Raw genomic sequence first — 67,293 nt, 5'->3', positions numbered from 1 at the left:
CATCCTCAACTAGGTTCAGACTATGGAAAGCATCACCCATTATGCAATCGTATGTTCATCCAAGTCTCGAGATTATTCAAAAAACTTCACAGGGAACTGAACATTCAAACTCCAACAATCTACAGGAAGCTCATCTATTTGGATTATCAAGCATTTTTACATTACTAGTAATGAATCGTGTACTTTTCACGTGAACATGAACATGATGTTTTTAAATTTTTTTCCTTAAAATTTTGGAAAATGTAATTTGCACTTCATTTTTTTTTAATGTCACCACATATCTTAACAAATGAAAACTATATGATTTAAGCGATAGTGGGAGTATGATTAATAGAAATGTGACTGCAAATAATATTTCTCAAAAGTTTTAGAAAAACAATTGTTTTGAAGGAATAAATGTAATTGAGACAAAAAAAATGTGATATTTAATATTTTTATAATTTTTTGAATTTGGTTGCTATAACCAACACAAATGCCTAGGCAACATAAAGCATTATTTAGCCTGAGGGCACTTTTAATTTGTAACAATATCAATGTTTTTGTCTTTCAGTTGAATTTGGATTATCTGAGTGTTCTCTTTTATGTTATTTGAGTTTAAATTTTTAACTTATTAACGAAAAAAAGGATATTTATTATTCATGTTTTTTTTTATTTTTTCTGAATTTGGTTTGCCCTAACCAATACAAATGCATGAGTAATAAAGCATTATTTGTTCCAAGAGGACTTTATTTTGTAAGACAATTAATGTTTTCTTCTTTCTGTTAAATTTAGATTGTCCGAATGTTCTCTTTTACGTCATTTGAGTTAAAATCTTTATCTTTTTAAAAAATTTGTTGTTCCCTTTTAAGTCACTCTATGAATTTTTAAATAGTTTTAGTGATTTTTTCTAATTATTATTATTTTTCGCTAATGGTGGATTGTAAAATGATCTATAGTACTATTATAATTACTATAGCATTTAAATATACTGAATTCCATTGTTCAAATTTAAAATAGCTTAATTTTAAAGAGAAATATTTTCATTTGTTGAAACTTTATCATTGATGACATGATTTATGATTATAGATTTATATGATTAAAAATTGTAAGCTGTTAAGATTATTTATTATATAACAGTCAAATTGAATTTGGAAATATTTTTATTCACCTTTGATGTACTCTCTGAAATTGGATATACTTTTTAATTTAATCACCATAACTCAAATGAGTGTTTCACCTTTATAACTATTATTATGATTGGCATTGATATATTTAATGCTATCAATTGTTAAAATAATACCATTAATAAAGTTCATTAAATTTAATTTTTGTTGCAATATAAACCAATAAATTTTCAACATAAAACTCTTTGCCTTCTTTCATACTCCAGTTCTTATTATATTTTGTGTTAAAATTTTTTACTTAATACTAATATACTCATACTAAAACGTGCTCTTAAGGCTTAATTTACTTTTATCCAAAAAATAAAAAGATTCATGATATTTTTTAAGAGACTCATAGTACCAATTTATTATGCTTTGTTTCATGTTTGAAGTACTCTTTAAACTTGGGTATTTCATAAATAAAATTTTTTATTCTTTTTTTGATAAATAAAAAAGTAAGAAATCTTTTATTTTTGTCACTACTAGCATGTTTGATATTATTTATTAATGAAATGCAATGCAATTTGTCCATTTATTAGAGAAGAGTGTAATTGTGGCATCACAGAAACTAATATCATTTTTTTTTTGCTTACACTATTAACCACTAAAATTTACCATATTTTTTTATAATTTATAAATAAAATTTGTTGTTCTTTTTTCGATTTAATTCACTACAACTCAAGGGAATGTTTTTCATTCCTGTAAGTGTTGGAATAATTGATATTAATTGTTAATGTAATGCAAGTAATTGGTCATTCTTTTTTTTTTTTGGGCAAATATGAATCTTTATTGATCAAGATATAAGCGAGTACACACAGGAATCAAACAATTCCTACTTACATAAATTCTATCACTATTACAGTAATGCAAACTCAAATCTTGCTGGAAACACACATGACATAATCCGAACTCCATATTTAGCTCCCAATTGGCTTTGGTCTGTGGGACTCCTCTCCAACTCACAACAGTAATTTTAACTGATTCAAGGACCATAGACACAATGGTCACAGCAGAAATACATTTCCGTTGAAATATGATTTGGTTCGTCGCACATCATATCTGATAAATTGCAGTTGAAAACACCAACCTTCTGATTTGACCAATAAATGAGTTTGAGTTGCAGTTATCAGAATACCATTTTAACTCAGCATCCCAGGGTAATCTGCTCTTAACTATTGCACGCAAGTACTGTAGCTTCTGCCATACTGTATTGGATGGAGTGCAATCAAAGAAAATATGCCTAATGGATTCCTCAGCACTATTACGTAGGACACACTGATTTTACTCCAAAGCCACTCCCCAGGCCTTTAAACGGTCTCTGGTAGGTAATCTTCCTCTACAACGCATCCAAGCAATGAAAGAGTAACGCGGTACAGTACCTTTCCCCCATACCAGCTTGTCCCATGGCACTGGAGCTCCACAAACTCAAAGTTTTGACATTGCTGAATAGAATGTTGTTAATTGGCTAGAAGCACTACCATACCAGTATACTTCATCCGCAACATGTGTATTAAGCAAAAATAAATGCGGGGTCTCCCGTATTAGTTTCTTTATCTCCCCTGTTCTTCGTCTCCCTTGGGGCCATTTCCACATACTCCCCTGAATACACCTAGAGACTCTTGAAGCTTTTGCGATCAACAAATTTTCAGAAAAATATTTATATAAAGGACCAATAGGGTGCCAGCAGTCATACCAGAAATATGTATCAGCACCATTTCCAATCAAATGTCTAATGAAAGGCTAAGCTTCTTCCCTTAACAACAATAATATTTTCCTCCATACCCAAGAACTATTAACCAGGAGGAAGGAGCTGAATTTAATCTTGCTCCATTATGGATTCAAGTGTGGAATCTTCCAGTGCATTGGATTTCTAAAGAGGTGGGAAAAAAAATAGCATCAGTGTTTCATGAAACTAAGGAAGTGATTATCCCTCAAGGAGGAGGAAAGGAAGGAAGACATATCAAATTACTAGTGCTGGCTGATATATCCCAACCTCTCATGAGAGGTACTACGGTGAAATTGGAAGGAAAGGTGAAGTGGCTAAGTTTCAAATATGAGAGGGGACCTGATTTCTGTTATACTTGTGGTAAAATAGGTCACAGTGATAGGAAGTGCCCAAATAGAAGTGTAGGTGGGAAAGGTCAGCAGGATAATCAATTTGGCCCATGGATGAGAGTAGGAGGGGGGCATTTGTCGCCTCCAAAGAAAAGAAGAGGGAGACAACCTGTTAACACTTCTCCAAACAAGCAAAGGTGGGGTTTTAAGGATGGAGAATTAGTACCAAAAACAGGGGATAAGGTGCTGATGGAGAGGAGCATGGCTAGGGAGGATGGAAGTACGCGTAAGAAGAGTGGACCTGCTGGGGGAGACATAACAGTTGAGGCGATAGTGACAAGGCATGAATCAGAAAATACGGACAACAGGGGTGAGGAGATGGAAAATAGCAAGGGAAAGGAAAAACTATCTCAACAAATGATTGAAGGGAGTGTAGATGGCGGTCAGCTAGACATAGTCCTTGACAAGGAGGTAGAGCAATCCTCTAAGGAACCTGAAGCTGTGTACATGCAAGTGGAAGAGCAGATAGATGTTATGGATGCACCGAGTAACAATGGAATGGCGAGAAGAACAGGGAAACAATTAAAAGTTCCAGTGATAAAGAGAAAATCAATGCGACAGGCTCAGCAATCCAGGCTGTGTAAGGAGACTACGGGGAAAAGAAAATTTCTTCTGACTGATGAGGATATGGTGGATGTGGAAATCACTGAAACAGTGGGAAAAAAGTGGAGAAAGGGGGAGGAGCAAGACAACTGTGTCAACCAATATGAAGGGGCGGTGGCCAGCCTAACTTGGCCACCCATGGATGAATGAAAGCACTGGTGTGGAATTGCCAAGGTGTTGGGAGCCCCTTGACAATTCCCCAGCTGAGGGAGGCTTGCAACCTCCTCTCCCCCAATGTGGTCTTTTTGTGTGAGACCAAAAATAGACTTCAGTTTATGCTGACAGTGAAAAGGAAATTGAGGTTTGATGAGTGTGTAGTGGTAGAATCAATGAATAAGGCAGGTGGCATGACTGTAATGTGGAACAATGAGGTTAAGGTTTTGGATGTTCAAACAACTGCTTTCACCATGGAAATCCATATCATGGACTTGGACAAGAATGTGGACTGGTGGTTTATTGGCATTTATGCAAGCACGGATAATCTGGTTAGAAGGAATCAGTGGCAAGTAGTGGAATGAAGGAAAGTGCTATGGGGTCCTAGATGGATGATTACAGGTGATTTCAATGATATTAAATCTAATGAAGAGAAATGGGGTGGTAGAAAGCGAGAGGAGGGAAGCTTTCAAGATTTCAGAAACTTCATTGAACAAAATGGACTTATTGATCTGGGTTTCCAAGGCAACCCCTGGACTTGGAGTAACAACTGGACTCAAGAAGGTGAAATCAAGGAAAGACTAGATAGAGCTTTGGGAAGTAATGATTGGAGCCAGGTTTTTGACAAAACTACAGTTAGACATATAGATAATGTGGGATCAGATCATAGTATGATGCTTATAGATTCAAATCCTCTAACTGAAAAGAAAAAGAAGCGGTTCTTTTTTGATAAAAGGTGGTTGCACAAAGAGGGGCTGGAACAAGTGATAAGGCAGGCTTGGGAGGAGGAGCAAACAGGATCCAATATGTACAAAGTGCATAAGAAAGTAGCAAACTGCAGGTTGGCGATACTGAAATGGAAAACTACCTTCCAAGGAAATGCAAGGCACCGAATTGAAAATCTTAAAAAGCTATTGGAAGAGATTAAAGCCAGTGACTGTGACGACAAAAAGTCAAGGAGCAGGGATCTTAAAAGACAATTAAAGGAGGCTTATGACGAAGAGGAACTGTTTTGGAGTCAAAAATCTAGAGTGCAATGGTTAAAGGAGGGGGATAAAAATACCCATTTTTTTCACTCTAGTGTCAAAGGAAGGAGACAGAAAAACAAAATTCAAAGACTACAAAGGGAGGACACCACTTGGACCAATTCAGAGGAGGAAATTGGGGAAGAAGTTGTAAATCATTTTAAGGAGCTATTCAGGAGTAAGGGAATGACTCAAACTCATATGTCTTTGGAGGGAATATCGCAGACAATTTCAGACCACATGAATTCAGATTTAACCCAACCAGTCAAGGACAGAGAAATTAGAGATGCCCTTTTCTCCATGAACCCAACCAAAGCCCCGGGTCCTGATGGCATGACTCCACTTTTTTTTCAGACATTTTGGCACATTGTTAAAAAAGACATCATAAAAGCCACTAAAAGCTTCTTTCATTCCAGCCATATGTTGAAAGCCATGAATCACACCAACATATCTCTTATTCCCAAGGGTGAGCACCCCACTGAGGTTAAGCAGTTCAGGCCAATAAGTTTGTGCAATGTGTTGTATAAAATCATTTCAAAAATTTTAGCAAATAGACTGAAAAATTTTTTGGGAAAATGCATCAGTGCAAACCAGGCTGCCTTTGTTCCTGGAAGGCAGATTTTAGATAATGTCATCATCTCTCATGAGTACATGCATTACCTAAAAAACAAAAGAGATGGATCCCATGGTTTTATGGCCTTAAAGTTAGATATGTCGAAAGCTTACGACAGGGTAGAGTGTGGATACCTGAAGGCAATCATGGCAAAAATGGGTTTTTGTGATACATGGATCACTTGGATAATGGAGTGCATCTCAACAGCTTCTTTTTCTTTCAACATCAATGGAGAGCCTACAGGATACGTCACACCGTCAAGAGGAATTAGGCAAGGAGACCCTTTGTCACCTTACTTATTTCTCTTAGTCTCCCAAGGTTTTTCACACCTGCTGGACCAAGCACAAAGAAGTAAAAGGCTAACTGGGATGAGGATCAGTAGGAGTGGCCCGTCAATAACGCACCTCTTCTTCGCAGATGACTCGTTAATCTTTTGCAAAGCGGACAATAGACAAGCTCAAGAAGTTAGCAGAATTTTGAAGATTTATGAACAAGAGTCTGGACAGCTGATCAACATGGAAAAATCGTCTGTGTTCTTTAGCAAAAATGTGGAACCAAGACATCAAGGAGAAATCTGCAGCTGCTTGGAAAACATAAAGGTGGTGAAGCAAGGGAAGTATTTGGGTCTGCCTATGGTCATCACTAGAACCAAAGATCAGCTCTTTGGTTTCATTAGAGAAAAATGCAAAAGAACCATCTTTAACTGGTCCAATAAACGCTTAAGTCAAGCTGGGAAGGAGGTGTTGCTCAAAGCAGTAACCATGGCAATGCCAACCTACGCAATGTCCTGTTTTAAGCTTCCAGTAAAGCTATGCAAAGAAATCAATGCCATGATGGCAGGATTCTGGTGGGGGGACGGCAATGGGGGAACGAGAATGCACTGGTCTTCATGGAAAAAGATGTCAACTACGAAGGATAAGGGAGGACTAGGCTTTAAAGATCTCCAAGGCTTCAACAAAGCCTTGCTAGGCAAACAGCTTTGGAGGATTCTCAGATGCCCCAATCTTTTGCTTAGTAAAGTGCTGAGAGCCAAGTACTACCCCAACACTTCTCTACTGGGCTGTGAAGTAAGAGGAAATGCATCATGGATATGGAAGAGTCTAATGGGAGTAAGAGATGAGGTAGGCAGTGGAATTAGGAAAAAAGTAGGGAACGGAAAGAGCATTAACATCTGGGAAGATGCTTGGCTATTGGAAGGGAAGCAAGGCAAAGTAGAATCCCCAAAACCACTGGGATGCACCATCACAAAAGTTAGCGAGCTGATCTCCAGTTTCAGATGGAAATCACCACTCATCTTCCGAACTTTCACTCCATATGAAGCTAGGAATATACTCAAAATGCCTATCAGTGTGACAAACAGACCTGATTGTTACTACTGGAGGCACGGCACCACTGGAAAATACACGGTCAGATCTGCTTATGAAGCCTTCACAGCGGAGGATAGTATGCCTAATGCACCTGTGAGCAATCTGGGAGAAACAAGCTGGATTGAGGGCTGCAACAAAGTCTGGAAATAGCTATGGAAATTGAGAATAAGACACAAACACAAGTTGTTTCTATGGAAGTGTTTACACCAGGTGTTACCCGTCAGAGAAGCTATATTTAGGAGAACGGGAAAGGGAGAGCTAATCTGTAAGCAGTGTGGAGAAACAACTGAGACGGTTGAGCACATTTTCTTCCAATGTACCAAAGCAAAGCTGATATGGAAGATGGCTCCGTTACAGTGGGATGGGCTTCATGAGGACACAACTGATTTCAGGAAGTGGTGGAGCAGGCTAATGGGAGTAAAGGAACGAAAGGATGGAATGCAACACATTTGTCTAACTGTGGATATTCTTTGGCACATTTGGAAATCCAGAAATGCAGTAGAATTTGAAGACAAATATAGGCATCCAATGGAGGTAGTCAGAAAGGCAGTGAATGACTTTGAGGAGTACTATAACTGCCAACAGGCACGGCAATGTATGAGCATTTCCGAAACAGACATAGTAAATGAACAAGAGCAAACGAGGGAACCAGAACAGGACATCCTGAGAGTTCATATACATGTGGGGCAACACATTGAAGGACTAAATATGGGAATTGGCGTCACAGTAACAAATGCACTGAATCAGCTTGGGGCAGGGTGGATGCTCACAGAAAGAAGTACTGGATCGTCTGTGCTGGACACATTGGTGGCGATACAACTGGCTCTTTGTAAGCTAAAGGAACGGGACTTGCAAAACATACAGGTTCATATTTCATGCAACCGCATTTTAAAGATGATACGCTGCCAATGTCCAAGCAACTTCCTTATAGCAGGCCATCTCGAATGCATCACTGATCTCAGCTTAATGTTTAGGACATGCTCATTTGTTTGCCAACCCAGTAATATTAGTACTAATACACTCAGTTATGAACTGAGTAAGCAAGCAATGCACATCTATTTTGATGAGGAGTTCGTTGATCCTCGATGTCTCAGTACACCTTTGTAGACCACAACTTGAGCCCTTGCTCATATATTGTATTTTCTCTATTCGTAGAAATAAATTAATCTATCGTTTCTGGAAAAAAAAAAAAAAAGAACTATTAACCGGAATCTTTGCTGCCCAAAAGGAACACCCTTTCAAGTTGTTGGTATGAACCCATTTAACCCAAAGGGTATCCTTTTTACAGCAAACATGCCATATTTGCTTCATGATTAGACATTCGTTCCAAAGTTCTAAATCAAACAGGCCCAATCTTCCCTCCTTCTGAGGCATCCATATATCAGTCCACTTAACTTTTGCCCCGTAATGAGTTCTAATCTCAGTTAGCATACTACAAATCTTCTTGATGATAGATTTGGGAAGAATAAAAGCACTAGACCAAAATCTCAACTTTAACCACTAAATCATATATATATATATATATATATATATATAGTTAAAATATAATTAAAACAAGAAGGTAGGTGTACTATTAAAGTTGTAAAATTATCATTCACCACTTAAGTTGCAACACTTTGATAGAAAAAATTAACTTTGGATCCACCTCTTATTTTGTGCACTACCAAACAGACAATGCCTTTACATGTTTACATTCTTAATTACTAGTATTTTACTACATATATGTGAAATAAGTTTGCAAAACTTTTATTCTAGATGCCAAACGTGCCCTTGGTAACTCTAATTAATCAATCTGGTTCTTCCCTATCTATCCACCCTCCCATTTTTTACCCAAAAAGAAGAAAAGGATGACTGAAGAATCACAGGCATCGTTGAAGTTAGTATTGCTTTCTGGGCAGATAGAAAATGGAAGGGCATCGGCCACTTGACAGCTTGGTGCTAAGGCTCGGCATCTCTATCTCTTTTGTCTTCTCGCCAATGTCGCATTGCAATATTGCACATGGGATCATGGGCTATGAATAACCTCTGCTAATAAATTTTTTTGTTTGCCTTCCTTTTTTTTAATTTTTTTTTTTGTTTGCCCCTTTAAGTTCTCCTTTTGAGTTTTGAATACTTGGAGTACCATATAAATAACAAGTTCGCGCACAACACTCTGGGCTTTTTTGGTAAACAAGTTTTTTATCAAGTTTATCTGTTACAAGTTTTTTAATAATTTTATCTGCAATAACATCAAAAAAAATTTTCAAAATTTTTAAACTTTACACTTTAAAATATCCAAAAAATTACACATTTTAAAAAAAAATTTCACAAATTTGTACAGTAAGTTACCGTAAATATTTAGACAAACATTCAAAAAATTCATTTGTCAAATGGGGCCTCTATTCTACTAAAAAATATTTGGAGATTCCTGTTTAACAATAGAGTATTGCTTTAAAAAAAAAGGCAGGAAAATCACGACATATCTAAATGACTTACTATTTAAGGAGATGGTGAGACAAAAAGCAAGGATAGGGAAATAAAAATCAGGCAACAATAGAAGAGAGAGAAACCCAAGATTATAACACATACTTTAATATTGTAGATCATTATTATTATTAGCATTAATGCATGTGATCCGAGTTTTGCTCAGGTAAATGAATAGAGGTGTGCTGATTTAACAAGATCACTTTTTCTACATAAATAAACAAGCGCTCATTCCAATCATGTGCGTTCACACTAATAATTGCAAATGACTGGAAGAGACTGGCAGACAACAGCATTTTGCTATCGCAACTGGAATGAGCTGGCTCCAACTCATTATTGTCATCTTTGCATTATTTTGAAGCCTGGAGCCCAACAATTGCAATTGCATCAGCAGACTCTTACCCGACTCCACCACTTTTTTGCAGATTCCCATCTATAAAATATGGTGTATTATTGCACTAATTGGCTTCCTCGCAAGTTCAGGGCATCTTGTGATTAATTTACTGATCTCCTTCATTTCATTTTGGTTTCTAGCTCCTCTGTGCTAAAGGACGCTTTCAAGTACCTACCATTGACTTTTATTGGTGAACATGATGTACCTTGTTAATTACAAATATTTATCTATATTTATATCTATACTATAGTTACCCTCAACATGGTGCACATTGATGCCAGCTTTTCTACCTACTACCATTGACTTTTATTGGTCAACATGGTTTCCCTCGTTAATTACAAAGATTCATCAATAGTTTGTATTGATGGTTAGTGTTCAAGTTTTTCCTTTTCAAGATTGTCCTTCTTACAAAATAATTAGGACGACGTCAGTCCCTAATTTTGAATGCGCTTTCTAATATCATTGAGGGTATTCATGTATTGTCATAATCAAGATCTCATATTCAAAAAAGAATTTTTATTGCATCAAAATTTCTTTTGAATTATGAAATAAAATTAGATTTTGAATGAATCGCGTTAATGTAATTTCTAACAATGCAATTAGCTTTGGAATGAAACACGTCAGTGTAATTTCGTTCTTAACTTTCTCACATGGCTTTAACAATTCGTCTATAATAAGTTACCATATAAAAATGACAAACATTGAGAGAACTTTATAATATATTAATAGCGTCTCTCTATTTTTTTTTTATATGTTGTTTCTAGGAAGCAGCAGTACTATTGATCACTAGGAAAACTTTGTGACTTTGTTTCTTCTTTTGTTTCACTTACAATAGCTCGAATAATGCACCTTATCACATTTGAGTCCAAATTATGACTGTACAATAGTTATTTATGGCTTTGAACTAGTATTGATAAAAAAAAAAAAATTGAACTACTACTACTTTTTTTAGCCTATGACTCTTTAAACTCAAGAAAAACCAATCCAACTATATGTTTCAAATTTCTCTTTTCCGTATCCCTACATAAAAATGTTCTTTACAAGGATACATTCTCGCTTCCTATATATATAGTCAATCTTTATTTATTCCTTGCAGATATGTGGCAAGATTTTCCCACAAATTAATTATGCCTGCAAAAGGACAGATTCCATGCTCCCATTTGGTTCCATTTTAACGATATATCATTACAATGAGGTAAACAGTAAGATCCCACACCAAATGCTGAGATGATACAGTAAATTACAACAAATATCCTGCATCTTGTATGAAGCGATTTGAGAAAGGTCAATATAATCTAGCAAAAAAGGGCAAACTTGAAAAGAAAAATTGAACCACTAGACACACATAATAGTTATAGAATGAAACATACGCCAACTTCAATACTATTGGCAATTAAAGATCAAGTATAATAGTATACCTAATTTCCCGCAAAGAAAAAAGAAGGAAAATAGAAACACAATATTATGATTTTACTTTGTCGAGTGTATCCAATTTTTGTTTTTTTTTTTAACATTACAAGGAGCTAAAAGACTAATTAGACATGATAAGATGGTGGTGATGGGATTTGGCTCAGTAGTTAAAGGTTACCTCAATTCTCTTATGCTGAGTAGTTGATCATAGGACGAAAATAAATCACTACAGGCTGTTTATTTCATACCTTAATCTGTTCAAATTTTAGATTTATATTTTGATAGTAGAAAAGAGAAAATAATACTATAAAAAACAGCATAATGTGCATGTATAGAATTTTAAACGTGCCGAATAATAACTAATGTCCTTAGTATAGCCTGAAAGTCAGCATGCCTTTTGGGTTGGACCGTGGGTTTTTCTTAGGTAGTGTGTGTGTGTGTGTTATTTATGGTTGTTGGTGGATAAGAAAAATCATGGAGTGGTTAAAAGCTGTTGGTGAGCCTTTGGCAATAGTCTTGGTGTTTCCCCTCCCCCTTTCCCTCTATTCCACATCGATTGTGAGTGGTGTGTGTGTGTATTACTTAAAGGTTCTCAGTGTAATCTGAAAGTCAGTATGCCTTTTGGATTGGGTTGTGGGTTTTCCTTAAATAGTGTGTGTTTATTATTTATAGTAGAGGTGGCAATATGGATAAATGGTTCATAATTGGTTTTGACTTAATGGATGGTGGATAAAATTTATCCAATCCATTTAGATCCATTTAATAAATGGATCTAAATGGATTAAATAAAAACCAATTATCCATTTATAATCCATTTAAATATTTTTGTTACTTTTTTTTTGTATTACCATTTCTTGTAAATTCAAGCCAAAAAATACCACGGATGTAAATTCAAGCAAAATGAACTTTCATTTCACTAAAAAACTATCTGAAATTATTATTATTATTATTATTATTATTATATATGTATATATATATTACATATTACAGAGTAGCCATATATTGCAAACTAGCCCAAACAATAGAAGTCCTGCATAGACCGTACGTAGGGTATCCACAAAAATACCAACACTAGCTTGTATTCGTACTCACACAACACTTGCAATGTCTACTACTAAAGCCACGGATGACTTTTGAGCTCAACATCTAGTAATCAGGTGCATGGGTGTACCAAGGAGGGAGGCTGAACCGCAAATTCTGTGGTGCCAGGCTTGCACTCTAATCCTCCACAAGGAATCGTTGGGAAAAAGTAATGGGTTTGCTTCAAAGCCAACCGAATCTCACTTGTTTCCTGACCTCTTCAGCAGTAAACCCCAACATTCAGTTTCAGGGTTGGTTACTATTCACGGGGACAGCTTTTTCACACCCCAATTGCAATTTTAGGATGGCTCCTTTTTTAGTCATTTTCTTTTCCTCTTTTTTATTTGGTTTTTAAGTAAATGAATATATATGGTTTTAGTGGATAATTCATATAAATCCATTTAATTTAATGGTTTTACTTTGATCAACCATTTAAAACCAATACTATAAATGGATAATCCATTATCCATTTAATTATGGATTATATGGATGGATAAATGGATTTCAATCCAAATTGCCGCTTCTAATTTATAGTTGTTGGTGAATATTAACTAATGCATTGAACACTATCGCTGGATAGTTCTCTTGTAATTCTATACCTACTTCTTATTGAATGACTAAAATCATTTATTTCTGGTTTCTAGAAAATGGGGTTTTTGGCAATTAGCTTCTTTTACATTTGTCTTCTGCTAGCACATTTGTGAATGGGTTTGAAATTGTTTTCGAATTTTTATACTATTTATTTACTAGACTAAGCTCAGAGGAGTAGTTCAGTCCGAATACTTTGATTATTTTACATGTAAATTCTAATAATCTTATGCTACTCGAACAAAATTTGATTTTGATTAATTGACAAATCAATTTCGAAAAAACTCGTATCTAGCCCAACTGGAGTAATTAACTTGATTGTCTTTCACCTCTAACTACAACTACAATTTATCGTTCTAGGGGCAAATTACTAAAGCCGATTAGTTTAGCGGTGAATAGTGCAATTATCCTTTTTATTTAAATGATTAAATCTCGCCTCTTTTACATTTGTCTTCTTCTTCTGATACATTTGTACATTGTATTCTTCCCCCGTACAAATTCTCTCCCTTCTCTCTCTCTCTCTCTCTTCTTCCTTCCTCTGTCCCTCTTCTGTCTCCCTCCACCAGAACAATAATGGAGGAGCAACTACACTCTCAACTCAACTTCCATACTAGTAGTTCATTTTAGCTCTTTTACGACGTCGTTCTACGTCTACTTCAACAAATCTGAACCCCTTTTTTTCTTCTCTTTCATTTTTTTTTGCGCCTTTTCTTTCTCTTAACTCCAACAAAGTTTGCTGCTGCTGCTGCTGCCTGTGATCTAACTTCTGAGTCCTACCTTGCCTGTAAAAGATAAAGTCTCGAACTTCAGGTCAGTTTTTTCTCTTTATCTTCTTTTGTCTCAGCTTTTTCTTTTTCCTTTTCAGTTTTTTTTTTAAATTTAATTTAAATTTTTGAGGTTGTCTGAAAAGATAAATGAATGTGACTCTCTAGATTTGACTATGACTTTTCTCTGTTTGACTCTCTACTTTATGTTCTTCTGAAAATTGCAGTTTTAACTGGAAAAATTCCTTGAATTTTACGTCCATTTCTGAGCTGCATTTACTGGTAATGTTGACCTGCTGTAATGTTTAGTACTGGGGTTTATGAAGATTTTTGTTTTGGTTTGTTTCTTTTGGTGTTCTGTAACGGTTTAATAATAACGCGGAGATTTGATTGATTTAATATTTGTTTTTGCAGTAAATTTTCATCAAATGTGGTTTTTTTTTTAATTCTTGAAAGGTTTGCGACTTCTTGAATTCTAAGCCTTGTAACGGCATTACAATTAAAGGTTTACATCAACTGTCTTATGCTGAGCACAGAAATAAGCCACGACACGATTGAGTGGTATGTAATCTTTAATTGCAAAGAAATTTGATTCTTTTTAATGCACTCCTTAGCATTTTCTGCTTTTCTTTTTTCTTTTTTTTTTTTCCTAAATTTGCATGCTTTTCACAGACCTCTTAAATCAATATAGTTCACGTTTTGGTCAGACACCGCATTGGAGTGGTTTGTTCCCAAGGCTTCTTTGATATTACATCCGTTTTTATTACAAATACTAATTGGTCACCAGAAATTAGTACCATATAGGAAAGACTTTGTAGCAGTTTTGTTTCTTCGTCAATGAAATCAACAATGTCCAGTCCAAAAGCGTTTTAACTTTCTTCCTTCCCCTTGTAAAGAACCCACAGTTGAAAGAAGGTCCTGAAGGCTGATCACCCCACCATTTGCAGAGTCTTCTTAATAGCTTCCATGATTTTGTATTGTAGCAGGTAAGGCAGCTTCGTTTTTCAAACTCACGCTGCTGCCTATCTTCCTGTCTTCAATTTCCATCATGTTTGTTGCCTTAGCTTCTTCTAATTGGTTAATTCTTTCTTTTTCTTTTTGACACGGTTTTTCCTTTTGATAAATACTGCAACATATAGCATCAAAGTTCATCAGCTTATGAATCTATAACCTACTCTTCCTTCTTCCTTTCAAGATACTACAAGTGGACTGTCGCATAAACGAGAAGCCGCTTTCCCCTACATTCTTAAGTTAAAGAGAAAGACTGAAAATGGCAGAAACAGTTCTCTCTTTTGTGCTGGATCAACTCTCAACTTTTCTGCGCGAGGAGGGACGACTGTTGGGTGGGCTTCGGCAAGAGGTCCAATTCATCAGGGATGAATTGGGGCACATGAGAGCTTTCCTGAGAGAGGCAGAAGCAAAAGAAGAAGATGCTCAACCCAGACTCCAAGAATGGATCAAGCAAGTACGAGAAGCAGCTTATGACACTGAAGACATTCTTGATGAATTTGTAGCTCGCTTTGCTCGGCATCGCACAACAGGATTCTACGGCTCTTTTCGGAGAATTTTCAGCTCCATCAAGAATTTGAGAGCTCGTCATCGAGTTGCTAGCCAAATACAAAGCATCAAGTTCAGAATCAATAGTATTTCTGAAGGTCATCAAAGATACCAATCCGAATATGGTATCTCTGCCCAAGCGTCCAGCTCACTTTCTGCTGTGAACAACACAACATGGCGCTATAGCAGAGATGATGCACTACTTGTGGAAGAAGCTAAATTAGTTGGCATTGACCAGCCCAAGAAACATCTAATTTCTCAGCTCCTCCAAGGGGATGATTACCAACTAAAAGTTGTTTCAGTGGTTGGTATGGGAGGACTTGGCAAAACTACCCTGGTGAAAAAAGTCCATGAGGATCTTGAAGTCAGAAGGCATTTCCCAGTCCGTGCTTGGGTAACTGTCTCTGAAACATGTGACTTTCAGTACCTCCTGATAGACTTGATTCGGCAGCTACACGAGGAAGGGAAGAAACCAGTCCCACAATCGATAGAGTCTATGACTACCACTGAGCTGAAAAAAATTGTCAAAGATTTTCTTCAACAAGCTGGAAGGTATGCAATTGTTTTTGATGATGTATGGGACGTGGAATTTTGGAATACCATCAAATTTGCACTGCCCGAGAGTAGCCATGGCAACCGTGTCATGCTAACAACTCGAAGAGCTGATGTAGCCTCTGCCTCTTGCATTGAATCTCGGCGTTTTGTCTACAGAATGGAGCCACTATCTATTGAGGATTCGTGGACCCTATTTTGCAACAAGATCTTTAACGGAGGTACTTGCCCTGGTCATTTGATGGATGTTGCCAAAGGTATATTGGACAAATGTGAGGGCTTGCCCCTTGCAATCCTTGCAATCAGTGGCCTTTTGGCTTCGAAAGATGTAAACAGAATAGAGGAATGGGAGATGGTTAGATGCAGTCTTGGGGTTGAATTAGAAGGCACTGGTAAGCTGGACAGAGTTAAAAAGATACTTTTTCTTAGTTATAGTGACCTGCCTTGGCATCTTAAGATATGTCTGTTGTACACAAGCATTTATCCAGAGGATTACAAAATAGGATGCCTAAGACTCGTTAACTTATGGATTGCTGAACGGTTTGTAGAATGGAGAGAAGGAATGAACATTGAAGATGTAGCCTGGAGTTATCTCAGTGAACTTGTCAATAGAAGCCTAATTCAAGTGACTGGTGTGTTTTATGAAGGAATGCCCGGAAATTGTCGAATCCATGACCTATTGCGAGAAATTATCATTTCCAAGTCAAGAGAACAAAACATGGTCACAATTACTACTGGACAACCAACAAGGTGGCCGTCCGAGAAGGTACGCCGTCTAATAGTCCATACTAGCAGTAGTAACAACACCCAGCACCATGAGCAAACACAAAATTATTGCTTTGACCACCTTCGGTCGTTCGTTACAATTGGATCCACGAGCCCACTCCTGTCCAGAATGTTGTTATCTGAAGTTTCACGGGGTAGTAAGTTGTTAAAGGTTTTGGATTTGAGAGGTCAAAAGACACAGAAGGAAATACCAAATGAGATTTTCAAAATGTTTCATCTCAAGCATCTAGACCTATATGGTACAGGAGTGGAGAGAGTCCCAAAAGGCATCGGGAAGCTTCAACACTTGGAGTATCTGAATTTGGGAAACACTGGAGTTGGGGAATTACCTATTGAAATTCTAAAGTTGCAAAAACTTCGGGTTCTCAAAGTATATCAACGAGTTGATCCTTCAGATGATGATTATGGACGCCACGGATTTAAAGCCCTATTCAATATGGGAGGGCTTCTTTCTCTAGAAATATTAAGCTGCATGGATGCAAGTAGTGGATGTATAACAGTTAAGGAGATAGGAAAGCTGACACAATTAAGGGAATTAGCTATTACAAAGTTGAGAAGAGATGATGGAAAGGAGCTGTGCTCCTCCCTTGCCAACCTCACCAATCTCCATAAATTAAGCGTTTATTCAATTGGAAAAGGTGATGATCATGAGATAATCGATCTAAATCATCATAATCCTTATCTTTCTTCTTCATCTTGTTCGTTTCTTCAATCTCTTCGTATGCTGATTTTGTGTGGCCGCTTAGAAAAGATGCCACAATGGGTAGCTCATCTTCATAGCTTGGTAAGAATAGATTTGGACTGGAGCAGGTTAAGGGGTGAGGAGGATCCGCTTGAATCCCTCCAACATTTGCCCAATTTGGGTGAAATTAATTTCTGTGGATCTTACCAGGGAGAAGGATTGTACTTCAAAGCTGGAGGGTTCCTAAAGCTGAAGGAGTTGCACTTAAAGAGAATGGAAGGGTTGAGATGGATGAGAGTGGAGGAGGGTGCATTGCCTCGTCTCCAAAAACTATTTCTGCAACAACTTCCATTACTAGAGGAGTTACCTGTGGGTATTCAGCACTTGAGCCAACTTCAAGAGCTAACTTTGTATGAGATGAGTTCTCAATTGAGAGAGGAGCTGTTAGAGAATCAGAAGGAAGAAAGTGAAGATTACACAAGAATCGCACACATTCCTGAAATTCTCATTGGTTACTATACAGATGATAGGAAATGGAGAGAGCACCAGCTATGGGAGAAGAAGAAGAAGAAAACATAATCATTCCTAGCAACAGCTGCCGCCGTGGCTTCCCTTTCTCTAGTTTATACCCTCCCTGTTGTGGACAACACTACTGCTTCCTCTTCTTTTGTTTTTATTTTTTTCTTGGTTTTTTTCCCTTCGACATCCATGAGAGAAGTTCATCATTTGCTGTGTCTTACCTTCTTGTTTATGGCATGTATCGTTTATAATGCGTGATGATGTTGTTAATGTACTGTATACAGTTACTTTTTATCTTTTTGTTTCTTGATGATCTTTCCTATAATTAATTTAGCAAACGATCAAGAGGTAGGCAGGTTAAAAGTGTATTAATTATATCTAGCAGAAAATTTTCATTCAAACTCCAAATAATAGCTTTTAAATTTTGGTCAAATAAAATATGTTAATACGGCTTGTACAAACCTACATTAATACCGCTTGTCTGGTAAATATAGTACACTAAGTTTATTATAGGGTTAATTTCAGAAACCTCCCCTGAGGTTTCCCCTAATCACACCTAGCACCCCTTAACTTTGAAAAATCACACTTACCACCCTTGGCAGAATGACGTGACATGTTGTACCAATCAGTAGAGGAGAAATTACGATGCTACCCCCTATTATTAAGTGATTCTTGTGCAGGAAAATGCTGCAAAAATTTAAAAAATTGAGGCTATGCCTCTACCAAAAATAAAAATCCCGTGTTAGCTATGCCTCTACCAGGCTCTCCTCTCCTTAGAGCACCCTGCGATGTAACAACTTCAAAATTGAGCATGTAATTATCTAGCTCCCACAAGTTAGCTAATATTTCATGATTATCAGAACAAATTTGGTCCCTTTTATATGTATACATAGTCAAGTAACTAACATCTAACATGATGTATACTTTTGTAAACTGATTGTACCTCATAGATCACCCCATGTAAAGTACTCACAGACAAGCAAGGACTACTCATACAAGTAAAATTACACTTCTACTATAGGGAGATGCACAAATTGATCAAAGGGCTAAATAATCATTCCAAATTTATGCGTACCATTACACTACCTTTTATAGATATACACAGTCAAGTAACTAACATCTAACATAACGTATATTTTTGTAAACTGATTGTATCTCATAGATCACCCCGTGTAAACTGATTGTTTCAAGCCAGTGGTTGTTTCACACTGAATCAGGGCATTTCCGAGTGTTTAAAGATGCTAAAGGCTCCCTGCAATCCTTACTCTTGGTTTTTGAAGTGGTACAAGTACTCTTTATTATCAAAATGTATGATAGAAGACTTATTGTATTTTTTGTGTATTTCATCTGGTGGAATATGCATTGCCATATACTAATCTTATAATATATAGCAACGCATTGATGCACTAGTTGCTTGGAAAGATACGTTGATGCACTAGTTGTACGAACAGATATGAATAGTAGCACATTTTTTGGAATCTTAGTTTGGCTTAGACTTAGCTAAACATGTGACCGTGTCAAGTACACATCTGATTGGATTGTCACAAGTACCATACAAAACAGGCTCAACTTCCTCAGCTTTCTACTTTGAATTGCCTATGACTATGAAGGCTAAAACAGTTGGTAATCAATTACAGCATTGCATGTTGTACTTGGACTTCATCAAATTGACTTTGTAATCTGAATAAAAATGTAGATAGCAATCAGTGTTAGATTGATGCACTAGTTGCTGCAATTTGCCCAAAGAAAATCGATGGTGAATGATATTGTTATCTTGTTTCCAATCTGTTTAATACAGCTTAAGCATCAGACAGGTTGGAATGGTTTTGCCCAACGGTCCTTTATAGTATCAATGTTAAGAAGCTTCTTGTGCTTATTAAACTTACACCCCTTTAGCTTCTAAAATAATATCACAACATAGTTTTGTTTTTATTTTTATCTTGTAAATTCAAAACTCATCTTCCAATAGGGCAAAAGTGGAATAGAAAAATAGTCTCTCTCCTATAAACAATTTTTAAATACAATTCTTACACAAAAGGGCTGACAATGTGATGAAAGTTATCATTCTAAGGGTGGTAAGTGTGATTTCTGAAAGTTGGGGGTGCTGGGTGTTATTACAAAAAACCTCAGGGGAGGTTTCTAAAATTAACCCTTTATTATATGACCCCTTTTACGTGATAGATATCCTTCAATCGGCTCTTTCCTTCACCAATTTGCCAATGTTTCAATTCACATTGCAAATGATATGACATCATTCATCATTGACTGGTAAGAATTACTTTGTGCTAATAAACCTACAATGTGTATCATTGTTTCTTAAAATAATTTTACACTAAAAATTTGCATTTCATTCTTTGATAGGAATTATCACAAAACACAAAATTTGAATTCGATTCGATTCACTATAAAGATTTTCTTTTTTTAAACTTGACAAAATGTAGGTGAACAATCAATCATCTTCTAGTAGAGTAGAAGGACTGTAGTATAGAAGGACTCATTACTTTTTTTTTACAGCATTTATTGGAAAATCAAAAGATGTGGTTTATGCTGGCAATTAGGAACAAAAATGCAGATGACCTATGTATATGTACGTTGGCAATCGAGAACAATCTCTGACCCATTTGCTTGAGCAATGTAAGGGCTAGCTAATATTAAGTTGGGCAATCTACCTTTTACCTCCTGTGATTTGGTATTTTACCACTTAATTCCTTATGATTTAAAAACTTATATATAATAACTTTGGATTGAAGTGTCACCTTTAATTTTTTCGTTAAAACTAACGGTCAATAATAAAAGGTCAAAATCAAGGGATAATTTCAGAAACCTTGCCTGAAATTTTTGATAGTTTCACTAGACTCCCCTAAGGTTTACAAAATTACCCAAACCTCCTCTGAGGTTAAGGTTTTGTTAACAAAATTAATCTAATTAGAAAAAGTAACATTAAAAAAGTACTTTAAGAAGAGAGATGAAACATATATTCCATAAATACCCTTTATGCATGTATATAAATTGCATTAGTAAAAGACTAAACATAATTAAAAGTTAGAAACAATTAATACACATATTTCACCATTCAAAAAATTCACAATCAATAAATTAGATAACACATAAACAATAAAACTACACTAATGATGACAAGATTCAATAAAATAGAATAGCCATCTCTTTTAACATGATGTTTGTTGTGATTCTTGTGATTTTGAACAAACTAATTTTCGAATTTTGTCTTTCTTTTCCCTCTTTTCTCCTTTACTAGTATCTAACGGTTAAATAGTTAGAGCACTAATTAACTATTAGTGACTAATTAACACAAAAAACTGTTAAAAATTTCTTTAATGATGAACGATTACTTGTAATTACTAAATAACATCAATTGATATATCTAATGGCGCAATTTTGTGATTGATAGAATTTGATAATGACTAGAAATCAATTGCACACAATGTGAGAAGAAGGGTTTTACTAGAAGAAAAAAATACAGGGCAATTTTACAGAGGTTATTTTTCGTAAAGTTTACATTGAACCTAAGAGAGTGAAATAGATACTTGTAATGTTATTAGGGTTATATGACAATGAGTGAAACCATTATGTTTAATTTACCCTAAAATAAGAGTAGGGGGTACTTAAAGCTTAGGCTAAAGTAACTGCATTATTATGGAATTCAAGGTTTACAAATAGTGGTAAAAAGCTTAGGTGGAAAAAAAAAACGCTGTGCCAACATATTTCTAGGTGGATTTCTAAAAATTTCACGTATAATTTTCTGTTCTTAACTCGCCCATGGCTTAGTCCATCAATAGTAGCACTACCAACACTTACTCTCTTGTGATCACTACCAACATTAATGTCTAAATGCTATTGTCTTCTTTAATCAATCCCCGACTGCCCGAGTTTAACAGAAATTGAAATCTCACTTTTCTCAGTCGTCCATTCTTCAACTGACGCGAAAGGAGAAAAATTTAAAACCAACTTTAACCCACAAAATGCTCAAAACTCAGCTGCACCCCTACTCTCCTGTAACTTTGATAGAATAATTCATTTTGAGTTGGGTTTTTCTTTATTGACAGTGGTAGATTCTTGTTCTCTCATGATCTTTCCTCATTCTTACCTAAACACACATTATGTTCATGCCGAAAATTTGGTCAGATATTGTACTGGAATTTGTTTCTTCCTAAGGTTGCTTAACATTCCATCCGTTTCCAGTACAAATACTAATCGGTGCAAGGGGCAAAAACAATACGAATAAAGCTAAAAACTGAAAACAGTTGGTGTCGGCAAGAGGAGTATAGTAGTTTTATTTCTGGCAAAAATGCAATTTTGGTCCCTAATTTTTATCTCATGTGAAGGTTTAGTCCTTAAAGGTTTGGTAAATGCAATTTTGGTCGTCAATCTTTATCCCATGTTTAGTTTTTGTTCCTAAAGTTTTTGCAAGAGCAAATCTGATCCTCAATGTATCCATTAATTTTAAAGTAGATTTAGGACATTTGAAGAATTTTCCCTAATTATTGACATAATTTTGTCACATCTAGTTATGTGACCATTAAATTACATTTCAAAATAAAGAAACAACATAGTTAGTAGTTAACTTTAAACAACAAAATTAAGAACTAATAATTCATATGCTAACTAATTAACTAGTAAAAATTTGAAAAATTTTTCAATTAAAACTAGTTGAAGTACCCAGTTCATCAATATAGAACTCATTTTCCTTTTGTTTATTCATCAATGAAGTCATTGTCCAGGCCACCAGGTTTCAGGTTTAGACAGCGTTGCTTTTGAAAGATGGTGTTGTACGCTGGTAGCCTCCTGAAGACTGAAGAGTGAACGCATACGCCCCACCAACTGCGCATAGTCTCCTTAATAATTTCCATGATTTTGTAGTGCTGCGGGTAAGGTAGCTTCGCCTTTCAAAATCCCGTTGCTGTCTATCGTCTTTCTATTCAATTTCCATCATCTCTCATGCTTTAGTTTCTTGTAATTAATTAGTTACATCTTTCTTTTTCTCTTTGACTGACTTTAATGGCTCCACTCCTTTTTTTTTTCTTTTTTTTGGCTGCAGTTTCGTTGTGACGAGTAAGAATTTTTCTCGTATTTCGTTCTTAATTTTCTCACGCGGCTTTGACAATTCTTCTATAGCAAGTTACTATATAAAAATGATAAATAATGACAGACTTTTATAATGTCGATAATGTGTTTCTGTCACCTTTCTTATGCTGTTTCTAGGAACTAGTGTTATGATCACTATGAAAAATTTGTGCCTTTGCTTCTTCTTTTGCTTTCGAAATTGCTTTTCCAAAATACAGCATTCAAGTAGCTCGAGTAATGCACCTTGTCACACTTGAGTCCAAATTATGACTCTACAATAGCCAATTTTAATAGTGAATTTCAATTCATTAGCTCAAGTAGGGGCTTCGTATTAGGATTTGGGGAAAAAAAATCGAACTCTAATACTTTTATAGCCTATGACCCGTTAAATTCAGGAACAACAAATCTAACTACATATATGTCTCAAATTTCTCTTCTTCATAACAATATCCCTATATAAAAAATCTGCTTTACAAGGATACATTCTCACTAACTTATATGGCCAATATTTGTTTAGTCCTTGCAGATATGTAGCAAAATTTTCCAATAAATTAATTATTCTTGCACAAGTAAAACTGCAAAAGGACAGATTCCAAGCTCGGGCTTCCGCTAACTATGCTCCCATCTGGTTCCATTTTAACCATTTATCATTACAATAAGGTAAACAGTAAGATCCCATGCTAAGACGATATGGTAAATCAGAACAAATATCGTGCATCTTGTACGAAGCGATTTGAGAAAACCTCGGAACGTTGAAAATTCAATTCGATGATAAAAGGTGAATATAATCAACGAAAAAAAAAGACAAACTTCAAAAGAAAAAATTGAAGAGAAAATTATAGAATGAAACATATGCCAACTTCAATATTATTGGCAATTAAAGGTCGAGTATAATATATACTATATAGCATGCATAATTTTCTTCATGCTGTTTGACCATGTATAATGCATAATTTAATTCTAATTGGTCAAAAGAGCCACTTCTTGTCCCTTATTCCTAATCTAGTCTTAGTTGTAATAATTTCACAGCTGGAGAAAAAGAACTGAGATGAAAGATTACATTGGTGATCCAAAGTCATTCATTTTAGAAAGAAGAAAGAAGAAACATAAGAAACGCAAAATTATGATTTGACTTTGTCGAGTATATCTAACTTTTTTTCTTTACACATTACAATAATAAACTAAAAGAAAAATTAGACATCAGAAGATGGTGGTGATCGGATTTGGCTGCGTGGTTAAGGGTTTACCTTAATTGCCTTATGCTGAGCATTAAAAAATAATTTAGCCATCTCCAATATTTTCATTCCCACTTCTTTCTTCACATCCAACTTTGTCTACAAAACCAGGGGAAAAAACAAAAAGAAAAAAGAAAAGCTTTCCAGTTTCCTACAAGTAAAACTGTACACTTCAAAGCTAGGAACAGCAAACGAAGAGAACAACTGGAGATCATTCCAGTTTCCTCCGAGTTCAAACATTATTGTTTACCTCTTTTCTCCTTTTTGAATAACTAACAGAACCAAAAGTAATAATTATCCATCCATCAAATTATCTTTAAAAAAATAAAATTGCATTATTTCACAAGGTAATAATTTTGAAAGGATTGAAGAATAGAATAGCATAAGTAAATTTTTTTACTTGAGTTGCTTATTATTTGATCTGGTCCTTTTTAATCAAAAAAGGCAATATAGAATTAAATTTGTCCTATCTTTACTTCTTTAGTAAAGTTGAAAATATAAGGTCAAGAGTAATAAAAAGAGGTAAATATAGAATGAATTTTATCTCATCTTCAACAAAACTGAAAATATAAGGTCGAGAGTAATAGTAAGGGCAGTGGTGGTTGGCTACATTTTTATGAATTAAAATACACAATTTCTTTATGTTGTTTGATGATGTATGTTGCATAGGACGATTCTAATTGGTAAAAAGAGCCGCCTTTCGTCCTATCCAGCTCAATAAAACTTTCGAAGTCTGTTAAATTACTGGTTTAAAATACCTGGGCCAAGTTATTAGTAGCTCATGGATCCTAAGTTTTTCTTCTCGATATTTGAGCAGTGTTTTGAAAACCGGACCGGACCGGCCGGTTCGACCGGTTGAACCGCGAACCGGCCATGGCTCCGGTCCGGTTCAATGCCAGGTTTGACTTGTCAAGAAACCGGTCAAAAACCGGTTGGACCGCGAAACCGCTGAACCGGATGTGAACCGGTTATTTCCGGTTTTTGAGTTTTCCTTTTTTTTTTTTTTTTTTTTTTTTTTTGCAAAATGTAGTTATCAAGATTCGAACTCAAGACCTTTGTATTAGAAGACCAATGTAGTAACCATTGCACTATCACATCTTATTGGTTTCTTTTGATAACTTATTTATATAAAACAAACACTCATATTTCTTTTGTTCCATTTTTTTTACAAAATATCATCTTTTCATGACTCTTTCTTTTTAATCTTCAACACACACACACACACACACACACACACCCTCTCTCTCTCTCTCTATCATCTTTTCTTTTGCCACTCATTTTATAATCAAACCTCTTTATTTTTAATTTATTGATGTTTTCTTCCATATTTTAATTTTGTTTTTGTCCATTAAATTTAAAAAAGTTAAAAAAGAATTATTTTTCTTTAACCCAATTTATTTAATACCACAACCACTCACTTTTATCTCATTTCTTGTTTCTTATCAAATTTGCATTTCTATTTTCAATTCTCTTGATTTTTTTCGAACTCCAAACTTCCTTTTTTAAATTGTAAATTTAAATTCCAAAATGTAAATTAAAATTTAAGTTCACAATGTCTAAATTCTCATAGACGTGAATTTTGTATAATTTCAAATATTGTGATATTTTTGGATTATATTTAAGATTTTTTTGGTAGATATAATTAAAATTGAGATGAAATTTATTTGTTTTGACTTATAATTTAAAAAATTTATTTTTAAAAATCCAAGTTATTCAAAAATAGTAAACTTTTCATCATATAAAGTATTAAATTATCCATTACATGTCTTATTTTGTGCACATATATATTTATATAAATTATTTTTTAAAAAATTCATTGAACCGAGGTTGAACCGGTCCGATCGGTTGAACCTCGACCCTTTCACTTCACCGGTTCGATTAACGGTCCGGTTTTTAAAACATTGTCGATATGCTGATTTATGCTTCTATCTTCCACAGGTTTCACACTTATATGAGCTGTTATTAACAAAAAATAACATTGAACTCATGTTTTGGAGTTGTGATGCCTTTCACTTGATCATTATTTCAACATAAGAAAGTTAATTTATTGGGTTTTAATTTTCAATGTCCTCGATGATTCTCCTCTTTAATTTGTTGTTTTCCTTTTCTTTTGGAATGCCATGGTTAACGATCACTTGGCGTTTTATTTTTATTTTTTTTTAATTTTGCGGTTGCCTCGTTGGCTTTGCGGATATCGCTCTAGATTAGGTACCAAATAAGCCTATGCAAATGTCTATCATCTACCTACATATATACATACATACATATACATACAGATACATATATATATATATATATATATATATTAAGTGATACTGAATTTTTAAATAAAATTTACTCCCAAAATTAAGTGATATGCTATTCACTTATCACTGAACGTGATATGCATTCAAATATATTAGATTAACAATTCAATAAATTAATGAATTCAGATTTTAAACTTCAATTTTATCAAGCACACCATTAAATAGATTCTCATTCTCATTCTCGTGCTCTTTCCTCTTTAACTACTTAAACGCACATGCATGTCTATACCGAAAATTTGGTCAGAGATTTGTTCCCAAGGTTTCTTTGATATTCCATCCGTTTTTATTACAAAAATACTAGTTGGTCCAAGGGGCTAAAAAAAATGCAGAAATTAGTTCCATAGGAGGAGGAGGTGCAAAGACTTTGCAGTGGTAGTTTTATTTCTTCGTCAATGAAATAAATAATGTCCAGTCCAACCGCGTTTTAACTTTATTCCTTCCCTTGTTAAATAATTCGACATCATTGCTTTTGCACGATGCTGCGGTAGTCACTCCTTTTATCTTTATCCGACCAAAGGACCCACAGTTGAAAGAAGGTCCTGAAGGCTGATCACCCCACCATTTGCACAGTCTTCTTAATAGCTTCCATGATTTTGTATAGTAAGCAGGTAAGAGGCAGCTTCGTCTTTCAAACTAACGTTGCTGCCTATCTTCTTGTCTTCAATTTCCATCATGTTTCTTGCTTTAGTTTCTTCTAATTTGTTAATTCTTTCTTTTTCTTTTTGACGCGGTTTTTCTTTTTGATATATACTGCATCATATAGTTTCAAAGTTCATCAGCTTATGAATCTATAGCCTACCCTTCTTTCTTCCTTTCAAGACACTGCAAGTGGACTGTCCTATAAACCAGAAGCCGCCTTCCCCAACATTCTTAAGTTAGAAAGAAACACTGAAAATGGCAGAAACAGTTCTCTCTTTTGTGCTGCGACAACTCTCAACTTTTCTGCGCGAGGAGGGACGACTATTGGGGGGGCTTCAGCAAGAGGTTCAATTCATCATGGATGAGTTGGAGCAAATGAGAGCTTTCCTGCGAGAGGCAGAAGCAAAAGAAGAAGATGCTCAACCCACTCTCCAACAATGGATCAAGCAAGTGCGAGATGCTGCTTATGACACTGAAGACATTCTTGATGAATTTGTAGCTCGCTTTGCTCGGCATCCCGCAACAGGATTCTACGGCTCTGTTCGGAGAATTTTCAGCTCCATCAAGAATTTGAGAGCTCGTCATCGAGTTGCTAGCGAAATACAAGGCATCAAGTCCAGAATAAAAAGTATTTCCGAAGCTCATCAAAGATACCAATCTGAATATGGTATCTCTGCCCAAGCGTCCAACTCACTTTCTGCTGTGAACAACACAACATGGCGCTATAGCAGAGATGATGCGCTGCTTGTGGAAGAAGCTAAATTAGTTGGCATTGACCAGCCCAAGAAACATCTAATTTCTCAGCTCCTCCAAGGGGATGATTACCAACTAAAAGTTGTTTCAGTGGTTGGTATGGGAGGACTTGGCAAAACTACCCTAGTGAAAAAAGTCCATGAGGATCCTGAAGTCAGAAGGCATTTCCCAGTCCGTGCTTGGGTAACTGTCTCTCAAACATGTGACTTTCAGTACCTCCTGAAAGACTTGATTCTGCAGTTACACAAGGACGGGAAGAAACCAGTCCCACAATTGATCGACTCCATGACTACCACCGAGCTGAAAGAAATTATCAAATATTTTCTTCAACAAGCTGAAAGGTATGCGATTGTTTTTGATGATGTATGGGACGTGGAATTTTGGAATACCATCAAGTTTGCGCTGCCCGAGAGTAGCCACGGCAACCGTGTCATGCTAACAACTCGGAAAGCTGATGTAGCCTCTGCCTCTTGTACAGAATCTCTAGGTTATATCTACAGAATGGAGCCACTGTCCTTTGAAGATTCGTGGATCCTGTTTTGTAACAAGATCTTTAAGGGAAATAGTTGCCCTGGCCATTTGATGGATGTTGCCAAAGTTATACTGGGTAAATGTGAGGGCTTGCCCCTTGCGATTCTTGCAATCAGTGGGCTTTTGGCTTTGAAAGATGTAAACAGAACAGAGGAATGGGAGATGGTTCGACGCAGTCTTGGGGGTGAATTAGAAGGCACTGGTAAGTTAGACAGAGTTAAAAGGATACTTTTTCTTAGTTATAATGATTTGCCTTGGCATCTAAAGGCATGTCTGTTGTACACAAGCATCTACCCAGAGGATCACAAAATAGACTGCTATAGACTAGTTAATTTGTGGATTGCTGAAAGGTTTGTAGAAGGGAGAGAAGGAATGAGTATTGAAGATGTAGCCTGGAATTATCTCAGTGAACTCGTCAATAGAAGTCTAATTCAAGTGTCTAAGGTGTTTTATGAAGGAATACCCCAAAGATGTCGAATCCATGACCTATTGAGAGAAGTTATTCTTCTCAAGTCAAGGGAACAAAACATGGTCACAGCCACTACTGGACAACCAATGACGTGGCCGTCCGAGAAGGTACGCCGTCTAGCAGTCCATAGTAGTAGTAGCAGTAACAACACCCAGCACCACCACCAAAGACGAATTTATTGCTTTGACCACCTTCGGTCGTTCGTTACAGTTGGATCCACCGACCCGCTACTATCCAAAACGTTGTTATCTGAAATTTCAAGGAGTAGTAAGCTGTTAAAGGTTTTGGATTTGGATGGTCAAGAGACACAAGAGGAAATACCAAATGAGATTTTCAAGATGTTTCATCTCAAGCATCTGGACCTATGCGATACAAGAGTGGAGAGAGTCCCGAAAGCCATTGGAAAGCTTCAACATTTGGAGTTTCTGGATTTGGGTAACACCAGAGTTAGGGAACTACCTGTGGAAATCCTGAAGCTGCAAAAACTTCGGGTTCTCAGAGTATATCAACAAGTTGATTCTTCCGATGATGATTATGGATATCATGGATTTAAAGCTCCCTCAAATATGGGAGGGCTTCTTGCCTTAGAAGTATTAGACAGCATAGATGCAAGTAGTGGATCCACAATAATCAAGGAGATAGGAAAGTTGACCCAATTAAGAGAATTAGGTATTACAAAGTTAAGAAGAGAAGATGGAAAAGAGCTCTGCTCCTCCCTTGCCAATCTCACCAGTCTTCGGGAATTAAGCGTTGATTCAATTGGTAAAGATGATGATCATGAGATAATCGATCTAAATCACCCTTCTCTTTCTTCTTCTTCTTCGTTTCTTCAATCTCTTCGTCTGCTGATTATGTACGGCCCCTTAGAAAAGATGCCACAATGGGTAGCTCATCTTCACGGCTTGGTAAGAATAGATATGAATTGGAGTAGGTTAAGGGTCGAGGAGGATCCGCTTGAATCCCTCCAACATTTGCCCAATTTGGGTAGAATTAATTTCTGCGGATCTTACCAGGGAGAAGGGTTGTGTTTCAAGGCTGGAGGGTTCCTAAATCTGAAGTGGATGCACTTAAAGAGAATGGAAGGGTTGAGATGGATGAGAGTGGAGGAGGGTGCATTACCACGTCTCCATGAACTCATTCTGGAACAACTTCCATTACTAGATGAGTTACCTTTGGGTATTCAGCACTTGAGCCATCTTCAAGAGCTGTCTTTGTATGAGATGAGTTCTGAAATGATAGAAAAGGTAGAGAATCAGAAGGAAGAAAGTGAAGATTACACAAGAATTGCACGCATTCCTGAAATTGTCATTGGTTGCTATACAGATGATGGAGAATGGACAGTGCGCCAGCTATGGGAGAAGAAGAAAACATAATCATTCCTAGCAGCAGCAGCAGCCGCCGTGGCTCCCCTTTCTCTGGTTTGCACCCTCCTTGTTGTGGACAACACTGCTTTTGTTTTTTATTTTTTATTAGTAAATTTTTTCCCCTTCGACCGTAAGAGAGGTTCGTCATCTTCTGTGTCCTACCTTCTTATTTATTGTATGTATTGTGTATAATGCTTGATGTATAGTATAACTCTCTATCTTTTTGTGTCTTAATCTTTATTTAGCAAACGATCAATTTTAAAATTTTGGTCAGAGATAATATGCAAACCCAATTTATCCTGATGTCTGCTTGTATATGTAAATCCAATTAATATGGTTTGTCTGGTAAATGTAGCGAATGTTGGGTATACACCAAGTTTATTATGCGACTCTTTATCATGCGAATGTTGGATACGTTGATCACATATCCATTTGCTTTACCATTGCAAGGGCTAGCTAATATTAAGTTAAGTAAATTACATTTTATCCCCTGTGATTTGGTACTTTATCAAATAACTCTCATATGGTTAAAAAAAAAAAACCTATATATGACTTCCTCATGATTTAGGTTAAAATTTCATTATTAGTTTTTTCAATAAAAGTAATGGTCAATAGTAAAAGGTTAAAATCAAACTAATAAACTAGAATTTCACTTCTAAAGGTGACAAATTTTAGGTAAATTAGGCAGGCAATCGAGAACGAATGCTGAAGATAAGGTTTAGCAACATGTGGGCAATCAAGAATGATTGGTTTTGCAATTTGTCTGATCAACGTATGGCGCTAGCAAATTTTAAGTTCTATTGAGTTAAAATATATATATATATATATATAAAGAATATGAAGAGAGGATCTCTAATTAACTTTCATTTTTGAAATTCAGGAAGCTAGTTTCTAATACATAACATTTGGACCCTCATATTTCTTCTCAAATTTCTCTCTATTGATTACAACGTCATTTGACCACCCCCCCCCCCAAAGTTCTATATCATTTTGTCGAAAAAGCAATTCATGTAAAAAAGAATAAATTACATATAATCCCCCTATAATTTTCTTCAATGCCACATAACACCTCTAAAGTTTCATAATAGTTATATAACCTTCATGTAATTTTATGTAAAGTAGAAAATGGAAGGAATGCACCATTGGTTAGGTGTTTCAACTAAATGCGCTCCCAAAAACTTGTGTGATGGAATCATAAAATCCAATTAACCCTCTATGATTTAAATAAATACGCATTTTACCTCATTGTATTTTTTACATTTATCCACATAATTTCCTTGCGATTTTATCCAAGGTGGTTAAACATTTATTCACTTTATCATTTAAATAAGGACATTATTAGTATTTGAAATAGTGATGTTAGAGAGGTTATTTTTTGTAAAGTTTACACTGAACCTAAGGGAATGAAATAGATATTTTGTAATGTTATGGCGGTTATATGACAATGAGTGAAACCATAGAAGATTACGTTTAATTTACCCTAATAGAAGGATACTTAAAACTAAGGATGACAACAATGGCAGGTGCCCGCAAGAATAAAAAGAGGGCGGGGGATGGGACGGGACAGGGGGAGAAAATTTTCCCCTACCTTAAAACGGGGCTGAGGCAAGGCAACATACACCCGCCTCATCCCCCGCACACGAAAAAAAATTATATATATATTTTTAAATTTATAGATGTATATATAATACATATATATACACAATATAATAATTTAGTTATAATCCAATTCTTTATATTTAATAATATAAGTAATAACATAAATGTGTAGTTTTGGTCCCTAAAATTTTTGCGAGAGCAAATCTGGTCCCTAATATATCCATTTTAAAAATAGATTTAGGACATTTGAAGAATTATTTTCAATTACTAACATAATTTAATCATGTCTAATTATGTGTCCATTAAATTACATTTCAAAACAAAGAAGCAAAATAGTAGCTAACTTTAAACAACAAAATTAAGAACTAATAATTCGTATGCTAACTAATTAACTAGTAAAAATTAAAAATTTTTAAACCAAAATCAGTTGAAGCACCCAATTCATCGATATAGAACTCACTTTTACACTCTATCCTGACTATGCCAAGCACAAAATCGTAACATTTACTTTTTCATATAGATTAACAAATTTTCTTTCATTTTTTTCTCTTGATTAATTAGTTACCAGCATGGCATCATGTAAATTGGTCTTATTATTGAAGGGTACTCGCTATTTTACTTCTTTTTTAAGATATTTAAAATTAACAAGCATGTAATCACACGTAACAGATTCTACGTCAATCATCCTAAATTTTGCTTCAAAATGATAACATGGGGGACCAAATTTGTTCCTACCAATATTTTAGGGACTAAAATTACACACGTGCTAAACATTGAGAATCAAGTTTGCATTTTTCAAAATTTTAATGACTAAAACTGCATAAAGGCCAAATATTAGAGACTAAATCTGTATTTTCCCTTTAATTCTACGTCAATGAAATCAATGTCCTAGCCACCACGTTTTAAGTTTAAGACATCATTGCTTTTGAACGATGGTGTGGTACACTGGTAGCCACTACTTCATTTGATCGAAGAACCACAGTCGAAAGGTCCTGCAGTAAACGCCCCACCAACTGCACTGTCTCCCTAATAATTTCCATGATTTCGTAGTTCAGCTTCGCCTTTCAAAATCACGTTGCTGTCTATCTTCTTTCCATTCAATTTCCATCGTCTCTCTTGCCTTAGTTTCTTGTAATTGGTTACTTCTTTCTTCTTCTTTTTGATTGACCATAATGGCTCTACTCCAATTTTTTTTTTTTTTTTTTTGCTGCAGTTTCTTGTTGAGTAAGAATTTTCCTCGTATTTCGTCCTTAACTTTCTCACACAATTTTGACAATTTTTTTGTAGTAAGTTACCATATAGAAATGACGAACATTAATTGACAGGAATTTATAATGTCAACAATATCTTTCTATCTTCTTTCTTATGCTATTTCTAGGAACCATAGGAAAATTTTGTGCCTTCTGCTTCTTCTTTTGTTTCAAAGCGGCTTTTTCAGCGTACAGTATTCAAGTAGCTCATATAATGCACCTTATCACATTTGAGTTCATACTATGGCTCGGGGAGGGATGGGTTGGATGACACTCCCACTTGGACTAAAAAAAAAAAGTTCATATTATGGCTCTAAGATAGTTGATTTTACTAGTGAATTTCAATTCATTAACTCCGGTAGCAGCTTCATACTAGGATTTGAAAAAAAAAAAAAATTGAAGTACAACAACTTTTTTAGCCTATAACTCATTAAATTCAGGAAAAACAAATCTAACCATATATAAGTTTCAAATTTCTCTTTTTCATAACAATATCCCTATATTTTTTTATAAGGATACATACTCGTTAATTATAGTCAATATTTATTTAGTCCTTGCAGATATGTAGCCAGATTTTCCCACATATTAATTATTCTCGCACAGGTAAAACTGCAAAAGGACAGATTCATTTGTAAGCTCCGGCTTCCGCTAACTAAACTCCCATTTAGTTCCACATATATCATTACAATGAGGTAAAAAGCAAGACCCCATAATACCAAATGCTGAGATGATATGGGAAATCAGAACAAAAATCATGATCTTGTATGAAGCGATTTGGGAAAACCTTGGTGCGTTGAAAATTTAATTCAACGATTTAAAGGTGAATATAATCTAGCCCAAAAAAAAAAGAAAAAATTGAACCTCTAGACGTAGATAATTATAGATTTGACTTTGTCAAGTGTTTCTAATTTTTTTGACATTACAATTAACTGACAGACTAATTAGATATGATAGGATGGTGGAAATCGGATTTGGGCTTACATCAATTGTCTTATGCTGGACATAGAAATAAGCCACGACATGATTGAGTGGTACAACAATTCCAACGAATTTCGTAATTACAAAGAAATTTGATTCTTTTTAATGCACTCCTTATCATTTTCTGCTATTACTTTTTTAGCTAAATTTGCATGCTGTTCATAGACCTCTTGAATCAATATAGTTCACATTTTGGTCAGACACCGTATTGGATTGGTTTGCTCCAAAGGTTTCTTTGCTATTACAAATACTAATTGGTCAGCAGAAATTAGTTCCATATAGGACAGACTTTGTAGTAGTTTTATTTCTTCGTCAATGAAATCAATAACGTCCTTCCCCTCGTAAAGAACCCACAGTTGAAAGATGCTCCTTTATCTTGATCCCACCAAAGGACCCACAGTTGAAAGAAGGTCCCGAAGTGCAAACAGAGCCTTCTTAATAGCTTCCATGATTTTATATTATGGCAGGTAAGGCAGCTTCGTCTTTCACAATCATGTTTCTTGCTTCAGCTTCTTCTAATTGGTTAATTCTTTCTTTTTCTGTTTGACGCGGTTTTTCTTTTTGATAAATACCGCACCATATAGCATCGAAGTTCATCAGCTTATGAATCTATATGACCTCCTCTTCCGTCTTCCTTTCAAGACACTACCAAGTAGACTGTCCTATAAACCAGAAGCCGCCTTCCCCAACATTCTTAAGTTAGAAAGAAAGACTGAACATGGCAGAAACAGTTCTCTCTTTTGTGCTGGATCAACTCTCAACTTTTCTGCGCGAGGAGGGACGACTGTTGGGTGGGCTTCGGCAAGAGGTCCAATTCATCAGGGATGAGTTGGGGCACATGAGAGCTTTCCTGAGAGAGGCAGAAGCAAAAGAAGAAGATGCTCAACCCAGGCTCCAAGAATGGATCAAGCAAGTGCGAGATGCTGCTTATGACACTGAAGACATTCTTGATGAATTTGTAGCTCGCTTTGCTCGGCATCGCACAACAGGATTCTACGGCTCTGTTCAGAGAATTTTCAGCTCCATCAAGAATTTGAGAGCTCGTCATCGAGTTGCTAGCGAAATACAAAGCCTCAAGTCCAGAATCAAAAGTATTTCTGAAGGTCATCAAAGATACCAATCCGAATATGGTATCTCTGCCCAAGGGTCCAGCTCACTTTCTGCTGTGAACAACACAACATGGCGCTATAGCAGAGATGACGCACTGCTTGTGGAAGAAGCTAAATTAGTTGGCGTTGACCATCCAAAGAAACATCTAATTTCTCAGCTCCTCAAAAGGGATGATTACCAACTAAAAGTTGTTTCAGTGGTTGGTATGGGAGGACTTGGCAAAACTACCCTAGTGAAAAAAGTCCACGAGGATCCTGAAGTTAGAAGGCATTTCCCAGTTCGTGCTTGGGTAACTGTCTCTCAAACATGCGACTTTCAGGATCTCCTGAAAGACTTGATTCAGCAGTTACACAAGGAAGGGAAGAAACCAGTCCCACAATCGATAGAGTCTATGACTACCACTGAGCTGAAAAAAATTGTCAAAGATTTTCTTCAACAAGCTGGAAGGTATGCAATTGTTTTTGATGATGTATGGGATGTGGAATTTTGGAATACAATCAAATTCGCACTGCCTGAGAGTAGCCACGGCAACCGTATCATGTTAACAACTCGAAAAGCTGATGTAGCCTCTGCCTCTTGTACAGAATCTCTAGGTTATATCTACAGAATGGAGCCACTGTCCTTGGAAGATTCGTGGACCCTGTTTTGCAACAAGATCTTTAAGGGAAATAGTTGCCCTGGCCATTTGATGGATGTTGCCAAAATTATATTGGACAAATGTGAGGGCTTGCCCCTTGCAATCCTTGCAATCAGTGGGCTTTTGGCTTTGAAAGATGTAAACAGAATAGAGGAATGGGAGATGGTTAGACGCAGTCTTGGGGTTGAATTAGAAGGCACTGGTAAGCTAGACAGAGTTAAAAGGATACTTTCTCTCAGTTATAGCGACCTGCCTTGGCATCTCAAGATATGTCTGTTGTACACAAGCATTTATCCTGAGGATTACAAAATAGGGTGCCTAAGACTTGTTAACTTATGGATTGCTGAAAGGTTTGTAGAATGGAGAGAAGGAATGAGTATTGAAGATATAGCTTGGGGTTATTTTAGTGAACTCGTCAATAGAAGCTTAATTCAAGTGACTGGTGTGTTTTACGAAGGAATGCCCGGATATTGTCGAATCCATGACCTATTGCGAGAAATTATCATTTCCAAGTCAAGAGAACAAAACATGGTCACAATTACTACTGGACAACCAACAAGGTGGCCATCCGAGAAGGTACGCCGTCTAATAGTCCATACTAGTTGCAGTAACAACACCCAGCACCACCAACAAACACAAAATTGTTGCTTTGACCACCTTCGGTCATTTGTTACAGTTGGATCCACGAACCCATTACTGTCTAGAATGTTGTTATCTAAAGTTTTAGAGAGTAGTAAGTTATTAAAGGTTTTGGATTTAACTGGTCAAGAGACACCGGAGGAAGTTCCAAATGAGATTTTCAACTTGTTTCATCTCAAGCATCTGGACCTATGTGGTACAAGAGTGGAGAGAGTCCCAAAAGCCATTGGGAAGCTTCAACATTTGGAGTATCTGAATTTGGGAAACACTGGAGTTAGGGAATTACCTATGGAAATCCTAAAGCTGCAAAAACTTCGGGTTCTCAAAGTACATCAACGAGTTGATGCTTCACATGATGATTATGGACATCACGGATTTAAAGCTCCATCGAATATGGGAGGGCTTCTTGCCCTAGAAATATTAAACTGCATAGATGTAAGTAGTGGATCTGCAATAGTTAAGGAGATAGGAAAGTTGACCCAATTAAGAGAATTAGGTATTACAAAGTTAAGAAGAGAGGATGGAAAGGAGCTCTGCTCCTCCCTTGCCAACCTCACCAGTCTTCAGGTATTAAGAGTTGCTTCAATTGCAAAAGGTGATGATCATGAGATAATCGATCTAAATCATCATCCTCCTCCTCTTTCTTCATCATCTAGTTCGTTTCCTCAATCTCTTCGTATGCTGATTTTGTGTGGCCGCTTAGAAAAGATGCCACAATGGGTAGCTCATCTTCACAACTTGGTAAGAATAGATTTGGATTGGAGCAGGTTAAGGGGTGAGGAGGATCCACTTGAATCCCTCCAACATTTCCCCAATTTGGGTGAAATTAACTTCTGTGGATCTTACCAGGGAGAAGGGTTGTGCTTCAAGGCTGGAGGATTCCTAAAGCTGAAGCAGTTGCACTTAAAGAGAATGGAAGGGTTGAGATGGATGAGAGTGGAGGAGGGTGCATTGCCTCATCTCCAAAAACTATTCCTGCAACAACTTCCATCACTAGAGGAGTTGCCTATGGGTATTCAGCATTTGATCCAGCTTCAACGGCTGAATTTGTATGAGATGAGTTCTCAATTGAGAGAGAAGCTGTTAGAGAATCAGAAGGAAGACAGTGAAGATTACAGAAGAATCGCACACATTCCTGAAATTCTCATTGGTTACTATACAGATGATAGGAAATGGAGACACCGCTGGCTGTGGGCGAAGAAGAAGAAAATATAATCTTTCCTAGCTTGTGGCTTCCCTTTCAGTAGTTTGCACCCTCTTCTTTCGTTTTTATTTTTTATTAGTAATTTTTCTTCCCTTCGACATCCATGAGAGAAGTTCATCATCTTCTGTGTCTTACCTTCTTATTTATCGTATGTATAGTGTAAAATACATGATGTTGTTAATGTACTGTATATTACTCTTTATCCTTTTGTTTCTTGATCTTTTCTATATTTGATTTAGCAAACAATCAAGAGGTAGGCAGGTTAGAAGTGTGTTAATAATATCTACCAGAAAATTTTCATTAAAAGCTCCAAATAATAACTTTTAAAGTTTGGTGAGAGATAATACGTAAACCCAATTTGTCCTCACTCTGCTTGTACAAACCTGCATTAATAATGGCTTGTCTAGTAAATATAGCGAATATTGAATATTTCACTGACTAATGGAATATTGAATATTGAGTAATGTAAGGGCTAACTAATGGAGTATTTAAATTTCACTGAAATATTAAAAAAGAAATTGTAAATGGGTGTGATGGTTCTTTTACTAACGTAGATTCTCATTATCTGGGAGTCTTGAGCTCCACTTTAACACATGTTTCTGAAGTTGCTCTAAAATTTCGCCCGTGTTTATGATAAGTAGTGCTATTTTATCCAGGAAACCCAAAAATGTAAATTAAAAAAAAATAGTACAAGGATCAAAACATGAAGTTACGTATGGAGAAGCAAGGTTATGTGTCCGCAGAACGGGTGAAAAGACCATGTAGATAGGTAGTTTAATTCTCCAGCAAGCAATGATCTTTTATGAGTTTATTCCTTCCTTTCCCCAACAGAGATCATTCCCTTTAGCTCCTATCCATTGCCTTGAGGCTCATATATTCTTCTCATGGTCATGGGAATATGTGCCAGAGATACATTGCTTTGGAAAGAAACGTTTATTATTCAGATACATTGCTTTGGACATACCTAAATGTTTAATATTCTATCAAGACATGGTCTTCCCTAGTTCATTGATTACTATCAACCTTCATAAATTAGAAATGATTCTTCTACTAGAATTATCAAAAATCCGTCCAAAGTAGCTTATACAGAGGAAGGAAAAAAGATAGGACAAAAATGGCGGAGACAATTTTATCCCTGGCGTTAAATCAGCTCTCAACCACTCTCCTTGAAGAAGGAAATCTATTGGGAGGTCTTAAACAAGAAGTCGAGCATATCATCGATGAGTTGGAGCACATGAGAGCTTTCCTAAAAGTTGCAGAAGCTAAAGAAGATGATGATCATGCGATTCAAGCATGGATGAAACAAGTGAGGGAAGTTACTTATGACATTGAAGATGTTCTAGACGAGTTTGCGGTTCTCACGGCTCACCATCATGCAAGTCGATTCTCTCGCTGTTTCAACAGCATAAAAAACTTGCAAGCTCGTCACAAGATTGCCGGCGAAATTCAGAGAATAAAGTCCAGACTCGGAAATATTTCTGAACTGCGCCAGAGATACCGACTTGACCATGGTACCCACCAGCACTTTCTGGGATCTGCCACTATTGCCAACACCTGGTGGGATGATGCAATTCTTGTGGGAAAGGAAAGGCTGGTAGGCATCCAAAAGCCCAAACAGGAACTCATTTCTCAGCTCCTTGATGGTGATTCCAATCTCAAGGTTATTTCAGTGCTTGGCATGCAAGGGCTAGGGAAAACAACCCTAGTTAAAAAAGTCCATGAAGATGGCGATGTACAAAAACAGTTCCAAATCACTGCTTGGATTACTGTCTCCCAAACACGTACACGTAGCATTAAGGAGCTCCTTCAAGATTTGATTCGACAAATTGTCGACCAAATCAAGAGGCCAATTAATTATGCAGTTGAATCCATAACCGAGCTGAAATCTTCTGTCACAAAATTGCTCCTGGGGAAAAGGTATGGAATTGTCTTTGAAGATGTATGTGACATGGGTATCTGGAATTCAATCAAATCTGCACTTCCTGATAGTGGTAACGGTAGTCGTGTAATGATCACGACACAACTACCTCATGTAGCCCAAGCCTCTTCCCCAGAATCTCAAGGATATGTCTACGAAATGAAGCCTTTGTCTTTTGAAGACTCTTGGACTCTATTCTGTGACAAGACATTTCAACAAAGCTACTGCCCTATGCATCTGAAGGCTATTGTACATGACATATTGAGTAAATGTCGGGGCTTGCCCCTTGCCATTGCTGCAATTGGTGGGGTATTGGCTTCAAAAGACAAAGATAAAGACAAAGCAGACCAATGGGAGATTGTTCGAGATAGTCTGGCAGGTGAAGAAGAAAAGACAGGTGAGCAGGATATGGTTAAAAAGATACTTCTTCTTAGCTACAAGGATTTACCTTCCCATCTTAAGACCTGTCTACTGTATATAAGTATTTTCCCCGAGGATTATGAAATACAATGCCATCGGCTCATTCAATTATGGATTGCTGAAAGATTTGTACAAGACAGAGGAGGAATGACAGCTGAGGAAGTAGCCTTTGATTATCTCAAAGAACTAATAAGGAGGAGCTTAGTCCGAGTAACTGAGGTATCCTGGGATGGATCACCCGACCATTGTCGTATCCATGACCTAATGCGAGAATTCATTCTTCGCAAGTCTCAGGAACAGAACATGATCACCCTAGCCAGTTTACAACACACAAGGGGCCCGAGTGAGAAGGTACATCGTCTGGTAATCAATAATTCCCTCACCCAAAGAAGCAATTATTTGAAGCATCTCCGATCCTTGATTACACTAACAAACACAGAGCCAACCTTGTTATCTGAGCTTTTATTGAGTAAGCTACTAAAGCTACTTGATCTCAGAGATGTGCAATTAGAGGAGATCCCAAATGAGGTTTTCAAGTTATTTCATCTCAGGTTTTTGTGCCTAAGAGGGACGAGAGTTAAAAAAGTCCCTAAATCCATCAAAAAGCTTAAAAATCTAGAACATTTGCATTTGGGTCAGACTAATGTGAGGGAATTACCTATACAAGTGCTGAAGCTAAAGAAACTTCGACATCTCAGGGTATTCCAAGTAGTTGATTCTTCAGATGCCAATTACGAGTGTTATGGTTTTAAAGCTCCGTCTAAAATTGGAGAACTGCTTTCCTTGCACACATTACTATTCATAGATGCACAGAATGATGAAAAAACAGTAGTAGAAGAAATAGGAAAGCTCATCCAATTAAGAGAGTTGGGGATTACCAAGCTTAGGAGACAAGATGGAGAAGAGCTCTGTTCCTCCCTTCAGAAGCTGATCAATCTTCGCGAATTGAATGTAACAGCAATTACCAAAGATGAAGTGATTGACATCGATCACGCTCTACCTTCTTCTTCTCTTCAGTTCCTTCGTGGGCTAATCTTGAGGGCCCGATTAGAAAAGCTCCCACGTTGGATAAATAGTCTTCAAAGCTTGATGAAGATAGATTTGATCTGGAGTAGGTTGAGGGGAGATGATCCATTGGAATCCCTTCAACGTTTGCCCAGTTTGGTTGAAGTTCGTCTGAGTCAAGCTTATGAAGGAGAAGAATTGAATTTCAGAGCTGGAGCGTTTCTGAAGCTGGAGACTTTATACCTTGGGGACATGCAGGGATTGAAATGGATAATAGTGGGAAATGGTGCCATGCCTCATCTCCAGCGGTTGTATATGTCAGAGCTTCCACAATTAGAGGAGTTGCCTTGGGGTATTCAACACTTGAGAAAGCTTCAGTCTCTTCATTTGGATGATGTGAGCTCTAAATTGACAGAGAAGCTGAAGAATCCAGATGATGAAACTGGAGTTCGCGGGAATATAGCACACATACGGGAAGTTGTCATTGGTTTCCGGGCAGATGGGGAATGGAATGAGCTCCGCCTGTAGTGGAACTGTTGATGAGCAAAATCTGAGCAGAAATTTTAGAGTCTACCCCCTGAGCCATGGCTGGTTTCTATTTCCCTCCCTCTTGATGCCTGCGATAGATTGTGATGCAATTTGTTGTCTGTTCCCAAGTTAAAGCTTACTTGTCATGTTTAAGATTGTGCTGTAATTGGTTGTTCCCAAGTTATGTACTCACTATAATTTGTTTGACATTTAAGCTAATATTTGTGAAAATAAAATAATCCTTCTATGAAGGAGGCAATTTGAATTAGCTATTTTTCGAAATATATTTAAAATATTTTACTGTAACAATTTAATTGAAAAACTTTCACTTTATATAAGGTTAAATTTTAGATTATTTTTTGTATTTTTGACTTTTTTAAAGTTGTTTTTTATATTTTTTATATTTTTGAGATTTCTTTTTTTGTATTTTTTATTTTTTGATATTTTTAGAATTATTTTTATTTATGTACTACTGTGACATTATAATTGAAAATTTTGTTTTTCCAAAAATCTCCAATCCAAACAGAGCAATTTTTGTAGACGCGTCCATACCAGGCCAAGAGTTGGTAAGTTTCGTCATCTCAAGCAGGGTCAGAAATATAGATGCGTCGCCCATTTGTGCAATCGTACGTTCATATAAGAACCATCTGAGTCTTGAGATTGTTCGAGAAACTTCACAGCAGAACCGACCATTCAAACTTCAAAAGTCTACAGGAAGCATGTCTATTTTCATAATCAAGCATTTATTTTTTTCACATTATGGGCTATATGATAAATGTGGGACTGAAAAGAGGAAGCTGTGTAGCTTACAACAACACACGCAGCTTGGCAGGAGGAGAAGAATAATACACAGATTTTGATGGCGAATTTTACATGATACAGTTATAGTTAGGGTCGTGTAATTAATTAATCCTGTATGCAACATCCTCCATTCACCCCCTTCTCTTGTAGTACCAACAGAGATCTGCTGCATCTGAGGAGGGAAGGGCAAGTTAAACAGCCTGATAATTAGGTGATTGTTAAATATGCATGTTCCGCGTCCTGTCATAACTTTGAATGCTGTCTCCATGGGCATCCGCCTTCAAAAGCCTGTTCCAACACATCTTCCATTCGTCTGGCAAGTAGTATCTGTTCAATGAGTTACAGTTAGATGGACCATGCAATCCAACCTTTAATTGTTTTGGTGGCCATAAAAAATATTCTTGGGACTTAACAGATTATAAAGCCATGCAATAAGCTCCAAAATGAAAGTTACAGCATGCCAGAAATAGCATTACAAAATTTCAGCAGAGTTCTGATATAGCAGATACGGACAGAATTCAAAATATTCAGAACTTCTTTTTTGGAAGAGAAACAAAATCTCTTCTTGGTACCATGAATTTTTATTTTTTTAAAACATCTAGTTTATCTTGCTTACCTATGTATATGAATAGACCATTCTCTGATACTAAACCAAATACCAGGCATTTAAGCGGTGAATGATTGTTGTTCTTGAAATAAAACTGCATTTCCATCTTGCATACACAACAGTTACAGCACATTTCCTGAGTGGCAAGTAACATATTATTCTATTTCATGTTTTCCTTTTTCCAGGATACAGCTACAGTGCATCACATAATTAACTAGTCTTGCGAATAAAGTAAGGCATGATCCAGGTTTATCTTACTAAGTTTCAAGTAATTCTTTTGTAGTCAAAGTAGAAGAACGTGGCATTGGTACTACAAAAAAAAATTTAAAAGATATTAAAGAACAGAAGAAGAAAACTAAGAAAAGACCATAACTTTTTTTCCCCAGTCAAAGATTAGAAACTGTGTGATTTTCCATGCACAACTTCAGAGAACGTAACTCCAGTGCTCCTTATCTTAATATCCAGTTGAAGTTTGAATGAAAACTTTAACCAATAAGACAGTACTTTCTCAAGGTTATTGACCAAATATTAATGGATGACCCAATATCGTTTACATTAATCAAGCAAATAGCTTATGTGAAGAACAATTTACCTCCAGACTGGAGAGCACATGAGATGGAACTTCCACCAAGTCCTTCAAGTTCCTCTCCGGCAGAATTACTCTTTTGATACCATATCGATGGGCCGCCAAAACCTGCACACACAACCTGGTTATTTTTAAGTAAAAGGTGCTACACCACTTTTTCAGCAATTCAATATCACATAATTGGCCCACACAGAATTCAGCGCATCAACACCAACAGCAAACCTGAAGGTCCTTCAATTACAGTAACATGACAAAAGAGAAACCACTCGCTCAAAGTGTAGGTCCTTGTGCAAACAGAAACCCCTCCCACCCAAGGGTCCCTCAAACAAGCTAAACAACCGTGGTGAGTTCAAATTGACCCAAAAACCTATAGCATAAAATTGGAATGTTGATCATACATTTCTAGTCAGCAACAATGAACTGGTTCTCTTCTAGAAATGGATTATAGATTAAAATATGCAACAGAATTAGGCAGTAGCAGCTGTGAGAAGCATATCCTCAATCTTTGTTCGCCAATTATGCAACTATAATATAAAAGAGAAACAACTTTTCCCAATCAAATGAACCAAAGTTTTTAAGGGCCACATAATTCTTCTTGCTGACTCATTATTTACTTCTATAAAAAACATGAAATCAACAGTAGAGGAAGCTCGTTTTTCTCCTTTGCTTATTCTATTCCTCCTTTCCTCTGTCATCTCGAAGTCCTAACTCTTTCTTTTCTTTTTGACACAGTTATCTTTTTTCTTTTTTTTTTGTCCTCCTAGTTTTGGGTGGCTGCTTGACCTTGTCTCTGTTTTTGCCTTTATATGTGTCAGAAATGGGCAAAGAAGGAATCCACCATCATCTATATTTTTCCTTTTTTTTATAGTGTAAGTGGGAGGGCTTGAATCCGGAACCTCTCACTTACACTCCCTCCCCTGAACATCAATATTTTTCCTTCACAAATAATAAAATAAAATCAATCAGATGCACACCTTATCCTTGATGCCACCTACAGGTAAAACAAGACCCCGTAGCGTCATTTCTCCTGTCATAGCTGTATCTGCTCTTACTCTTCTCTGGCTGAAAAGAGAAACTAGAGAGGTTACAAGAGTGACACCAGCCGAGGGTCCATCCTTGGGTACAGCACCAGCAGGAAAATGGATATGAATATCTTGGCCCTCTAACAGATTACTTTCTTCAACTGTAGCCAGTTTAAGTTCTGTTGCTCTTGCTCGTACCTGTTAAATCACGGATGCTATGAATTCTATGAATGAAAAACACAGCTTTAAAAAAATTTAATGAATTCCATGCTTTGCAACAGACTCTCCCGTTATTTGACACAACTGAAGTAATGCATTGCTTTTCAACACAACAAAAACTCACCACACACTGCACCAAGTCCATCATATGAATATATCTAAAAGAAAGTAACCAATGCATGTATACAAGGAACACATCTTCTATTCCAACCAGTCTTGCAATAAGACAGAATTACCTTTTTCAAGTAAGCCAGTATTTCCAACAAGAACACCACTACTTTCTATAAATTAAATATAACAAACTACCCAATTGGATCCTAATAGAAGTAAAAGCCAAACACTTCGTAACGATTAAATAGCAACCCTTCTGCTTCAGTTGCTAGTGTTTTTAGATTTTATTATCATCTTGAGACTGTCAAAACTGTCTAGTGACAAACTGTTGATTGAACACCCAAATATTAAGAAAATAGAAAACAACATCAGAGTATTCAAAGAATTTACCAAGAAAGATCCCTCAGTCCCATCCGTTCTAAGAATGCCATAAGCATTTTAAAGCACGTGAAGCATTTCACCTCTTAATCCCACCCATTAGATGCCAACAAGCATTTTTAGAAGATATGAAGCAGTGACAAACATCATATACAGGTCCCAGAAAAGAAATACTAGAATTTTCTCTAGAACACTTGTGCACATCAAAGCATCAGAAAACTTGGCATTAAAATAGTGATACATCCTTAACTTAAAGTAGTAACCGTTTCAAAATAAGAATAAGAATAAGAATCATTTGTGTCCATTCCAAGAAAGGAGTACAAGATCCTCCATTAACTTCTCTATGTAATGTAAACCTCATGACAAATATGAAGGTTTATTATTGTGCTGGTGTAGCCACTTGTATGACAAACAATGAGAAGGTAAACTCACCCATGTCATTGCAATCTGTGCAGATTCTTTAATCACATCCCCTAGTTGGCCGGTGAGGTGTAGATCACCTTTTCCCACCATTGCTGTTGCTTCAACAAACTGAACTTCACCACCAAATGCAGTCCAAACCAGCCCAACAGATACACCAGCGGTTGCAACTCGTTCTGCTGTCTCCCGATCATCATATCTAGCAGGCTGCATTAGGCACCCAACAGCAACAAAAAGTGCTCAAACTTTAATAGGCTCTGAGAAAAGTGTATACTAGTTATACTAGAGTGCTTAGGCTTCCTTTCATTGGATCCTGTGATTGAATATAGAATAAGCTACATTGAAATATTAATTTCTGCCTAAAACATTTGTGATCAAAGAAATTGCTTCCTACACAATCGCTATACATGTCATTGGGAACAAATGATGAAGTATTCATAAGAATAGTTGTAAAAATGTGTAGACTGCTCAGTCAATGGAGCACCAGGAATCTAACAATGCATAAGAAGTAGGATAGTTCTGGATAAGAAAGAGAGTTTGAATAACATTATTGGAAAATAGCAACATATTTTTCCAAGACAACATTTAAGCTAACTCTTGAGGAGATGACTCACCCCTAACACTTTTTCCAGCATAGCTTCATCTACGATCAAAGGAGAGGAGGCCTTAAACGCGCTTGATATGTCATGATTGTTAACACTCATTGGAATAACTTCCATTTCTACTTCAGCCCCATCAGCAAGCCTGCTTTCTAACAGAGGTGAAGCAAGCCGCTGGACATCCTTGCTGAGTGGCACAGCTTCTTCTTGTTCTGCAACTTTGACAGCTGCAGCACGAGCTAAGGCAGCTAAGTTCCTCTCCAAATTCCGTACACCTGCTTCCCTAGTGTATCTTTGGATGACAAGCTTCACCATTTCCTGCCAAAGGAGAAAATATGAGAGCATACTATAATTAGCGTAATCTTCTCCAAGGACACCAACGAGATGGCATATTCAGGCGAAAATAACTCAAAGGCAAAAGTTATACCTCATCTAATGATTTCTGAAGGCTTGATGTATTGTATTACACCTTTTTAGAATAAGATTGATGTTACTTAATTTTCAAATATATTACCAGAAGCAGCAAAAAGATAAAAAATCTTCCAGCATAACTTAGTAATTACATGCTCAATTTGCTTCTTTTATGCTCTTCCATTCAGAAACGATGACTATCAGAAGCCTGTGCTTAATTTGACCCAATCCCAACACTATGAGGAATGTCGGTCACAGTAATGATAACACTTATATAGCATCTTTCAACAGATTAACAAGCATTTATGAAAATCTTCAACCATTTTCCCAGCCAGTAAAAGGGCTTTCACTGGAATTAAAAACAATACAGGGATTTAAATTTGGTAGATATTTGAAGTGTGGAAGCACAGGATCAGTTTACTCTCACTGCAACAGCCAGTAGAAATTCATTCAGATACCGAATGATGGAACTCTAGGAATTTCTGGATCAAGAACAGTATCTGAGGTCAAAAATCAATTTTGCAGTCCTTCACAAGAAGAACAGGATAATAACTTAAACCGCATGAAAGAAAGATTTGCCATGTGTGACATTTCAACTTCTAGGCCACAATTGAGTATCACGCTTTGTCGGACACTTATTATTCAGTAAAGACAACAACAGAGCCAGCAAATGATAAAGAACTCCATAGACTGAAAAACCTACAAACGCATTAACTGAATATTAATCAAAGAAAGACTTCAGAAGTAGAGACAACAACCTCTGGAATTTGAAGAAAATCAGAACTAAGACCATGCTGATCTAGAACTCTTGGGATCAAATGCTGCATTGCAATTCTTAGCTTTTCTTCAGGTGTATATCCAGGCAGCTCAATGACTTCCATCCTGTCTAAAAGTGGTGGAGGAATAGGTTGAATCCTATTTGCAGTTGCCACAAAAATAACTTTTGATAGGTCATATGGGACATTTAAATAGCTAAAAGCTCGGTTAAGGAATTACTATATGATATGTACAATTTATAATGTTTGTCAAAGCTAAAGTAGTATTTCCATGTTCAGCAATTTCTTTCTTCTACAAGAACAAGAATTTGGGATGCTGCTTAATCAAATTCCCACCAACAAGAGAGTTGGGTCAATAAACAGGTAAACTGTGTTGTTTAGATTACTGACAAGCAGGATGCTAATAATAATGAACAGAATGTTTATACTCTTGGTGATCTGCATAGAAAAAAATTGAAATGACAAAAAAAATTAGGATACTGATCGTTGAATGTTTTGTTCTGTTCAGGATCCAAAACCTCTAGTAATGCTGAAGCAGGATCTCCCCGTATATCCGAACCCGTTTTATCAACCTCATCCAGCAGCATAACTGGGTTGCAAACAGATACTCTCTAGAAGTCAAGACAGAAAAGAGCACTTTAATTTTCCACTGAGAGAAAATATCTTGCCATAAAGCTCAAAGGCCATCATTAGGAAGATATTGTGATACAAAAAACATTGAAAAAGACCAAGGATATGACAAATAGAAGAATACAATGTTAGCAAATTCCCAAAAAATCACGCTTTGGGTGTAAAATATAATAGTCCGCCAAGTATAGACAGAAACGTTTACATGGGTGTCCCTTCCAACATTTAAATCAATTATTAATAATATGGCCTGCCTGCAGCATGTTCTCAAATTCAATGATCCCATTTGAATAAAGAAGTAGATGGTAGAAAGGTTTCATCCCAGCCAATCAGCCTAGCATGAGCTGGTCCAAATTATGTCAACAGGCATCATAATTAGCCATGCACGTGTGTATACGCACACACAACGTGGACGTATGTTCCATGTGACTACTAGCCATCTAACAAATCCATCAACAACTAGGACTTCTAATCTAACGTATCTGTCAACAACTAGCTGCAATTTCCAAAAATGGAAAATAAGTATTTAGCATTTACCCATGATATCGAAACTTAATATAGTTCAACACATCAAGCAGCGGAGTAACATTGAGTTTGTTTGGATAGGAGATTATTTGAAATAATTACTGTAGCACCTTTTGTGATGTGATGTATGTGAGATAAAAAGGTGGTTGAAAATTGTGTGTATGATGTAAGCAAAACAAAATCTGAAATTTTTTTTTTTTTTTGAAATTCTTGATACCCAAACAAACCCGTTGAGAACTTGAAGCATAGATCCTAAAAGATCCAAGAAGCAAACTTTTAGTTATTGTAAACTTTGCACCAAATTTAATCATTATATTAAACCTAACCTTTATTCCATCAATAAGTCGCCCTGGCATGCTTCCAATATATGTCCTCCTATGCCCTCTAATATCAGCTTCATCTTTAACACCACCAAGAGATATGCGTACAAATTTTCTGCCCAAAGCAGCAGCAATTGATGAAGCCAATGATGTCTTCCCAACACCTGGAGGACCAACAAAGCATAACACAGGGCCTCTTGCATCAGGTTTAAGCTGCACCAAATTTTCAACTCCAAATTATACTACATTCAATGACAAGAAGATTGAAACAAATTCGAAACAACATGTACTTCAGATTACCTACCTTGCGAACAGCCAGGTACTCAATTATCCGTTGCTTGACCTTAACTAAACCATAGTGGTCACTATCAAGACGCTCTCTTGCAGCCTTTAGGTCTAACTCACGTTCCTCACTAGCTTTCTGCCATGGAAGGTCAGCAAGAAGCTCAAGATATACACGAGCGCTATTATATCCAGGTTGTTGAGGCTGCATCTTTTTGAGTCTCCTGAAATAGTAAAAGGTTTGATGTAGAGTCAAACAAGTGTTCTTCATTACAGTTTCGAAACAAAAATTAAGGGTCATTATGCGACTTTGAACAAAGTGCTGGATGGAGGGGATTGTAGTACCCACAAAATGATTGTAATAATCAACATAATTGAATGCATGATGTTGAACAACGAGCATTAGACTGTAAAATCAGCTACCTCCCAGCAAGGAAAGAATATAATTGTTCAGAGTTACTGCCAACCAAAAATTCCAAATCACAAGAAAATGCCAAATTCATGAAGGCTCTAAAGTAGTTTCTGAACTCTGAGTTTCTAATTGTGCATCAAATAAGATTTATTTGCCACAGTATGCCATCTGAAGAAGAAAATCAACAAATCTAAAGTCTTGGATAATAGAACATAAATGTCGGCAGTTAATTTCCTTAACTTTTTCCATGTCAGCATATACTTTATTTTTTCCTCGTTTTCATCATTAAAAAGCAAGGATTCATCCAATGAGGACCAGCAGGGAGGTGAAAACTTTTCAAGTAAGACTTAAATGCAAGACCTGTCAACAACTGTGCAAGATAAAAGATCAATAGTCTTCCTCAAGAAACTCAACAAAAGCCTTATGCCATGCTGTGAGGCCAGCTTCTTCCAGACGCTCTCCGTATATAATTTAAATGAGTAAACTAACTCTTTCTGGTAACATATTTCCAAGAGTCCCCAATACATGTCAAACGAAATTTCCACCCACAAATGAAATTAACATATTAAGTCAAAATTCCTTGTCAACAACACTAACAACAATAATCATGGGTCCATTCCATTCGCCTGTTGTTTATAATAAAAAATTAAAAAAAAATTGTTTTTCTAAAAAGACACTTTTATAGTAACTCTAGTGGAAACATTCGAAAAACACCCAAAAAAACCACAAAATACGCAAAACCAAACAAAAACACATTAATCCACACACATCAGCGCCCCTTGCCCTCTTCCACCACTGCCCCCACCTCCTGCCCACCCTTCCACCCCCAAGCAGTACCTCCCTTCCCTCCCCTCTCTTTTCTCCACCTTAACCCCCCCCCCCAAAAAAAAAAAAACCAACCAATTCCCCTTCCCTCCCAATAACAAAGTCTTGACTTTCAAAAAAATAAATGAAAGAAGAAATAAAATAGGCGTAAAGAACTCTTGAGTCGCAACCTTAATTTCATCATCAGAAAGTCCATGAATCAAACTCAGTGTACTATTTCAATTGGGTCATACCTCAATTCCCTCTGAGCATGCTTCCAGATATGTGTAGGCATTCCTGCATTTTGCATTTTCCTTTCTAAAGCTGCCAAATCATCCTCATCATCATCATTATCACCAAGTTCCTCCTTTATAGCCCGCATCTAGATTACATTCAAGAACATGCCAAGGATCAAAAACCGTATTAACTGATGTAGGAGAATAAGATATTTCTTTAGGAGCCAGAAACCAGATATCTGATGACATGCACAATAGTAAATGCTTTATGCTAAAAATTGATTTTTCTTAAACATTGTGAGGGCAGAGAAATCAATACAATCGACTTATTATGACAGTCAATGCCATACAACAGTATCAAAAAGAATTTTGAAATGTAAACATATAAGTGCATCAAGTCCTACAAGCTGAACTTGATCGGCAAAGCCAAGTGCTTAAATCAAGAAGCAAAATCTATAGATGCATTCACTTGCAAATATATACATTGGAAACACTAGTTAAATTCCATAGAGAGGAGTATTTATTTGTATCACAAAATTAGCCAATCATCACCAGACAATTAATAGAGAAAAAGTTAAAAGCAAAATACAGGCACTGAGAGCACATGATTTCCACTTGACAACATCTAGTTTCACATTCTAAAACATCTACTAATTACAGGGGGCCCCAAAAGTAACTGATCTGGACTAAAGCCAATCATATTCATACTTTGGAGCCACATGAAAAACTTTCTACGGGTGGTGGAAAGTCATTCAAGTTTCAGCATGTCCAATCCAAGTATATTAGTTTCTTGGAACACATTCACAATAAAACTTTCCATACATATCCAAGTTATTGTGGAGAAACCACTACCATGAGATAAGCTAACAATTCTGCTCCCACAGCAGTTTTCTCAACTCCAATTACCTACTAGATACTCATAAGTGCACATTTATTATTTCAACAGTATTTCTCTAAATACTTTCAAGAGACAAACCTGCTGACGAAGAAGAAATTCTTTCTGTGACTTTGACAACTGTCCCTCAACCTTTTGTGTAATCTTCTCTGCCACACGAATTGACTGTACAAAATAAGATGAATAAAAGGAGAACATGACCGATCACAAGCTCAGGGAAGAGAAAATCAAACAAAAAATGTCAACTAGTAGCTAAATACCTGTAGATGCCTGTCCACCAACTCAGTAGCTTTAGATATCCTCACTTTCACATCCACTGAATCCAACATGGACAGCTGCTCCTCGAAGCTAATCTCAAAGCTAGCAACAAAAATATCTGCTAGTTTGTGCACCGGAACAGTCTCCAAAAGAACTTTCGTACGACCGCCAGTTTTTTGTTTCTACAAACAGGAATGGGACCGAAACTTAGGTATGACAAGTAGCCAATACTTTCTGTAATGTTTAAGGTGTTGTTCCTATGAAAGAAAATCTGAAGAGAGGAAGGGGAAGCATTCACAAACTCAGACTGGAGGTAGTTACGATCATTGAGGCACGACAAAAATATAAGGAAATTGAAGAAAGAAAAGCTACCATGAGAAAGAGTTCAAGGCAAAATAACAGGAAGTAACCAAAGAGCGAAACTTTCACAGAAATAACAGTAGACACATTAGTTTTTTCATTAACAAACTTTATCAACAAAAGTTCAATGACTAAAACATCTGTTAATATTATTTATTCAGAAAAGCAGCTGCTGTAGTCATGGTGGTTTCCAATTTTCACATCAGAAAGGCAAAAAAAAAATCTCTAGAGAAAAATACACATTTTTTAGTGGATACAAGAGACTTTCAGGAACTTCAGTAACCAATCTCATTTTGGTGAAGCACAAATTTTAAATGTCAAATGGCTGAATAGCAAACAATAAGTGGACTTCCCAAGATTGCATGATGGGACTGATGATTAAGGCTGGTGCCTATTGTTGCAAAGCAAGTGGGGAAGTTCAGATAAGTTGGGAAACAGCAATGGTAAAGAAATATTTGCAAAGCAAGTGGGGAAGTTCAGATAAGTTGGGAAACAGCAATGGTAAAGAAATATACTTCGGAAACTAGGAAATTGCTCTGCCCAATCTAAAGGTAGTATAAGGTAAACAGTCACATGCACAAACACACAGAACGAATTTTACGTGTACTTTTTCTTCAACCTTTCTTGTTGGGGAAGTCTAGTTAAAGTAGAAAACTTTTGTTCTTCAATCCCACCTCAAGTTGGCTGCTCTGTATCACAAGCAGGGAATAGGCAAAGGATACAGAGCCCTTAAAAAAAGACATATTCTTTCCTATTTATAATATTTCTATCAGAAAGAAAGCAAAAATTCAAGAACATTTTATAACATACCAACATTAATACCTTCATTAAGTCAACCTTCAAGCACAACAGCAGCAATAAATAAGGATAAAGAAAATAAAGGACTTAAAGTTACCTGCTCAAGAACAGAAATTAGCTCCATGGCCGTGGCTTTAAATTGACGAGTCAAAGATATGAAATCTGGATCTTGCTCCACTTGTTCCATCTCTAATAAAGAATATTTAAGACTGGCAGCTTAGCATCTCATAGTTTGCATAACTCTATATCCTAAATAGATGTCAATCGCTACAGCCGAATGCAACACGTAAATGACCCCAGGACAGATTAACATGCTCACAAGCGCCAGGTGACTTTTGCATCCGCTAACCCACTGGGAGAGGGGAAACAACATAAGCAATGTGTAACAACCCGAACTCTGAGAAGGTTATCTCGTGTTTGTATTTCATATAAAAACTAATTCCCCAGTGACATGAAATTCAACATAGTTCAGCCCAGTGTGCCTTTTGTTTAGCAACCCTGGACTCCTCAAATCAAAAGAAGGCAGGTTAAGCACCTGCTAGAAAATAAGAAATTGATCATTCCTTTCAAAGGTGCAGTTTTCACAGGAAGGGCTACTGAAGATTGGTGTTGTAATATGAATTCATGAAGTAATGTTCATCACTGGGTAGTCAAAAGAGTTATCTTCTGAGCGTCCTGAGTCCTATTAATCAGTGAAGCTGTTATTTCGTCCCAATATTGCACTGGATGGAAATTGTGGGGATGTAGCTAATGCAAACAAGCAATCACAGAGATAGATGAAGACTGTGCCAGAATGGGGCATCATTTAATGATGTTAGGAGGAAATTATGGCTGTTTAGAAGTTAAGATTGAAGTGGGTGGTGAGAACTTAGATTATTCCAGAGATAGTTGTATGAGTGGATGTTCCTCCACCTTTTGTCATGCCAAACATGTTCACAGAATCTTTTGATACACATTAATAATTTCATTGTGTTTCTACAAAAAAGAAAAAAAAAATCAAGGAAAGAACTATTCTGGGTCAAAAAGAATGTACACGCCTAGAGACATAAAACAACAGGCACTGCTCATCAAAGAAAGTAACATATCAGCACTCAAGTATACAGTAACATCCAGCAACAATCTTCTGATGGGAGCCTTAATTGCCAGATTGTACTATATAGCTTATTGTAATATCTAGCAAAAAAGCAAACGGATCAAATGTCTTACCAGTCTTCGTCATATCAAGAGAAGTAATCCGAGCAGTATAATATGTCCCTCTTGTACTCAGCTCCTGCACATTGAATCTGCAAAGGCCTTCAAGCACAACTATGTAGGTGACCCTCCCGCTCGGCTTCTCCACTCCTCTTGATAGATGTAAAGCTCGAGCTGCAACTCCCCTATTTGAATAAGATAAATCAACAGCAGAATCAACACAGAGCTTATCAAAGTTGATCTTCCTATGACATAAATTTGTCTCATCAAAGGAACACCTTCCAACCAACCATACCTATTATGCCAATGAATAACTTCCTGTGCATTTTTGCTTTCATGTTTGTGAGCATCTGATACTCCTACTTGACTTTTTGAGTTTCGCTCCACAGAGTCAGTTCCCAAGCCTGCAATACTAGAGATCATTTCACAATATTCAAAAACAAAAACAGACAAAATGCAATCTTCAGAGCATTGATGATCACCTTGAGATAATGAAGGGGCCACAGTTGCAGTCTCTGCAGAATCCCTAACAGGGAGAATCCCAATCAAACCCTTCTCTTCCCTTTGCCATAACTCTTGCTCAACCAACTTCACACTACACATGGAAAAAGAAAACTCACTCAGTTATCATTCCAAGGTGAACAAAGATGATAAAAGAGTCTCATTGGCATCATTAGAAAGCAATATTAACCCTGTTTCATAAAAAGATCAGTTCACAAAGCAGTAACAATAAGACGACCAAGCTACTTGTCACAGAGTCTGAAGCAAAGGATCCCATTTCGTTGCTTAATAGTTAATCCTACATCAACCCACAAAAGTTGGGAGTCACATCAATAACCTCAAACCTATTCATTGTTTGTCGGAAACCATTTTTTGAAGTACAACTCAACCTTTAAGACCCTTCGTTCCTCCACCAACATATAGTACATCATATAATGGAACAAAGAGAGCATCTTTGGCACAAAACCGCTAACTTTTCTTTTTTCTCATTTTTATTATTGCTGTTCAACTGAATTTCGAATCAGTAGCAGAAGAATATACAACCCAACTCGATTTCAAAAAAGAATAAATGTATACAACCAAAAGCCATTCAAGTGTAAAGGAAAAACTAAAACTAAAACTATAGCGCTCAAATCTACAGCTCACAGATAAAAATTTGATATTTTTCCGTTTGAAAATGCAGTAATAAAATTTTTTAAAATGTAAAAAAAATGAAAATTTAAGCACTTGCGGAGATTTTGAAGCTAGCTGAAACTCATACTCGTCGATAATCATACAGAATAAAATTCATATATTAAAAACAAGAACAACACTGAATTCCATAAAACCTCGAACAATTATAACAGCATAATAAACATAATCACAATAAGAATATCAAAATTGCAAAAACGAAATTGGTGAAAAACCTGCTGGGTGAAGTGCAGCGAATCCGAATAATAGCACCAGGCAATAACACCTTGTTCCTGAAGGGCAGAATCGCCAATCGACTCGGCAGCTCCACCGATTCCGCCATCTTTCTTCTATAGTGAAAAGAAATATGCGTGTCTGCGTTTTTGGTGCGTGTCTGCGTGAGAGAGCAGAAGAAATAAGGAGGGAGAGGTGCAGGTTGTTCAGTCAGAACTCAGAAGAAGCAATTAAACGGCGACGCCTCGTGCTTTTGGTGCTTTGTTTAATTACTTTTTTTTTAAAAATTTTCTCGCTCCTCATGATAAATGTTTTACTAGTCGATTATTGGAGTGGGAGCACTGCTACTTTGTAATGTTATGAGTTGTAATCCTATTAGGATGACTTTTCTTGCAAACTAGGACCTATATTTTCCCTTATTGCTACTAATGGCCGGACTCTGAATGCTACAAATGTGCTGGGTGAGTTTTTCAATCCTAAATAAACTTTCAATGGACATTCCATCCTAGTGTATAGAATTCGAAGTTGAATTTCTAATTTGATTTATTTTGCTAATTACTTGAAAATTATTTATTACTATTGTTGCTTGAAGTTTTTATTCAGTGGAGCCATTTTTTTTTTAAGAAAAACTAAAAGAAAAGGAATTGTATATAAATTGAAATATGGAAATATTTTCCAATTAATTCTGTGTAAATATGTGACTTGTATGTCTGAGTGATGTTTATGGCTTTCCAAGCAACAAAGAATCTCTCAAACATAGTATTCACTAAAATGTCTTTATTCATATAATATATGTGAAAAAAAAGTTGACAACCATGATCACAGAATAATTAATAAATTTCAAATAATGCTTTTTTAAGGATACGTGTATTTGGCTTGCAATACTTTATATGCGCATTATTATTTTAGTGTGTATTTATATTAACTTTTAACTACTAAAAGTTAGTTTCATGTTTGTGTTTGGATTGTACCTTATTTATATCTTATTTACACACACTGATTTATTTACATTATTAATAGATTTTTCAATCATTTTTTTTATTTCACATACATCACATAAAAAAAGTGTTACGGTATTTTATAAAAAAATATCCCAAATTATCTCCTATCCAAACACATATGTCCCAATCAACTAATTAAGAGAAACTAAAACCTCAAAAGATATTTATATCATCATTAAACTTTTGAGAATAATCATGGAACAAGGATCTAGAGATCAAAAAGTATTTATAATATCTTCAAAATTATACATAATTATAAGGTAAAAGTTATATAGAAATCAAAATTGTATTTGACGTTTTTGTGATGTTAGTATAAAACATAGTGGATTTAAGTGAAGATGTCAAAAAGGCAAGGCGGTTTAGTACAAAAAACCTGCAGCAATCATTGAAAGAGTTCCCTGTTCAAAAGTTTGGCCATCCACGAAATTCTGAGCCGTTGGATCGTCAGATAATAGGAAGATAACGTCATCCACCCTATAGATGTGCTGCGTCAGCAGCGAAGCTCGGTAGCAAAAACCGGCACGTCGGTAATGTGGGGACCACGTGAGTTGAAGTGCCAGGTGGCTGATTAGTGGATACTGGATAATGGCAAATCAGAGTTCCACCCTGGATTGATTGTATTGGAAAGTCAAGTCATCGAGTGGTTAGATGCCCACTACACGTTTCAATTGTGGTGGGCCGCCTAAACACCATGCACCATTGGATGATTTTTTCATATTGGATGACGGCAAATGTTTATCTTTCTTTTGCTCCTTAAGAATAATTTTTGGCATGCATAATAAGGAAAGAAATGTTGTGTGTCTGGACTGGCCATTATTTACAGAAAAAAAAATACTCACATCGAAAACATATTTTTTAATTATGTTTATCTTCTAAATTATTTTTTATCTCATATATATCACATTACAAAAAAATATTATAATAATTATTTAAAAACTTTCCAAAGCTTTTCTTTTTCTAAAAATTTCATTTGTAATACTATTGTTACTGCAAGAAGAAGATTTGCACCTACCAGACGAATAGACCTCTTTTGTGAAATAAATTTTTTGCAGGTTTTGATTAAAAAGAAAGGGTAAATTTTATATGTATTAACAGTATATACATCATTGCAGTTGGATTTATGATGCATATTTAAATTTTGAATTTAAATTTTGAATTTAAATTAATTTTCATTTATCAAAGGCTGACAGTGTCAACATATAAAAAACTAATTCAGAAATAAAAAAGGGTAAAAAATTAGTTTATAGTTAACTGTTTGAATCATGTTACCTCCATTATATGTGTAGTTTTTTTTTTTTTTTTTTTTTTTGTATAACAAGGGGAAATTGCATCCACGCTTTCTTCAAGTGTCAAAACAACTATTATAGCCTATGTAAATATCTCCAATTTGATGGAATAATTTAGCTTCACACGAGAAAGGAGTCCATTGCATGATTGCACATTTGAAAAAAAAAGTCCGGACAAAAACACGTGAATCAATACACAAAGGGACCCCAATTTTATGTCGTTGTCCTATGTAGACGCTTTTTTTTTCAATAATCCTATGCAGACGACTTTGAATAAGGAAATGAAAAGTCAATGGGCAGAAATAGATGCAAACTTTGCTAAATCTCCAAACAATTAATAAATGATGACTAGGTCACTGGAGTAAACGATTATGGCAATTGCAAGAATGTTGAGATGTCTTTTTCTGTTAATGTAGGGGCTCCAATAAACATCTTATATCATATTTTAGTAGTGTTGGTAGACTTTTGCAATACCGTGTCATAAATAAAGGTTATAACTTGACTCACTTGACTTGAGCTGCTGAGAATGTGGCCAATTTGGATTAGAAATTGCCTTCTTTGGATTGTGACTTTTCGTGAGTCTTTTTTTGTTTTAAAAAAAAAATACTATAATGTTTTTTTGAAAATATAATGTGTCCGAGGTAAAAAAAATAATTACAAATTATATTAAGAAATATTTTTACGAAAATCTAATTTTTTTTTTGTAGAAAATACAAAACAAACCAGGTTTTAGTTTCGAGAGATCGAATCCAACTGCTCTCTTTCTTTGGATTCCAATTTCCATTTTATTCGATTACCTTGTCCAAACTTCTCTTTCCTTCGGGTTATGCATTGGTGGTCAATTTTGCTTCATTCATGCTGACCTGCCTCTGTAACTCTTTTTTATTTTTTCCCTTTTTCTTTAGCCATAGGTGTATATCCTTGTTCTTGTTTGCATGTACATATCCTTATTCTTGTTTGGAAATGCAGTAGAGTAGATGGTTTATACGAAGGCACATTTGACCAACTATTTTCTTTGAAAAGAAGAAGAAGAAAGAACAAAAGTATATTTACCTATAGTCCCATTCAACAAATTTATCTTTAAACATCAGGAAAATATATCTTTGGAATTGAATGGTGGATTGCAAAAGTATGGAAAACAGCTCGAAAGTATGAAGGGCATTGGAGTTAAGTTCATATGATGCAAAAAGTTGCTTCTCCTAAAAGGCCAAATTTTGTAATGAGCCTAATTGTGGCCCAATTTCAAATGATAAACAAAAGGGCTTCCAAAGTTGAAATGGTAAAAGCCAATTTAGCCCAACAGCTTACTGAGTTTAGAAGATCAGTACAAATTCGTCAGTTTTGTCGTTAGGTATTGGACTCAAAGTCTTAAAGTGATTGGATTTCAATATGCATTCCAATAGCTTTAGAGGAAGGTGAATCGGCAAGTTTGATCAACGCACAACTTCACTACCTCAGAAGCTGAGGTTTTGGAAAGAGTACAAAAGCTGTTTATCTCGTCATTTTCTTTTCTAACAAAGAGGATGTTTGGATGGCAACTTATTCAAGAGTTATTAGGAAAAATTTATTGTAACACTTTTTAGAATGTGATACACTAGGGCGGAGTGCTCATGCATCACATGGGTGTTTGGTACATGTGATTAAAGAGAATTTTTTGGTAGTTGAAGTGAATATCAAAAAATTCATGCACATTAAGTGACAATATTATTGATAGGTGAGCAAGTGAATAGAGATAAGAGGTGAAAAAAAAGTTATTAAAAAATATGTAAGAGGAATATTCATGAAAAACATTAAATTTTTCTTCAAAAAACAATAATCCAAATAGGGAGAGAGTTTCCCTTCTATTGCTTAAAAGAAAAGCTTGTCTTTCCCTTATTTCCTCACTGATAACAAGCTTTCTATTATGAAATTAATGAAATGATAAATGTGAATATTCATTTGTCTCTTCAAAATATATGTTGAAACATTTATCCCTACAAAATTCATTGATGCATTGATGTATCTTCTGATGTATCTTTTCATAATTCGTTAGTTCATTATAGAACTACTTAATTCATGCACTTGAAATACACAAAAAAAAAAAAAAAAAAAAAAAATTCCCTTCCTTCTTCTTCTTCCTTTCCATGTCTCAGTTTACCACTACCTCCCACGGCATCTCAATTGATGCTGGCAGTGGCAGTGACTCGAGAACTATATTTTTCTTTCTCTCATCCTCCGACTTTTCTTCTATTCCCTCCCTCCCTCGTCCTCTCCTCTCCTCTCCCCCAATCTTCCTCCCTCATTCCCCCATCACACCCTCTCCCCTCTCTTCTCTCACAAGAACCCCTCCCCTTCCCCTGCTAGTCACGCAACTAGAATCGCGATCAACTCAATCGCATTCTACAAGTCACCTAAACATCATAAACTTTGACAAGTTCCTACACTTGAATCCTAGAAACTTGACATAGGTTCCTTTGAATCCTAATGATCTTCTCCTTTCCCTCAATAAATTTTTTTAAAAAACTTTTGATAATTCTTTAGATTCTTTGTTTCATGAAAACCCTTTTTATTTACATCAGAACATGACCTTTCCTTTTTCTAACTCCGGTAAAGATCGGTGTTTGATCAAATAGACAAAAGTAATTTGTTGTGAGATTGATTTTTTAACTAACGGTTTGGCTAATAAATGTTTGTGAGATTAATTAAAGAAATTGTATAAATACAAGAGAGGATAATATTTGTTTGTGTATGTATTCACATAGCAGGTTGAGTATAATTTAGATGTATTAACAAATGTCTATTGAGCAACCGTTAGAAAAATCCTTTATTCAAAAAAAGTATAATTGATTGGAGAAATATCTAAATGCAGGAGTGCAATATTAGGGATTATACATATTTAGGTGATAAATTAGGTGCGATTTAGACATATTAACAAGTGCTGATTGGATCATCTTATACTAATGTTTCAAAATCCTTCTTCCTCTTCATTTTTTAAAATTTATCCCTCCTTTGCTAAAAAAAAATAAAAATAAAAAATAAATAGGTTTTAAATTCTATCCCGTCCAAGCTTAATAAAGGTGTAACGGTATATATGTATCGGTTTAACATAAGTCCGCACCTTCCCCCAAATCCCGAACTTCCTCAGCCACCACCCAATTCAAATACTAGTCGTCTACGCCTTTTCCCCCCAATAAGCAGCTCAAAATCACGCCTTCTATTCCTTGGCTATATAAACAAATCTCTCTCCCTCCCTTTTCCCCAATTCTTTGAATGTCTACGTAAAGTTTTGCAGGCAAAAAAAATACACACACTCCCACACCTCTGAATTCACAGCGCGGCCGCTTCAGATATCATCGTCGATTCTCAGAATTATAAACAAACCTAAAAAAGTATACTAATAGGGAATTTCATTGTAATTAATTTTATTGATTTCTGAAAGGGATGGCGGCTTCATCGCCAGCCCTAAGCAACAACAGTAACGATACGCCGAGTTCCTCCGGCGCCGGCGCTGCCACCTTCAACGTCAATACTCCTCCCTCAGCTGCCGCCACGTCGAAGAATCTCCGCGGACTAAACAAACCTAAGTGCATTAAGTGCGGCAACGTTGCTCGTTCCAGGTAAGGTTACTGTCAGTTATTTCGAGTTGTAACGAAATTACTGTCTGTTGTTTTTCTTATATTATACAGATATTTTCCTGAATTTTTTTAGATTAGAAAAAAACTGAAATAGTACGATTTTTGATGGACCACTTCCCTGTTAATTAGTCAAAATTTGATTTTTAGGGCAAATTTGCTGGGTAGGGATTGATTGGGAACATTTTGAGGCTTCAATTGATATATATTGGATACAGACTATCTATTCTCTCTGGGAAGCTTTAGAAGAGCTTGCTTGTGGGTCAGTTATTATTGTTGAACTGATTTTGGGGGAGGAAGAGACATTTGTAGCTTAGGTAGGAATAAGTTGTTGATGTTTTGGCAATGTTGGTGCTGCAATGTGTGAATAAGGAGGTATTGATAATAATCAATTTGGTCCAGAAGCTTGTTGGTTTTAGTCATAGTTGTGGTTAGGTAATGATGGTAATAATAGAGTACACTGCAGTTATTAAGTCGAGCAATGCTCTTTTGGATTGCATAATTGCGTTTTGTATTGCTCTCAAAATTTTGGGGCTTGTATTTCTAAAGAAAAAAACAAAAAAAAGGGTCTCATAGGCTTGATTTTACTTCCTAATGACTGAACTTCTTAGTAACTCTTCCATTTTCTGTCACATCTATGGAATTTTTTTTTCGAGAATCAGGAAGAACAGGCTATATTAGAGGACTTCCAAGGCTGTGGGGATTTTTCTGGCAACTGGACATTGTGGTAGTTGATTGAAGTTAGAACGGGGATTGACTTTGATTTATTAGGGATAGTGGGGGAGTGGCACCATAGACAGTGGTTTGAGGCTTTTGCCTCCACATCTTATGAATTTGACCAAGCACGGGGAGTTTATGTGGAATGTTGAGTAGATTGTTGCTAAGCTAACAGACAAAAGTGGCAGCCAGGATTCGTCATTCGTTCAAATGGTTTGAAAATTGTTAAAATGGCAGATGCATGGTTGCAAATTGTCAAGTTTTGTTTAACTTGGAAAATAAAACTAGTGTTAGTTTGCATCAGTTTTCAAATAAACCAAGTTTTTGTCCCCCTCTTTCTTTTTCTTTTTTTTGAAGGTAATAACAGATTAGGATGTGCTTGGAAACATATCTTAAAAGTCAATTTGCTTTGGTAGAAATGTTCTGAAGACAAACATTGGTCATAAATGAGCATAACTGAAGTCCTTTAGAAACACGAGCTCTCTAAATATGTGGGCAAAATTTGTATCCTTGTGATAAAGCACTATTGTAGAGGGAAAGCTTGTTCTCCATAGATCATAACCAAAGAGGTGGATTATTTACCAAGATACTATGAAAAGTATTTGATTGAGTCGAGTGCTATGTTTATAAGCGAGTTGAGACAATGAAATTCTGGTATTTTTAAGAGTTATTGAGGTCCATGATATCTTGCTGCAGCTGCATTTCCTCCATGTATAAGTTGTCCCTTGCAATGAGCTACATGCTAGAGAAAAATTGTGCATCATATCTATTTTGTATCTTCTTCTTTTAATGGGACAAATGAAATATGCAGGTGTCCATATCAATCATGCAAAAGTTGCTGCGCAAAGGCTCAAAATCCATGCCACATTCATGGTTTGTAGACTTCAAGCCTTTAATAGTGTGGTTAAGTTACTAAGTATCATGCTGTGTTCCAAAACATAGAATAGTGGAAGCTGAGATAGAAAGCTTTAAATATCATGTACTTTAAGCATCTTATGGAACTAAGTACTAAGATTTATCGACAAAAAGTCCTAATTCTTGTTTTTGATTTGTTGAGAACCAAGAAATGCTAGAAATGAAGTAGATCACTAACGCAGAATGACAAGATATACAGATAGATCCTAAACAAATGAGGATGAAGCAGAGGAAATTTTGGCAGGACTAGGTTAATTAAATGTGGGCCGTACAAAAATAGGGTACAAAGAATAAATGCTGAACCTGCACGTATAGTAAATAGGCAAACACGTTGGAGATGTGATTAGGAACAAAAATGCTTCTAAAGCTTCATTCAGAAAACTGAACTTTGGCACTCATTTTATAGAAATATAAGTTGTGCTGCTACTGCGCTAAAGCACTGCTTGCAGTGTTGCTCACATCCAGTAGCTGTCAAGAGTACCGGAATGAGTAAAAGCAACATCTCAAGACTTACTGGTTATGCACATGTGATAATTGAAAACATGCATGACTTTTGAAGAACCTAAAAAGCATTGCTGCTAAGCAAAGTGATTGCCAACTAATCACCAAGTTAAGAATATAATAAATAGAATTAAGTTACCAGAACATACAAGAACAGCCTTCTTCTGCCTTTGTGATGATCCTGCTTCAGATGCCTAATTTATTCTAGTATCTGGCTTCTCTGCTGCAAAAAGCTTGTTTGGGATGTCTTGGTTATTTTATCTTTATCTGTTTGTTAGTTGCATATTTTTAAGCAAAAAACCTTGGCATCCATGTGCTCTTTCCCTCACTTTACATACCATCTCCTAAATGGTTAATTGCAGTTCTTAAAGGTGGTTCAAATATTCCGGACAAGATAAATTCTTCTAGCTCACCTGCAACGGATCCTCAATCAGCTGATGTATCTCACTCTGGGTAAGTTAAAAATTCCTGATTTTCCCACCTATAGTATCCTCCAACACTGTTTCTCGAGTAACTTATGTGCTATAGTTTTGCTCCCAACAATGGAAACCCTATTGGATGTACAGATTTGCATTTGTAAGCATACCATGCATGATCTTCATGGTGAAGAAATTTGGTGTTTGATGCCGGTCTTGATACCTGAAATTTGGTTTCCACCATGTTCCCCACATCTAGATGCAGCATAATATTTGTATTATATTTCTTGAATCCCTAGTATCCAAGTCATGTATTTGTTTTTTTTAGCATTACCAGTGCTCATGAGTCCCTAAGACAACTTGTTAGAGGGCCTTGTCATTTATAATCAGCTGACACAGTGCATGTTTTGATTTTTTAACCTAAGGTTTAGTTTTTCCCCGTCTCTAGCTGACCTAAGCTTTTGATCTTTGTGGTTTCTATTGCAGAAACTCGCACAGGGTTGCTTCCCTACGCCAACTTTCTAATACCTTTTCGCAGTTCAACAATTTGCAAACCCCTGTCCGATCCAGGAAGCCTCTGACACGAAAGGTTGGAACGTGTTGAATGAAGTATCATCTGTTAATGTGTCTTGTGGTCGAAGAATTCTCATCCTTAGTTTTGAATTTGATTTCAGGATGCTCAGGTGATAAACGAATGGAGATTTTTGAAATTGAAGGAATTTAGAGATAGGAACATTGAAGCAGAAAATGAAGCTTTTGACCGCTATATGAGGAATGTTAGTCTATTGGAGGAGGTATTTTGTGTTAATTCGGCACTGGATTGGCAGTCTGAAGAAGGATCCTCGGCGGCAAATACTGACCGTTCTGTGGATGACTGTAATGAGATAATGGTACCAGGATTGAAGCTAAAGCTGAGGTCAAATCCAGTTAGAATTGAAAACTTCAGGAAGAGGGTGCAGTATATTGTTGATCAGGGATTGAGGGAGCTTAACAAATTGGAGTCAAATGATGGCAATGGCGAACTTGGCGATCCAGATGAAATGGGGAACAGACCGAAGAAGATGAAGTCTTCTTGGAGAGCTGAAAGAGCGTCAGCCTTGAGCGATCTTATTGACAAGTTAAATAAAGCCCGCAATGAAGAAGATTTAAAAGCTTGCTTTGACATGTATTCTCATATCTCCAAGAGAGCAAGCAAGACTAGTCAAGCGGATTCTGATCTTGCTGAGGCATCCGACGAGCAGAATCCCGTTGATAATCTGTTGCATAAAGAACGTGCCAGTTATGCTCCGCCGAACTGGTTTAGCACGACTCCGATTGATCAGGAATCCCTTTGTAGAATAGATTCATATTTTTGTTCCCTCGAGGACGTGGAAGATTTATGAATTTAGCTGACTTTAACAGAAAGGATCACTGTTTTTCCGATTGAGAAGTTGGGATTAACGATTTTGTAGGTTCCTCTCTGCTGTTTAGGATTTTATGATAACCTCTTTGCTGCTCTATTTGCATGGAACGTTTACTTTGGTAGCTGTGATTGCAATTTAACTTGAACTTTTCATTCTTTACTTTTAGCCAACTCGTTAAAACTTGTTATGGGCTATATTGTGCTTAATTTCAAGGTGCAGGCTCTGAAACGGCAAAATTGCTGGGCCTTCTTATGGTACCTCTTAAGCATCTGTCGTAGTTTTTCTATTGGGCTAGACAGAGCCTCTGGATCAACACCAAGCTTCAACCTGACTTGGGAAGACTCCTTGGGCCATCAAACTGGGCTAGTGACCAAATGCTAATCATTAATTAATCTGGTAAGTACTAATTAATCTGGTGGGTACGAGAACCATTTTGATTTGAAAATGAAAATGAAAATACGTTGTTGTTGTTTTCCAAGTGACATCATCATTTGTTGGAAATGCCTCGCCTCTGTGGTAGTAGCTTTCTCATTAGGAAGGAAGTCATATAAGAATTGTTTTTTCCGTCCACGGATTAAGTATTTGAGGGTTTGGACCTTCCTGCTTCCCACAGCATTTTATTTGATTCGATTCTATCCTCAAAAATAGAACCATTTAACCAGAAAGAAAAGTGGATCACCTCTGATTTTTTTTTTTTTTTTGTATATAAAATAAAAAGAATGCTTACTGAAATCATCGTCGAATCCCAATATGTTCCCATCACACTACTACTACATGTGCCTCAAAAAGAAGAAAATATTAGGCTGTGAATCACAAATTTGCAATCTCATCAAATTTCCTTGGGACAACCAACCAAACGAACAAACAAACAAAAACTTTGTAAATTGTCCATATTCATTGTTTATCTTTGAATCGAAGTCATTGTTTTGTATATTGGTTCAACAAATGAATAGGTGGTGTCTCCATTTGAAAGAATCCCAATACGGATTTTACACAAAACAACTCCATTATGACAAAGAAATTCCATCTTTCTCAAAATTTTTTTTTTTAAATTTTGGTGGCTTCAAAACTTCTTTTGAGAGCCATCAAACTTTGTTGCTTAATGGGGTGGTGCTTTTTTACTTGCTTTATTCTCTCCCTATGTACCTCAACCCGCACCACACCACACCTCACCGTCTTTCTTGGTGGATGTCTATCTTCCTTTCCATGCCATCTTCCCTCGAAACAAGGCTGTCAATACTTTCAATTTCTGTGGCTGAGCCCATCTCGCAATCAACTTTTTTAGTAACTTTTCCATTATTATCAACACCATTATCATAGCAAGTGCTCCAAACTCTTGATCCTAATCATGATTCGATTTAAACCAATTTCTCGACATCTGTATAAATAAATAATTAGCCAACTCAAAAGACCATATGGATGGATTCTATCATCAACAAAATATTTTGGTTGGAAAATCTTGAAATCTTGATCTATAGGTGCAAGACTTATCAGAATCGTGGTGGTCTAAAATTACTACTATCTTTGGCCTCACAAACATATTAAACGGTTGTCGATCTTGACCATTAATGCATAGCTTTTTTTTTTTATGCTGAAATTGTGAACCGTATCATTAGAAAATTCCAAATGGGATCAAATGCATCACTGATTACCCTGCAGGACTTAATTAACCAAATCTCACATGCTCTCCATCAGGACTCTGGAGCCTTTCTTGACTTAAATTAAGATTGATTATTCGTTTAAGCAAATCCACACGGGGACGAAGCATCATAATTATGCTGGTGATAAAGATTGGACAAAAGAGTCAATAGAAAAGCCCACATGGGATATGGTGATCTCAAAGCCCACTACAGAAAAAGTAAAAAAACAACATAAATCTGGCAAGTATAGATGATGTGACTATTTATGTAGAAAGTTAGAT

General features: G+C 36.2%; 6 protein-coding genes across 11 annotated transcripts; 5 read left to right on the top strand and 1 right to left on the bottom strand.

The window, feature by feature from the left end:
- The first annotated feature begins 13,422 nt into the window (after positions 1-13,422).
- LOC113703473 (disease resistance protein RPM1-like) lies at positions 13,423-18,107 on the top strand. Of its 5 annotated transcripts, none has more exons than XM_027224850.2 (4): positions 13,423-13,763; positions 14,174-14,278; positions 14,614-14,703; positions 14,913-18,107. In XM_027224850.2, exon 4 carries the CDS (start codon positions 14,988-14,990, stop codon positions 17,871-17,873), a length of 2,886 nt encoding a protein of 961 aa, XP_027080651.1. In that variant the 5' UTR covers positions 13,423-13,763; positions 14,174-14,278; positions 14,614-14,703; positions 14,913-14,987; the 3' UTR covers positions 17,874-18,107. The 5 variants fall into 5 exon arrangements, with proteins under 5 accessions (XP_027080651.1, XP_071917780.1, XP_027080649.1 ...); XM_072061679.1 differs by having other exon boundaries at positions 13,945-14,278; XM_027224848.2 differs by lacking the exon at positions 14,174-14,278.
- A 9,223-nt stretch (positions 18,108-27,330) lies between these two features.
- On the top strand, positions 27,331-30,201 carry LOC113703476 (disease resistance protein RPM1-like). Its single transcript, XM_027224856.2, has one exon. The coding sequence runs from the start codon at positions 27,331-27,333 to the stop codon at positions 30,199-30,201; it is 2,871 nt and encodes a 956-aa protein (XP_027080657.1).
- A 4,536-nt stretch (positions 30,202-34,737) lies between these two features.
- On the top strand, positions 34,738-37,620 carry LOC140012990 (disease resistance protein RPM1-like). The gene has a single exon (XM_072061827.1). It carries the CDS (start codon positions 34,738-34,740, stop codon positions 37,618-37,620), a length of 2,883 nt encoding a protein of 960 aa, XP_071917928.1.
- Positions 37,621-38,723: 1,103 nt separating this feature from the next.
- LOC113703785 (disease resistance protein RPM1-like) lies at positions 38,724-41,480 on the top strand. Its single transcript, XM_027225265.1, has one exon. It carries the CDS (start codon positions 38,724-38,726, stop codon positions 41,478-41,480), a length of 2,757 nt encoding a protein of 918 aa, XP_027081066.1.
- Positions 41,481-42,189: 709 nt separating this feature from the next.
- LOC113703722 (lon protease homolog 2, peroxisomal-like) lies at positions 42,190-55,854 on the bottom strand. Of its 2 annotated transcripts, XM_027225182.2 has the most exons (17): positions 55,525-55,854; positions 54,601-54,713; positions 54,414-54,522; positions 54,134-54,303; positions 53,025-53,116; positions 51,772-51,951; positions 51,593-51,676; positions 50,635-50,762; positions 49,187-49,388; positions 48,889-49,095; positions 47,891-48,021; positions 47,393-47,606; positions 46,239-46,541; positions 45,637-45,831; positions 44,449-44,694; positions 43,481-43,582; positions 42,190-42,608 (listed from the first exon to the last, which is right to left on the bottom strand). In XM_027225182.2, the coding sequence occupies exons 1-17, from the start codon at positions 55,629-55,631 to the stop codon at positions 42,525-42,527; spliced, it is 2,667 nt and encodes an 888-aa protein (XP_027080983.2). In that variant the 5' UTR covers positions 55,632-55,854; the 3' UTR covers positions 42,190-42,524. The 2 variants fall into 2 exon arrangements, with proteins under 2 accessions (XP_027080983.2, XP_027080982.2); XM_027225181.2 differs by having other exon boundaries at positions 54,414-54,713.
- A 5,194-nt stretch (positions 55,855-61,048) lies between these two features.
- LOC113703341 (uncharacterized) lies at positions 61,049-65,493 on the top strand. Its single transcript, XM_027224671.2, has 5 exons — positions 61,049-61,405; positions 62,949-63,010; positions 63,916-64,006; positions 64,456-64,558; positions 64,644-65,493. Exons 1-5 carry the CDS (start codon positions 61,230-61,232, stop codon positions 65,349-65,351), a joined length of 1,140 nt encoding a protein of 379 aa, XP_027080472.1. The 5' UTR covers positions 61,049-61,229; the 3' UTR covers positions 65,352-65,493.
- Positions 65,494-67,293: the final 1,800 nt, after the last annotated feature.

Source organism: Coffea arabica, chromosome 8e, assembly GCF_036785885.1.
Source record: "Coffea arabica cultivar ET-39 chromosome 8e, Coffea Arabica ET-39 HiFi, whole genome shotgun sequence".
In the NCBI taxonomy this organism is placed as follows: Eukaryota; Viridiplantae; Streptophyta; class Magnoliopsida; order Gentianales; family Rubiaceae; genus Coffea; species Coffea arabica.
This window is presented reverse-complemented; position numbering and strand designations above follow the sequence as displayed.

Coding starts and splice junctions, on each gene's coding strand:
- LOC140012990 (XM_072061827.1), top strand. CDS start 34,738: ATGGCAGAAACAGTTCTCTCTTTTGTGCTGGATCAACTCTCAACTTTT.
- LOC113703473 (XM_027224851.2), top strand. CDS start 14,988: ATGGCAGAAACAGTTCTCTCTTTTGTGCTGGATCAACTCTCAACTTTT.
- LOC113703476 (XM_027224856.2), top strand. CDS start 27,331: ATGGCAGAAACAGTTCTCTCTTTTGTGCTGCGACAACTCTCAACTTTT.
- LOC113703341 (XM_027224671.2), top strand. CDS start 61,230: ATGGCGGCTTCATCGCCAGCCCTAAGCAACAACAGTAACGATACGCCG. Junction 61,406..62,948: donor GGCAACGTTGCTCGTTCCAG/GTAAGGTTACTG, acceptor TGAAATATGCAG/GTGTCCATATCAATCATGCA. Junction 63,011..63,915: donor AAATCCATGCCACATTCATG/GTTTGTAGACTT, acceptor GGTTAATTGCAG/TTCTTAAAGGTGGTTCAAAT.
- LOC113703722 (XM_027225181.2), bottom strand. CDS start 55,631: ATGGCGGAATCGGTGGAGCTGCCGAGTCGATTGGCGATTCTGCCCTTC. Junction 50,763..51,592: donor AATTTCTTCTTCGTCAGCAG/GTTTGTCTCTTG, acceptor AATGTAATCTAG/ATGCGGGCTATAAAGGAGGA. Junction 45,832..46,238: donor TGCTGGAAAAAGTGTTAGGG/GTGAGTCATCTC, acceptor TGCCTAATGCAG/CCTGCTAGATATGATGATCG.
- LOC113703785 (XM_027225265.1), top strand. CDS start 38,724: ATGGCGGAGACAATTTTATCCCTGGCGTTAAATCAGCTCTCAACCACT.